General features: G+C 44.7%; 2 protein-coding genes across 4 annotated transcripts in view; one reads left to right on the forward strand and one right to left on the reverse strand.

Moving 5' to 3' along the window:
* Positions 1 to 8,472: 8,472 nt before the first annotated feature.
* LOC111145718 (natriuretic peptide C) lies at positions 8,473 to 12,557 on the reverse strand. The gene is made up of 3 exons (XM_022500873.1): positions 12,468 to 12,557; positions 11,699 to 12,009; positions 8,473 to 8,504 (listed from the first exon to the last, which is right to left on the reverse strand). The coding sequence occupies exons 1-2, from the start codon at positions 12,555 to 12,557 to the stop codon at positions 11,719 to 11,721; spliced, it is 381 nt and encodes a 126-aa protein (XP_022356581.1). The 3' UTR covers positions 8,473 to 8,504; positions 11,699 to 11,718.
* Positions 12,558 to 42,864: 30,307 nt separating this feature from the next.
* Positions 42,865 to 71,667, forward strand: part of LOC111144288 (DIS3 like 3'-5' exoribonuclease 2) — a 359,800-nt gene continuing 330,997 nt past the window's right edge. For 2 of the 3 annotated variants that reach the window (XM_022498710.1, XM_022498559.1), the window contains exon 1: positions 42,865 to 42,903. The gene's annotated coding sequence lies outside the window, so the exon portion shown is untranslated. The remainder of the gene's footprint in view (positions 42,904 to 71,667) is intronic. The other variant, XM_022498640.1, reaches the window with a different exon arrangement.

Raw genomic sequence — 71,667 nt, forward strand, 5'->3', positions numbered from 1 at the left:
TGTTCCCGTGGGGACTTTCTGTGTCCAGCAGAGAGGCATCTCTGGGGGACATTGACAGCATGGTCTCAGTGGCCAATGTCCCCTTTAGGCTTGTGGGCCATTGGCTGTCAGCCTAGAGGAAAAGAGAAGACAGTGTGTGTTGTCTCTGGGTTCTCCCTGAAATTGGGGGTGACGACAGAGAGGTGGCCTGAATCTGCAGGCCAAGGTAATTCGGGTATCACTGTTACTGTGATGGGCTTTTGTTCATAGTCTGGGAAGCCTGGGCCCTTGGCTGGCAGAGCGTTTGTGCACCCTGTTCCCTTGTCCCCTCGTAACCGTGGTGCTCCCGCAGGCCAGGCACAGAGCAAGGATCCTGAAGGCGTCATATCCTGCATCCTCGCAGCTGCCCCACAAGGCTGGACTAGGACTGCTCCCTTTCTCCAGAGGAGGATGCTGTGGTGTCACCACCTAGGCCTCCCAGTGGGGCCAGGCACAGGGAACAGACTGCCCAACACCTGGTGCGCCCAGCTCCGCTCGCTTGCCGCTTGGAGACCCCGCTCCTGTGAGAGGGCCTGCCAAGTGCAGGGCCGGGGTCTGAGCACCTGTTTTAGTCCAAGAGTTTTCTTTCTTAAGGTTTTTGAATTTCTTCTTCCTTTTGAAATAACCTTATTGTTTTTTAAGTAACAAACTTCTCGAGATCTGGTTCACATACAATCTACTTTACCCGCTGAGCACATACAAGTCCGTGGGGTTCAGTCTATCCAAGGTTGCCGACCATCATGACGACCAGTTTGAGACTCTTTTCTGAACCCCCAAAAGAAACCTGATGCCCGTTAACAGCCTCTCCCCACATCTGCTCATGCTCCCACTGCCACCCTAGACACCCATTCAGGAGGGACTTTCTGTCCCTATAGATGTGCCTGTTCTGGAACTTTTCATGTAGACGGAACGATATAATACGTGACCTTTTGGGTCTGGCTTCTTTCACTTATAGACTCATGTTTTTAAGTTTCCTTTATGTCCTAAGCCTGTGTCGGCACATCCTTTATGAACAAAGTGGATATCGCAATCTGACAAATGTATTCACCCGCTCATGGGCATTTGGGTTGTTTCTACTTTTGGGTTGTTATGAATAGGGCTGCTACGACTGTGTGTGCGTGCACACGTACACACATCTACGTACATGCATCCACATACACACCTACATCGACAGACACGTACACCTACCACCTCTTTGCATACAACCTCAAGTTCCACCAGAAGTACAAAGAGTAGGCGTGCCTGGGTGGCTCAGTCGGTTAAGCATCTGCCTTTGGCTCAGGTCATGGTCCCAGGGTCCTGAGATCAAACCCCACATCTGGCTCCCTGCTCAGCGGGGAGTCTGCTCTTCCCCCTGCTTGTTTTCCCTCTCTCACTGTCTCTCTCTCTGTGAAATAAATAAATAAAATATTTTTTAAAAAAAGTACTGAGAATAAAAAAGCCACCTGAAATCCCTCATCTAGAGATAATAGCTGTCACCACTTGGTAAACATCCTGTCTGATGTCATTGAATCTCCAGCCTCAAAAAATGATCTCAACCTTCTCCTTGAGTTTAAGCCCAGTCTCCCCATCCCACGGTTCGTAGATTACGCAGGAGCTGACACCATTTCGTCCACCCCATGCCACCCCCCAGGCCTTCCATGGAAAGGTGCTGAAGGCTCCTTGGGCTGGTGCACTTTACATGGGAGAGCGGGCCTATCCCAGGGCCTGGAAAGAAGGTATATGTATATGTACACAATCTTATAATTTTATTACAGAAGTGCTTGCATTTCATGTACACCCAATACATTTCATGTACATTTGTACATGTATTTCATGTACATTTCATGTACACCCAAGATCTTACGATTGGGGTGCATGAGCTCACAAATTGGAGAGACTTCCTGGCATGGAATGGGGGTAAATCCTGAGCAGCTCTACCAGCCCTCCCGCTGCCCAGTCTGTTTCCAGTGGCGTGCCCCCCAGAGGCCAATGCTGCAAGCTGCCGGCCTTGCTCTTTGCTCACACTCAGAATTCACACCAGTCCTGGGCCTTCAGGGTCCTGCAAGGATGTGTGAACTGAGCCTGCAGACCAACTGACCCAAACACCATGCCAGGAGAGGGAGTCCGTAGCTCTTCCCAGGGCTCAGGGTGCATCCCGGGTCCCCCATCTCACCCTGAGCACCCGCGCCTGGGGTCCACACTCCCGTTTGCACGTGCTCCACAGGACATCTCAGGCCCTGCCTTTGTCCCCAGGGCGCCCTCGATCGGTGCGGAGCTGTCGCGCCCCCTGGTGTCGATCCCAGGGAGCGACGCCTTCTCTGAGCCGGCTCAGCCGTACCAACAGGACACCTGGAACCTTGTTACGTCCTGATCCCCTCTGAGGGCCTCACGGGGCTCCCCAGCAGGAGAGCCCGCCAGCCCGGGAGATGACAAGTCCGTCCAGCTCCGGATCTGCAGTTCCGCGGTCAGAGGAGCCATGCGCGGCAGCTGCGCGCTCCTCCCGGGAATGCGGCGCTCAGGAAGGGAAGGGGTGGGCGGGCGCCGGGCTGGAAACGCGCCCTGGCGTGGCCGGGGTGATGCGTGGCCCCCAGACCGTCCCTGCGCACGCCGCACAGACACACAGACACACAGACACACACACACAGTACACCACACACACACACACACACACACACACACAAAACCAGACACTCCCCCAACAACATACACACAGACACACCGCACAGACACACCAGATAGCCCCCAACATACACACACATACCCTACACACATACACCACATACACCACTACACACACACACACACACACACACACACACACCATACCATACCCTGGGTCTGAAATGGAACCCCCAGACCTGCTGGAGCCCCCCCCACCATCGTGGAGACGGACAGGCAGTGGGCAGAGAAGGCAGCCCAGGGAGAGTGTGCAATGGGATGCCATGTCGGGAGGAGGGTTACGGTCAAAGGTCAAAATATATGATTACAAAGGGACAACAAACAGAAAGCTGAAGGAATTTCAGAGAGAGGATGTTTTGGTGGTTTTAATGGTCCAGTTGAGGAGAGTGCTGGCAGATTATGTTAACGGAGACCCAGAAAGGACAGAGGAGACCAGGGTAAAAGCAAATGGGCTACATTCTTGGTCTTGTGAAGGAGCCTGCAGTCATTGTTTGTGATTTTGATTTTGATAATAATATAAATGTGGGTTTAATAATTTTCATGAAAAAAAAAATGGAACCACGAACAGAATTAAAAACAGGATGTCTACTTTCCAAATCACTGCAGAAGATAAAAGAAAGCAAAACAGGCTACAGAAAAAAAACCAAAAAACGTAAAGGAACAAAAAAGAAATTAAAGAAGTTTAAAAACACAAAGTCAAAATTCAGATGAAGTTGGCCCAAGAATAAGCAATAATGATGGCAAATGTGAACAATCTAGTTTCCTTATTAAATTCCAAAATGTCTCCGCTTAAATATAATTTAATGTAAAACTTGATAAACGCACCAAAATAAAAAAAAATACACAGCAAGGGGAAGAATCCAAGTTTGGGCAAAGATATCAAGCACAAATAAAAATAAAGTAGGATTGATACTGTTCATATCAGGTAAAATGGAATTTACTAGGAAGTACAGGGCACATGACATGGGAAGTCCTTAAGCGGCAGTTACATGTTGGTTCAAACACACTCCTGTTTCCGGGTCGGTCTCCTCCTTTTTCAGGCAAGAAGGAGGATCTTCCAAGTAAGGCATGGCCGTGGGACTTGTTTTGGCCAATTAAATGTGAGTGTAAGTCTCCTACATCAGCTCCTGGTCCCTCTATGTGTGACCTCCCAGCACGCTGCTTCTGGACCCCCCAAGGGAGGAAACCTGCTCTGATTGGGAGATGCAACTGCTCAGCCATTGTTTGGTAAGGAGCTGCTCTGGAGGGCTGCCCAGACCCACAGCAGACTTTGGACAGCCAAGAAATAAATCTTTATTTTAAGCCGCTGAAATTTGGGGGCTGGTTGTTACCACAGCATAACCTCACATATCCCAATACATACATTAATACTGAATCTTTATGTTCTAAAGAAGTAACAACTATATCACTATTAAAATATAATGATAAATAGAGAAAAAAATTACAGTGCATTTTTCCATCATGATTAGTCTTCAGTGAATTCATAGAAGGTCAGAAGATTTGAGCCTAGTAACATAAAAGGCAAAATGCATTAAATGCTTACAGAACTTTGAGCAGTGCGAACATATTCATCTAATTGTTTTTTAAATTTATTTGACAGACAGAGATCACAAGTAGGCAGAGAGGCAGGCAGAGAGAGAGGAGGAAGCAGGCTCCCTGCTGAGAAGAGAGCCCGATGCAGGGCTCTATCCTAGGACCCTGGGATCATGACCTGAGCCGAAGGCAGAGGCTTTAACCCACTGAGCCACACAGGCACCCCTATTCATCTTATTTTTAAAGTATTCATGAACTTTTACAAAAGTGATTACAAAATAGGAATGAATAATTTCATAAAGCAGAGAGTATATAAACACTGAGTCTAAGCTCAGTAAAACTAAAATTAATTGAGGAAAAATTAAATCCCACTTGGAATTATCAGGGGGAAAAAAAAATCTAAATCGGGGCACCTGGGTGGCTCAGTCGGTTAAGCCTCTCCCTGCCCAGGGAGGAACCTGCTTCTCCCTCTCCCCCTGCTGTTCTTCCCCTGCTTTGTGCTCTCTCACTCACGCTCTCTCAAATAAATAAATAAATAAATAAAATTTTAAAAAATCAAGTCAACAGATTATTGAGAAGATAAAAGTCAGAATGCCATATATCAAAATTTGGGGATATGAATACAGCCATACTCAGAAACAAAAATTAAATTACAAATTTGGAAAAGGTACAGGGAATTGTTAAGGAAACCGATATAAATAACATTATTAAGTAAAAAATATACGAGCACAAATAGATCAGAAAATAGCAAAACAGAGGAATTAATTAAGAGCCTGTGTCCTGGTACCATAAAAAAGGGAAAAACATTACAGAAGTAGATAAACTTCTGCCCCTTGCAAATCCGAATGTACTTTGTTGGCCAACAGTTCTTGGCTCCCAAGCTGTTTCTGGAGAGGGCCAAACTCCCAGCTCTCCGAAGTGACTGACGGACAATGTGATGTCAGAATCAGGAAGAATCAGGAAGGACAGACCTCACTGAGGTGCCTGAGAGAGAAACACCTCCCAGCCTCAGCCTATAGACTATCAGGCACCAGCAGGAGAGGGATCGAGGAAGGGAGAGGGTGGGGTATTTCTCTCTGTTTTGGGGACACGTCCTGCCCCACCATAGGACAACCCCTACACCCAGCTCCAACTCAGGGACAGCTTCTCCTTTCCTCCCAGGGGAGGAACTGGCCACCCCCTGGCTCCTCGGGGGCACCTGTCCACACCTCTGCGATGGAGTAGTCCCTTCCGTAAAGCCTCTTCCTGTGAACCGTCTGAGTCAAATTCCATTTCTGATGCGACGCTGACTGTGGCTCCCTTCCCACTTACATGGTCCATAAGAGAGGGTCAGGCTCCTTAGTCTGCCCCTTTCCAGGCTCTGAGCCTCTCTGATCACCCTCAGAGCCCCCCTGCTCCCATGCAGTCCCTTTCGGACCACCCCTTTGGGGTCATGGCTGTCACGGGAGGACCTACAACATCTTGGGTGCATGGAGTGGGGTGGTGGACTCCTGGAACCACGAGCCTGGCCGAGGACCTGGAGAGGCTGCCTCCCTAGAGCTCCCATCACCTCCATCGCAGGTGCAGGGATGGTATATCTCTGGAACCATTCCTCCCAGGTGGTCCTGGCTGTCGTGGCCACCCCGCATGGGACAGAAGCTGCGGGTTCCCCAGGCAGCTTTGGAGGTGAGGTGCTTGTGGAGATGGGGGAGACCAAGACCCAGACAAGAGGATTGGAAACTCTTGGGTAATACCACCTGGGGAAATCTCTGAAGGTTTTAAAACTTGTCTTATTATTTATGGAATATTTGTCTATCTTTCCTGGCTTTTCAGCAGAAATTCCTGCCGGGATGGACATGTCCTTGTCACTGCTGCGGAAGCAGCCATAGCATTTCAGGTTTGGATAGCCAAGGAGGACAGGCTGTCTAACACCATCCTCGCCCAACAGACCGAGGAACTGCCTTCCAGCTTGTGGGGATGGAAGCTGACAACTGAGTTGTGCGTGCTATTTGTGGACTAATTCATGGGTGAGGGCTACTTGGTAGGAAAACATGTGTACTTGGGCTTGGGGTTACCAGCATCCTAGATCCTGTCCAACTTTTAGCTGGGTGACTTCCTGAATCCCAGAATTCTCCCTGCTTGAGTCTTTGGACTGAGGGGAGAGGTATGTACCTCGCCACCAGCAAAGCCCACAATGTACCTGTTGCCTTCTTGTTCCCCCTGCTTCTGCAGCCCCCCTCTGAATCCCCTGACATGGGGTCTGCAGACAGCACAGCAAACTGAGGCACTGGTGAGGCCTGAGTGCTGGAACCCCTCACCCTCATTGACACCTTCTGAGTTCTGAGCCTCAGAGGTGGGGTGAGACCGAGGAAGACAGCCATGTCCCCGAATAGCAGCTCCCCACTCCCCAGGCAGAGGTGGAAGTTGACGGGGTGGTGGGAAGGTCCCTAACCTTCTGCAGCTGAAACCTATCTTAAAAACAGTTTTCTCACCTGGACGAGGTAACTGGGTAGTCCTGAGAGCCTGCAGCAGCAGAGAAGGAAGGCATGGAGTTCAGAGGCCCGCAGAAGGCTGGGTGCTCTGGTCTCCTTCCCCACATGCCAGTTTTCCAGGGCAACCACTCAGCCAGGTCTGCCGACCTGTGACGTCGGGACCACACTGTCCCAGTTCCCCTGAGCAGGGTTGTCATATATATCCCCAGCTGATATAACCAGCCCAAAAGGCTCTTTTTGTCCCTGCTCTCACCAAACAGGGGACAGAAGACAGACGGCAGGGGTCACTATGTCGAGGATGCGGTGAGATGATCTTGGAGTTATTTGATTTTCTGGCAGGTTTCAGACCAAGGGATTCTAAATAGTCATAATGTCACAGTCAGGCTGCACAGGGCAGAGGCATAACTGCTGGCAGCTTCGCGTGACGAGACACACCACAACCACTGGCAAAGCAAGCAGACTGTGCAGACACAGAAGCTCATGCCTCCTCGCTGAGGACTTCGGCCTCTGTCCCTGTTGACCATGACATTCACTCTAAGATCAAATGACCCACCGTTTGCGTTTGTGCGCGAACGTTCACACGGTAACCTGGCCAATTCTGCAACCCACACGGAAACCTGAATCTCCCCAAACAGGAGGGAAGTTTCCAGTTCTTTCCCTCCTCTCCTAACAGCGAGAAGATGGAGTAGAATTAGAGGAACTTCAGTCAGCTAAATTCCATCTTAGTTTAATTCACAGCTTCTGCCTTCTCAGCTATGAAGGGCTCTGAGCAGAGCCTGCCGACCTGGCCAAACTGGTCAGACTCATCAGAGACAAAATGTATGTGGCGAGTCCTATCCCTCCCACCCTGGGGGGCTCAGATTCAGTCAATCAGGGCCTGGTAGGGGCAGGAGTCTTTACTTTTAACAAAATCCCCAGGATCTTTTTTTTTTTTTTTTTTTTTAAGATTTTAGTTATTTATTTGAGAGAGAGGGAGGAGAGAGAGAGAGAGAGAGAGCATGAGTGGGTAGGGGAAGAGGGAGAGGGAGAAGAAGCAGGCTCCCCACTGAGCAGGGAACCCGACATGGGGCTTGATCCCAGGACCCTGGGATCATGACCTGAGCTGAAGGCAGACATTTAATCTACCGAGGAGCCACGAAGGCTCCCCAAGATTCCCAGGGCATTCTGATACAAACAAATCCAGAATCGGGAAGCTGGTTGAACCCACAGTGGGAGGGAAGAAAGGCAAAAGCCTTCTCTTCACATTTCCTCTCTTCCTCACTCTAATATCTTAAAAAACAAATGTGGTAAGTAAATAAAGACAGTTTTCAAGATGTTCATGGAATGACTTTTTTTTTTTTTACATTTTTCCACTAGTTAAGACAAAAACATTACAATGATTGACTTCTTTCATTTAGTTACATAAATAAAATTTTTATAAATATCTCTTTATAAACAATATAAATAGCTTTACAACATAAATACATTTATGCATGACATGAATTTACAAACAGCAACGTTTTACAGCTGGTTTTGTCAGTCTCTTCAAAACTGCCCCTTGTCATCACGATCGTGCAGGTGTGTGTGTTGCATGTATATAATATATATATATATAATATATAACTTTTTATTTTTCATTTTCAAAAAACAGACAAATAATAAAATCATACCCCCCTTCCCAAATAATAATAAAACAGCTGGTGTTGTGTATTCCCAGTACCAGGAAAAAAAAAAAAAGAAAAGAAAGAAAGAAAGAAATGTAAAAGCCACATTATGTTGGAGGGGTTTCCAGATGGCTGATGACCAAGAATGACCTCAGCAAAACGGAGCAAGTTCCCGATCCTGAAACACAGAGGGGACATGGGACACTTAGCTGAGAAAGCCCAGCCTGCAGGACAGTCCCTTTTCCACGGCAGTGGGAAGCAGCATCCCACCTGGGCTGACCTGGGGGGAGGGTGGGAAGGGGCCCCCCTCTGGCCCTCCCCTCACCTCCTGCTGTGTCTTTGGCGCTTCCTGCCCCAGCACAGGTGGACTGAGGATGTCTGCCAGCCCTCCTCCCCCTCAGTGTCCCTGCAGGCCTGGCCCATGGCACTGGGTGAGGCACAGGAAGGGGAGGAGAGTGACAATGCTCTCGTCCCTTTTTTTTTTGCTCTGACACAAACCCTCCTCGGGGTGCTTTCTGTGTCTGTGTGACAGCAGAGGAAAGGGGAAGACAAACATCTGAGGAGCTGGGAGTTCTGGGCTCGAATCCCAACTCTGACATGAACTTCCTGGATGGCCCAGGATAGCTTTGAGTATCGCTTTCCTCACCCATAAAATGGGATAATAGCCACCTCCCAGGGCTGGCTTTAAGATTCAACAGGGGGCCACACTTTGGGCATTGGCCGAGTGTCTGGGTCACAGCTGCCCCTCATTAAATAGCACTTCCTTCTCCAGCTTTCTGCGCCTCACAAAGGGTCCCCTTCGGATGCAGAGGAAACGGAGTCTCACACCAGCCCTGGGACAAAGAATGGTCATACTGGGTTCGCTGGGTTGAGAGTTGAGTCCTTTGATGAGGGCTCTACCAGATCTCTGCTAATGGGCGTGTGGGTGCTGTGTGGCCCAAGGAAGGAGTCCCCCTGAGACGGTGCCCTCCCAGAGGGCAGCACACACAGAGGGACCCTGGGCCTTGGTGAACTGTCCCTCACCTCCCATCTCTGGGTGTCCCATGTGTTTAAACAGATGATAGATATCTGTGATGTCCCTGGGGCTCCTGGGCAAGGTGTTCATTCAGGCATTGGCCACACTCCGTCTCTGTCATTAGAATTTTATAATCAAGACTATAACCATCAGCGACAGTCATTATGGTGGCTGCTTAGAGTCAAAGTCAACTCCTGAGTGAAGAAGTGGCCACAGCCTGGGACGAGTTTTCATTGATGTGAAAAATCTAAGCTGTCTCTTTCTTTGAAGCTGAGACAGTGAGCTGCCCTGGTCACCTCCGCTAGGAGGCTGCCGGTGGCAGGAAGGATGCTGTCTTTTCGTGACAGCTGTGGCGTGAGGCTGGGGCTGGGAAGGTTAAGGTGTGGAAGGTGGCTGTTCAGCTAAAGGACAGAACTTTTGGGGGTGTTGACAAATCTCCCTGGTCAAAGGGGCTGAGACGTCCTAGCAAACTGCCTCCTCCCCAGCTCCTCCCCACCCGCTGGACCATCACTTGGCACCCCAAGATGGCGACGCCCAAGGCCAAGGACCCTACGGGAATGTGCCTGCCAGACATTTTCCAGGCCCCCTTCCTCATCTTGTCTCCCGCTAACCCGTTGAGTAACATTTGTTTAGATTCTAAAGCTTGAGGTTGGTGCTTAGATCGCAGCGTGAACTGAAATTATGAGGTCTGTGGCTCCATCGCTTCATTGTTTAGACAGGACAGAGGAGAGCAAAGCCATGACAATGGACGCCACTACAGGCCAGAATCACCTCTTCCTGGGCAGAGGTGAGTCAAGATCTCAGACAAATGAAGCCCCTGCAGAAATGGGGGGGAGGGGCACACAGTCAAGTCTGGCTGTATGGATGGGAAACCCTGCTAAAGCCCAAAGCGGGTGGGAGAGGGGTGCCCCTAAGCTGGGGGGAGGGGCATGTTTCTCTGGTCATTGACAAACATTTTTCGGAGCCTCTTTGGGGGTGCCGTGTGTTCCAGATCACCTTAGGCTAGCACTTGGCCCTGAAGTTGCTCATGAGTTCATCTGGGGGAGCTAAGTAGGTTTCCAAGCAACTACGGCTCACGTGGAAAAGGGTTCTGTGCTGTCAAAAAGGCTGGAGAGGGGTGCTCTCTTTGCCCTCTGGGGGAAGACAGTGTGGATGCTGACAAGGCCTTTTGGATAAGAGAGCCGCCTCCCCATGGTCTCAGAGGGGGACAGACAGCTGTGCAATCCAGATTGGCTGCAGCCAGGCCGCTGGAAAAGGCTGGAGACCAAAAAGAGTCAGATCCTAAATCACCTGAATGTCAGCTTCAAAGGTGGGCTCTGTTTCTGGGTAAGAACTGGCCAGCAGGATGGGACAGGAGGGGGGAGGCGGGGAGGACCTTTGCAACACTGCCAGGAGGCAGCACCCGGCAGGGGCTGAAGGGAGCACAGGGGTTTCCAGCCCTGGTAGAGAGTGAGGAGGCCACAACAGAAACTGGGGTCCCGAGCATGGTGGAGGCAGGGAGACAGTAAGGAGCTCAGTTTGGGACATGTTTAGGTTCAGGTTGGGGGGAAAAAAAAAAGATTTATTTTAGTCTTTTTCCCTGCCCTGAAATAATGCCACAAACACTGATTTTCCATCCGGAAATCTCTCAGGCAGCAAGCAGCATCAGCACCCTGGACAGACCGGTCTGCTCACAGCCAGGGCTTAGAGGTGGAAGAAGAATCAGAAAGCTCTGGAGCAGAAGGGGATCCTGGTGATGCGGACAGAGGGCTATTCTCTCTATTGTGAAGGGGCAAGTATTTCTCCAGATATGCCCAAGTTCAACTGGGGAAGCAGTCCTGACCTGCAGGATGCCTGATGCCTGATGCCTGGGCACCAGGATACCAGAGGCTGGTAGATAAACTTACCCTCTGCTTGTGTGTATGCCCTCCCTTTTCTGCTCCCACAAACCCACCATCTCCCCTCAATACCCTCAAATGGCCAATGGAGACCAGTTTTGCTGGTTGGCTTATGGTCTGGAGGTGGACAGGACCCCACCAAGTTGTCTCTGCTTCTCTAAAGGAACTAAGGTGGGTTCATCCGTGTTGAGCCATTTCTGACCTTGCCAAAGTTCCCTGACCGCTTTATCCCTCGCTTTCTTCATCTGTAAAATGGGACGGTAAATGGGGTTGGGGGCAAATGCCTCGCACACACACTCGTTCTCGTGCCGGGATCGCCTGGCTCTCCTCCAAAGGTCGGCTGGGAGGCAGAACGATCCCAGCGCCAGGGCATCGGAGAGGAACTGGCCTGCGGGCGGGGGTTCAGGCTTGGTTCTGCGGGACGCCGCGGGGGAGCTAGGTGTGCACAAGCTCCGGGAGGCCAGGGTTGGTGGTACTCACCGCCGCCAGGGGTCGCCGCACTAACATCCCAAGCCGCTCATGGAGCCGATCCGGTCCAGCTTGAGGCCGAAGCAGCCCTTGGACAAGCCCTTCTTGTTGCCTCCTTTGTATTTGCGCGCGTTGGGGTGCTCATGCAGAAGGCGGGCCCACGCCGCCCGCGACTTGGTGTCCACGCGCAGGTCGCGGAGCAGTCGCGACCGGTCGCCTTTGAGGTTGGCGCCGCCGCCCCCGGGAGATTTGTCGCCCTTCTTCTGACTGCCGCCCGCAGCCTGGGGCTCGGCCAGCTCCTCCCCCGGCGGAGTTCGCGGGACCTGTCCGAGGGAAAGGGCGGGCAGGTGAAGGGACGCCCGGCGGCAGCGCGAGGTACTTTGCGGGACCCCTGATGCTCCAGCCCGACGCGCCCGCCAGCGCGATTTGTCCCTTCGGAGCCCTGAGCGCGCCCCCACAGCTTCCGGACAGCTCGGCGCGGCATCCACCTGCCACGCAGCCGCCGTTGTACGCTCCTTCGGGGAGCCCCTTGCCCTCCCCTCTTTGGCTCCTGCCGGGCTGGTCACACTGGGGCAGGAGCTGCGCATCTGTCGACATTCCCGAGGCTGGGGACGTAGACCCCCCAAGTTGGTTTGGAGGGCTCCCCGGCTCTCACCCGTGCACAGCTCGGAGAAGAGGGCCATCTTCCCGCCCTCTGCTCCGTCTTGCGCGCCGCGTCCTCCTAGGCCCCCGGCCCTCCCATGGCCCCTCACAGTCCCGATGTCCATGCAACAGCACCCACCTTCGGCGGCGCCCCGGGCTTGGCTTCGGAGGGCCGGAGCGAGAGTAGCGTGAGCAGCAGGGCGCAGGCCAGCAGCTGGGAGAGGTGCATGGTGCTGGTGGGGTCGAGGGGCGCAGACCGGCGGCAGCGAGGGCGCACGGGGGCCGGCGGGCAGACAGGCAGGCGAGCGCGGAGCAGGCTAGCCGGGCTGCGGTGTGGGCGCGAGTCCCAGTGTTGCGCGGCGCCGGCTGGGTGCGCTCTGAGCCCGCGGCTCCGCTCGAGCCTTTATAATCCAACCTGCCGCTGATGTCATCCTCCCGCCCACCCCGCCGCCCGGGCCAATGGCACGCGCGCCGAGGGCCCAGAGGGGGCCGCGGGGGCTCCCCCACTGCCCCCACCTACATTCCACCCCCGAGGGATCCCGCGGCTCCGCCAGCTCTCTCCCGCCGCACTCGCGGCTGCAAGGCGGCGCGCACAGGGAACTCCATTTGCAGCGAGCGCATGCCAGGCATGCCAAGCGTTGGTGCTCCCGGTGCCCTGGACACACGCTTGGACCTCAACACATGCCCTCTCCCTAGAAGAGATCAGTTTCCCTTTTTGCAGGTGCAAAGACAGGCTCAGAGGAACTAAGTCACTTGCCCAAAGCCACACAGCCGGAAAGTTGGCCCAGCAGGAAATCCACGCAGATCTGTCTTGTTGCCAAACTCTTCCCTGGGTACCAAACAGGCACAGGCCTGGTACTGTGGCTCCACCTTTCACCTACTCAGAAGTTCAGATCGCACCCACGTCTTTAAGTTAGGAAGGCAGAGGATGGGGCCGAGGTCTGGGCGGGAGGCGCAGGAAGAGCGAGGTTTGCCCGGGGGCCGCAGGGGGGAGCGCAAGTCCTACAAGGGAGAGTGCAAGCTTTTCGCCTGCGGGTGTGTTGGAGAGTGACTCGCGAACGAGAAGGGCTAAGAGGTAGGCCCAAGATACTGGTGCTGGGGCGTGGGTGCGGTAGCATTCTGTCCTGTTCCTGGGGCTGTAAGTTCGCGTTCAGCCTGGGTCCGCCACCCAGAACCGCCCAAAGTCTGACCCGGCAGATGGCTTCCGTGTGCACTCACGGGTGCGCGTCGGGGCCTGTCTGCACCTATGCGAGGAACCGCAGCGCGAGCAGGTTCGCTGCCGTGTCCTATGCACCTGCACGAGCTGGGGAGGGAGCTTCACCCAGCCTGGAGCCCAGTATGGCTTCCGAGAACTGTGAAAGGCGGTTGCCTTCATTTTTTTTCAGGCTTAGATAGGTCTGTGTCAAAGCTGTCAGGACAAAGTCACCTATACCAGCTGCTCACAACTCCCTCTCCTGGGGCAGGGTGTCTTGGTGCCTTGGGCTCAGAGAAGTCCCTTGAGGATGGGCCGTGGAGGCAGAGAGCCCGGAGCCTCAAGAATTGAGTGGGGTGCAGAAATATATGATTCCATTGCCCCCCCAGCAGGACTCCGCTGGAGAGCACACAACAGGGGCGTGGAGGTGGTCCCGAAGCTTGAAGACCAGAGCCAGAGGCAGGTGCCTGGATGAGCTGTTTCAGGGAGAGGAAGCTGTGCCCCAGGCGAAGGGCAATGGCCTTCAAGAAGGGCAGGGGGAATCAGGTGCCACGTGGGTACTTCCCACAGCCGGGCCTGGGCCTAGATGCAGGAAGCATTGGCACAACTGTCCCTTCGGGCTCTCTCCTTCCCATCTGGCACTGCAGACCCATGGAGCCCAAGGTCCCTTTGGGTTGGAAATAACCTGCACCCAAGGTCCGAGTTTGGGGTAGTGGAATTTCTGAGCCTGGAAGAGGATTCAGACATTGACAGGACATCCTTTGGGAGTTCTGTTGAGTTGATTCCCACTTCCATGCAACCCCCCCCCCATTGCTGCTCCATGATAACACCATAGAGTGGCACCACTCTTTCATTTGAGGAGTAAGGAAGAGGAGCAAGAAGGGGAAAAGAGGGAGGGATTTCTGGGTGGGTGATGGAGGTCTTCTCTCCTCTACGCCTACTGATCAGAGGAGAATGTTACCAATCTGGAACTTCTCTGGATTTGCTTTATTTACACATTTTTAAAGAGCTGTGCAGAATTGACTAGGACCAGGCATGGGGCTCGTTTCCAGGGGACAACAGCTACCTCTGAAACCTCTTATTAAGGACAGGTTGGAAGCTTCTGGTGCGCAATGGTTACCTCCTTCTGTCTCAATATCTGTAGGCTGGTTCTTCCTGTCTTTTGTATGTCTTGGACGTACTTGGTGACAGCTGGCTAACTAAGTCTCCCCTTTCTTTGAGCTTTGAGACTAAACTAAATAAACCAACCTCACCCAGCCCCGCCCCATGTGGGCAGACTCTCAGACTCTACTTCCCCTCTTAGGAAGTAGAATCTTCTGGTGAGCCCCCAGCGCTGACCACTGGGCTATGGTCATTTGCTGCAGACCAGATCCTGGGACGGTCACCTTGTGGAGTGAGGCTTCCCTGGGGTGGGCCAGGGAGCCGCTCCTGCTTAGCTGGGGCCTGGAAGGTGGGGTGGATAGCAGTTCCAGGACTAGGCTAGAGGAACCTTCAGGAAAGGAGGTAGTCAGAGTGTCATTCCCTTGGGTTTCTCCCACAGTGAAATGCAGAGGAAGCTCCCTCCCTCCTGGGTCAAGAATGGGGACTCAGGTTCCTCCTTTCTGCTTTTCCCTCCTAACGTCCACTTTTTCTGCTCTGGCCCCAGGGGCCAGGCCTGGGAAAGCTGGACCCACTGAGTAGCGGAACAGGAGCTGTTGGCGGCCCTTTATTGAATGCTCAGTGTGAAAACCCCTCCTGACGGCGAAAGAGAAAAGGCCACTCAGAGGTCTGGCAGTTCTGTAGGGAATCCTGTCGCGTATCACTTATCCACCCATTGATTCCCCCGGGTATCCACTGAGCACTGGGGCAGCCTGTGGGGTCCCATCCCTGCAGAGAAGGACCCCTGGAAACAGTCACTAGCTTTATAGGCAGAAAAGGACATGGTGGGGAGGGAGGGCAGCCCCCCCCCCCCCCCAATTTGGGCTAGCAGGGAGGGCTTCCTGGAGAGGAAAAGTCTGCGCTGAGCAAAGAAGGGACCTGGCAGGCAGGAGGAGAAGGCCTTGGCTCCCTGTGGGCTAACTGTGGAGCACACCCAGGCTTAGTGGGGTGCAGTACAGGAAAAACAAACAAGGAGCAGCCTCCCCAAAGGGTGAGTCCTTGAAACGGAAGGAAGCAGGAGGGGAGCCCCTAGGTGTTGCAGAGCCCTGCGTGCTTAACCTCTGGGACCCTGGCAAGTCAGCAGAGGTAGGTTCTGGAGGCATTTGTGATAAAGAGGGGGAAGGGCTTGTCTGGCAAGGGTGAGAGCCTATTGTGCTCTGGAGGGTGGGGAGGAAAAGCAAGTTTGGGGGCGGAGGCAGGCATGAAAGATGAGGTGGAGGGAGAGTGGTCAGTCAGGGGGAGGGACAGAGAGATAACAGGGACTGGGGAAAGTCAGAGCCAGGCTGAAGTGTGCCATCTGAGAGTCACACGGCTGGGACCCTCTTCTCCCTTCTGGACCTCTGAAAGGTGGGGACATGGAGAGAAAAGACTCCCATTTCCCTTTTTCTCCTCCATGAAGGCGAGGGCACTTCCTTGGGACAGCCGGTGTCTGCTTGGCTACCAAGACCCTATGGAACATGAAGAGGGCCTTGATCAGTATTCCCCGGGTGAGAAAGGTGTGCAGAATGGCTTCTCTGAGGCTGGGGATGGGGTAGTTAAGACAAGATTGCCCAGCTCTCCACCCAAGAGGTGGGAACCGGCTCTCTGTAGAACAGCGCCCCCTCCCGGCATTGGGGTAAAGCGGGAGGCTTCTCAGGCTTACAAAGGAAGGGAGGAATCCTCAGCCCCCATCTGTTTTCTCTGCGATTATTTCATCCCAGGGGCCTCCTTCCAGCTGCATAACTTCCCAGAGAGGACACTGAACAGGCGGTGAGCAGATCTTACCGAGGCCGGGCAGGGAAACTTCAGCGGGACCCTGGCCAGGTCCCATCACTGCTCTGGGCCTTCAGTTTCACCACCTGTAATTGTGAAGAATCTGTACTTGCCTCCTGGATGGGGTGGTGGGGCGGGGGTAGGGAGGGCAGAGTGAATCAGGAGGCTTGACAAGAGGCTTCCAACCCCTAGACAAAGGCGGGATGAGCAGCTGGGGCAGCAGAGGAATCTGAATGTCATGGCACAAACACTCCCCCCAGGGAAGTGGGGAGACCCTGGGCCTCTGAGACCCCCCAGGACCACTTGGTGGTGGAGACCCACAGTGGAAATAGAGACCAAAGCTTGGCCGGGTCTACTTGGGCTTGGTGCCTCCTCTAGGAGTCCTCCACCTACAGGGCCTGGCCTTAAGACAGGAGCTGGAGGCCAAGGAAGCATTATCCATCCGTCCTTGGCCAGAAATTCCAGGAAAGCTTAACCTAATGGTGCCATGAGGTCTTTGTCTGACCCTAGGACACCCCCACCTGATGAGCCAGCTGCCCTCCTTCTTCTTTCCCAGGGGCTCTGCCAGCACCTGCTCCAGATGGCCTCCAACCCTGCTGTCCTACGCAAGCCCATGACGTCAGAGTTTATCCCTCCCCCCCCTTTTTTTTTTCTTTTCAAAAGTAAAAGACAGGGTTGATGGAGAGCCTCAATAGATAGGCTCAGTTCCCTGGGGGGAACAACTGCTCCCCGTGTGGCTTTGAACAGGCAGGCAAGGGAACATAGGCTAAAGCCTAATTCCTGAGAAAGTGAGAAGGGAGTTTATGGCAAGGGCCCTTCTGAGTCAAAGATGGTTTGGTATCCTAGGTTTTAAATTGGTACCCATTGTCTCGGAGAAGCCAGCCCCCCACGGAATGCTCTTAGTCACACCCAATGGCAATCGTCCCGGGTTGGGGTCCTGACACAGTGTTATCATAAATGTTGGTGGCCAGGAGCATCGTGGAAAGCCTCATCAGACCCACTCTGCCGCCTGACTTGTCCTGGATAAGCTGTTTCCAAGCCTTCTCGGATTGTCCAATACCCTTTGATAGATCCCTCTTCTACTTTACTCAGCCAATCTGTTTCTGTTGCTTTCAGGTAAGCTCCCTGAATGATCCCCAGGGCAACCCATGCCCTCGGTGCCCACTGCTCGACCTCAACACTTCATTTCTGGAATAACCATCTGCCAGAGCCCCGTAACTCCCCCAGTCAGCCCCCCATGGGAGGGTGAGGTCACCTGGGGGCCTTGCTCACGCACCTTCAGAGATAGATAGAAGGACAAAGGGGACAACGTGTAAAGAAGCACAATTAGGAGGGACTAGAGTAGTTCCTCTATGGAAATAGTGGAGCGGGTCATCAGGACAATGTTTAATGACTGGGTCCAGGCTGACTGTGCAGGGCATGTTGTCTTAGAAAATCATGCTGTGAAGTGTTTTGTGGGATGATTAAAACTATCACCTTGATTCTATAGAATCAGACAGTTCCTGATCCTAGTTTACAGCCTGGTGGGGGAGTGTTCCCTTCAGTAAAATGAATGTGACATATGCTCATATGTATTACTAAATGAAGCAAATATTTCTAACTTCAGCACCTTCTTACCCCATTGAATCCAAATGTGTTTCTCAGGCAGAATAGGTTTCACGGAGCTAAGAGAAACACAGCGTGGTGAGTGATGTGTTATGAGCAAATCTGGAAAGTGGGCGGTAAGTGGGCCAGGAGTGGAGGGTGGAAGGGCTCAGAGGCAGGGTGCCTGGTTTCAGAGAAGAGTGCCCAGATCGAGCAGCCCAGGCAGTGGGGTCCTACCCCTTCCTTCCCCCATTGGAGAGAACTTGAACTCAGAGGGATGGAGCACCATGCTCTGGATATCCTGGCCACATAGCTCCAGGTGCTAGACCCTGCGTGGGTCTTGGCCATGCCACCTTCTGCTTGCCCCCTTAAGTTCCCGTCTCTCAAGGACTGGCTCAGCAGCACAGTGGTCAGACTAGGGTGGCATGGCTGAGACGGCTCCCTGAGAACCTTTTGGAGGTGAGCCTCATGGAGAAGGTTATGTGACCATCAGGACTGGTTTCTTTTTTTTTTTTTTTTTCTTTTTTTTTTTTTTTAAAGATTTTTTTTTTTTATTTGACAGAGAGAAATCACAAGTAGGCAGAGAAGCAGGCAGAGAGAGAGGAGGAAGCAGGCTCCCTGCTGAGCAGAAAGCCCGATGCGGGGCTCGAACCCAGGACCTGGGATCATGACCTGAGCCGAAGGCAGCGGCTTAACCCACTGAGCCACCCAGGCGCCCCAGGACTGGTTTCTGAGGCCTGCGGAGGCAGGAGAGCCTCCAAGGCAGGCTTGTTTCTGGCAGAAGAGCCTGGCAGGCTCGGAAACGATGTGGGATGGCCTGGGAATCTTCTGGTGTGATGACCCTGCTGAGTGCCGGGGCTCTCCCTGGGCCTGTTGGTCCCCATAGACTTCTTCTCTGGATCAACACAGTCAACAGGGGCCCACCCAGCCGCAGAGTCCCACACCCTTCATGCCACCATGAGCCTGTCGCTGTCACAGTCTTAATGCTACCCTCTGTCCGCTTCTTGAGGAACTCCTATGTCCACCTCAGTAGTTCCAGTTTCTTGCATACTGCCTGCCCCACAGTAGGTGCTTAATAAATGCACAGGGATCTAAGGCCAGCAGCACTGGGCTAGGCCTTGCGGGGGAGGGGGGCAGACAGCAGTCAGCCCGCTGGCTCTGTGACCTGCCCGTCGCCATGCACGGGCTCAACAGGCGGCTCAGGCCTCCAGAGTGAGCGGGCGGGCGGGCCTCCAGTGAGTCATGGGGCTCGGGCTTGGGAGCGAGCGCCCCTGCTTCCCGCGAGAACATCTGCTGAGACGAACAGCTGTCTCCACCCTGTGCCGAGCGGGCTCCCGTGGGAATGTGGTGTGCTGTTTGGCAGAGAAACGGACACAGCTCTTCTCCCCTTCGTGGCCGTTTTCTAGATGGGGAGGGGGGTGGTGCTCACAGTTCTGGGGCCTTTGTCACATCTGTCAGCGGCCGTTTCTTTGGAACCACACTGTCCCCTCTTCCCATTCGTTTCTTCTTCAATTTCTGGGAGGTCTGGAAAGGAGTGGGCCAGATGGGTTGGGAACGTTGTGGTCATGGGTCTGGGAGATGGAGAGTTCTATAGTGTCAGGATACCAGGCCTCTCGGGTGGCCAGCGTGTGTCAGGTGGTCTGAGGCAGGAGCTGCTGGCTGGGATGGGGTTTGAATAGTGCCAGGGGTGACACAAGGAGAGGGGTGTTCATCCCCTTCTCAGCTGTCCCCAAGAGAAAGGCCACAGGGACTCCCCTTGGATTCCCAGCAGCAGGAGGCCGGGCACCCAGGGGTCCCTCGTGGACAAGACTGAATGTGTGAACCACCTCTCCTGCAGCTGAGAAACCTTCCCTCACACCCCCTGGGCAGACAGAGCATCCATTTTTACCTCCAGGTGGGGATCATCACGACTGACGGACTCCCCTCCCCCAGCATTTCCTCAGGCTGCCACACACCTGGGAGGCAGCAAGGGGCTCAGGGTCACTGCTGAGTCTGGAACCCAGACAGAAACAAGACAGTAACTCAGACATGGGCGGGGCCTAGAGTCCAGGGGGTCTGCCTGGTCCCTGTGCCTGAGTAGTTCCCAGAGCAAGGCGAGGCTGGGACACGGGCCGGGACTGGGGTGGCAGAGCCCCGTCCAGCCCCCAGACTTCTGCTGAGCTCACACAATTCCTTGTTGTGTGTGGAACCGCAGAGTGGGAGTCAGGGCAGCTCAATGTCTCTTGGAGGACGCTGGGAAAGGAGCTGCCCCTGGCAGTTATCTGACCCCAGGAGGACTTGCCCAGGACTATGAGCTCATGGGCACAAGCACAGAGCTGGGTGGTGACAGGAAAGGAATGGCAAATGTTCGCTGGAGACCTGGAGGCGTGGGGCTTTCACATGAGCTCATGCGATAAGACGCTCCCTGGGCTTTGCCAGGCCAGGACCCTGTGGGCAGCTGTGCCCCACAGGATGAGCCCCTGCTGGGCCCCCCCCCCCCCCCCCGCCAGCCTCTGCCCTCTGCACACATGCTCTCACTTGCTTGGAAACCTCGGACTGGGGCTCGGAAACTAGCCTCAAGATGGCCTGGGCTGTGTCGAGCTTAATTTGGGTGGAGTGACAAATGTTCTTTTTTTTAATCAACTTTGTGCATGAGGGTGTAGAGAATAATTACCCAGTGTTACAGAGCAAGAACAACAGAAATGTCAACTGCATCAAAATGTTTAAATGCCTTCACCAGCATAACATGATCTGCCTGTTACTTTCCGAAGTTTTCAGATTGTCCAAAATGTGTGCCTAGGTGAAATATAAGTGTACCTAATAACTTGTGATTGACTTTTTTATGCAATGTGATTTTTTAAAAAAAGATTTTATTTATTGGGGCGCCGGGGTGGCTCAGTGGGTTAAAGCCTCTGCCTTTGGCTCGGGTCATGATCTCAGGGTCCTGGGATTGAGTCCCGCATCGGGCTCTCTGCTCAGCAGGGAGTCTGCTTCCCCCTCTCTCTGCCTGCCTCTCTGACCACTTGTGATCTCTCTCTTTGTGTCAAATAAATAAATAAAATCTTCACTTGATCTTAGCCAAAAGGCCGAGAAGCGATAATAAATAAATAAAATCTTAAAAAAAAAGATTTTATTTATTATTTATTTGACAGACAGAGATCACACGTAGGCAGAGAGAGAGGAAGGGAAGCAGGCTCCCCGCCGAGCAGAGAGCCCGATGCAGGGTTCGATCCCATGACCCTGGGATCATGACCCGAGCCAAAGGCAGAGGCTTTAACCCACTGAGCCACCCAGGCGCCCCTGCAATATGATTTTGTATAATTTTTTCCATCGATCTGCATGGTCTGCAATATAATCATCTACAGTTAGGATTTGGGCTGCTTAAGTACTGTGTGTATATATATACAAATTATACAGGTAAAAACATCTCCGTGCAAGTAGAATTTTTCCCCTCCCTCCCTCCCTCCCCTCCCTCCCTCCCTCCCTTCCTCCATCCCTTCCTCCATTCGTTCCTTCCTTCCTTCTTCCTTCCTTCTACCTCTACCCTCTCTTCTCTCTCTCCCTGACTCTCTTCTCCTTCTTTCCTTCCTTCCTTCCTTCCTTCTTTCCTTCCATCAGAGGAATTGTCATGTGGAGGATCTGATGATGAGAGCTCTCTGTGTCAGGCGACTCTGTGCCAGCCCTGGGTCAGCGGTACATTCTGGTGACTTCTCTTCTCAGTCCTCTGCGAATCCTACAGCTTGTTTGCATTTGCCCAAGAGCCTCCAAGTGGCTTTAAGTTGTCTTCCTCTAATTTCTAAGGGCTTTCAATAAGACTTTTATCAGCTTATTAAATATCTTGATATTATTATTTTTCTTAGACACTATGAAGTGTTCTCCACTCCGTTGCTTTTCTTTACATTTATATTCAGACGTTTACAAATTTAAAAAATGTATTCTAGTCTCATTGCCTCCCATACTTCTCTTTAATTACATGCTTGGACAGTTCCTTCACTTGGAGCTTTCTCCCCAGGGCCATCTGTCCCAGAGATCCCCCACTGTATCCCTAGCACCCAGCCTGGAAAAATCTACTGCAGGGGCTCAAAGTACATACCATGAAGTGGCTTCGGTGCTTGTGAATTGGGTCTTTTTTACCTACATCAGGCTGGAAAACAGATAGGAAACTGAGCTTAGAGAGTAAGTATTTGAGTAAGCACCTTGGATAGGAGTGAAACCCAGAGTTCTGTCTGCTCTGAAACCCACACTCGGTCTTGACACCCATATGTCAGTAGGTTGAGTGAGCTTATGTTTTCTATTCTTCTGTTGTGGGTTTTTTTTTTAATGGCTCTATGTGTGCATGCATGTGAAGATTTAACTTTAACCTGTCTGGAATGTTCTGTGGTAAATGTTATGAGTAAGGATTCATTATTCACCTGACCTTATTATCCATTTCCCGTATGAATGTAGAGAGAATTACTTCTATCATTGTTTTACAGTTTTCACTTGCTTTGTTATATATTACATTAAAATATATTTGTTCTCTATAACCCATCTCTAGATTTGTTCATATCTGTTCCAACAAAGTTTTGACAACTGCTATGTATGTTCTATAGACTGGTAGGTATTCTCCTGGTCTTGCCCTAAAGTGAAAAAAAAAAAGTTCCTGAATAGTTGTTTTTCTATATAAATATTATTACTTTATAAACTTTTACAAGATTAATTTTAATGTTAATTGGTTGTATTTTACTTTGATCTGAAATTTTCTTATGGGTTTTTATTTTATTTTTTATTTCAAGTTTTTATTTAAATTCTAGTTAACATATATGGTAAAATTGGATTCAGGTGTAGAATTTCTTATGAATATATAATTTTATTGTATTGTGGTCTGAGACTAGAACTTATATTTCTGGGACTTGGATTTTACTGGGATTTTCATTGTACTTGAATGTATATGTAATTTTTTTTTTTTTAAGTAGGCTTCACCCTGTGGTTGGAGCCCAATGTGGGGCTTGAACTTGCAACCCTGAGATCAAGACCTAGCTGAGATCAAGAGCCAGACACTTAACTGAGTGAACTATCCAGGTGCCTCTGAATATATATTATTTTTGTAAATATCTCATGGGAACTTAAACACAAGGCTATTCTTTGTAAGTTACAGAGTATAGTATGTAAGCCCCCCTCGTTATTTGATCAGTGATGTTTCAGTACTCATTTGCCATTACTGTTTGCTCTGTCCCATATAGTAGCCCCTTCTCTGGGGAACTCTCCTCCACTCTAGCTCTGTGATTTTATTAAGGTATGCCAATCTCAATGACCTATTTCTCTGATCATCAATGCAGGCATGTGCATGTGGTTCAGATCTCACCAGGTCCAGGCCCCTGAATCTGTCCATGGCAGAAACCCAACTCAAGCTACCAAGGACTTTATCATTTGCAACACTGGGAAGTCTTGGGAGGGGGATGCTAGTAGCTGATCCATTCTCTCCCACTGCAGGGGATTTCTCTCCACGTGTCAGGGAATGGAAGTGAGGTGGAGATGCCCTCAGATTTCTTCCTCCAATATCTAGACAGGATCTTACAGAAGGACCAACTGGGATTGGTCCTGTTTCATTTGAGTCCCCATTCGTTGCGGCCAAGAAGATGGTTTTTCATGGGTTGGCCAGTGTTAGCTCAAGTGCTCTTGTAGGGGACCTAGAAGTGGGGTATAGAGATTGGCAGCCTCAGACAACCCCGGGGAATGAGGACAGAATGGGTCTCCAAAGGAAATCTGATAACTGTTACCAAAGGGAGAAGAGAAAGGAGTCTTGGGAACGGAAGAACAATAATTGTCTATAATAGGTGGCATCCCCCCAGCTGTATGATGGATTCAAGGATCAGCATGTGACCCAGCCAAACCCAGGGATTTTTTTTCCCCTGACCTGGAACTGACAGGAAAGAGATGTCTTTCCTGTTGTGCATAAGGTGGCCAGCCTAGAGCTGCTAATGGGCATTGTCTCTGGGTTCTGTCACTAAAGCCAGTTAAACCCAGGGAAGTACCTGTGGGGAGTCAACCTTTCCACAGAAAGCAATTTGGTACCTTCCAGCTCAGGGGCTCAGGGGGACCGACTTCCCAGGGGCCCATTCCCCTAAGCAGGCCCCGGACATTGTAATATTATTGAAAAATATGAAAGTTTTTATTTTATTCTACCTCTTTAAAAATGAAAATAGTTTTTTTTCCCTTGAGTACTACATAACCTGCTCTTCATTACCAAGTTAATGTGTCAAGATTTTTCATATTAAGAGAAGGTTGACCAGAAAAGCCTTGAAATCTTTTTTCTTGTCCATTTCCTGAATCATTCCAAAAAAATGAAGTATTACATGATCTCTTCAAAGGGCCTGGCCTTTACTCTGCTGGGGGAATTAAGGAGCTTGTCCCATGTTCTGGATGGAGAAGCCAAGGGAGATGGTATCCCTCCTCTCAAGGTCAGATCAGGGGTACAGGACCATTGCTAAGTCAAAAGGGATCCATCTGTTAAGGCTTCTGATACTTATTGACAGACCGCCCTCCAAAAAAATCTGTAGTACTTACAGTCTTCCCACCAGTGTGTCAGAAACCTCACCCCCACTGGATGTTACCGTCTTTTTCACCTTTGTTCATTTAGTAGGTGAGGAAAGATACCCCATGTGTTCTGTGGTGATGGTGCCATGTGTGTGGTTTTCTTTTTCCTCTTATTTTTCTTTTCTTCTTTTTTAATCTTCCCTTGGTTGCCAATGAGGTTGAACACCCTCTCATGAGGTCACTGGCCACTTGCAAATCTCAGTCAATTACCACGTCATATCCGTTGCATATTTTCCACTGGGATATTCTTTTACTCCTAATTGGTTCATGAGCATTATTCATGGACTGGGAAGAATATTTCTTTGCTTCTCACATGTGGAAATGTTGCTTCTCAGTTTCTGCTTTAACTTTTAAATCCATGTGGATAATAGCATATAGACATTTCCAACTTTTATACAGTCAAACCCATCATTCTAAAATTTTACTTTAAGTAGGCTCCATGCCCAGTGTAGAGCCCAACGTGTGGCTTGAACTCACAACCCTGAGATCAAGACCTGAGCTGAGATCAAGAGTCAGACGCTTAACCAACCGAGCGAACCAGGTGCCCCATAACCCATCGTATTTTTTAATGGTTTTTTGCTTTTGTATCATTTTTAGAAAGACCCGCCCCTTCACTTTCCAAGATTAAATAAACATCACCTTTTTCTTCCCCCTGTAATTTTATGGAATTTTGTATGTGTACATTTTTATAACTGGAATTTACAAAGGTGTGAGGTAGAGTCAGCTTTATTTTTTTTAACAGGAAAAAATTTAAAGCAGGTGTTACCAATCACCACAATCATTAAAGCATCTGTGGCTTGCTGTTGGGAGCCATGAGTAACCAGCTTATCCAGAAAACGATATCAAGTTATTCAAACACAACTTAATAAGAAGGAAGGGCAGAATCCAATGGCTTTATCCTACCCAATCTTATCTCTGATCACTGACTCCCTTTCTAACCGAAACAGCCTGGATCAGGAATCTGTAGGGTTAAGGCATCAACCTTAGATCTGTGTCAAGAACGGGGCTTCTCCCGGAGCACATGGGGCTCAGACCCTCAGTGATTCTGTCCCTGGAGCCCAAGGTCGTGGAGAGGGCAACAAACAGTCCTATGCACCTAATATCTCTTCACAGAATATTGAGGAGGACAGGGGAGCTCTGGGTGGACAAGTGAGAGAGCTCACAGAGGTCCAAACTTGGGTGGATTTGCTCTGCCATTCTAATGTTCCAGAAAGGCTACATTTTTCTATTTTTTTAAAAGATTTTATTTATTTATTTGAGAAAGAGAATGTAGAGAGAGAGAGAGAGCATGAGAAGGCGGTGGGTCAGAGGGAGAAGCAGACTCCCTGCTAAGCAGGGAGCCTGATGCGGGACTCAATCCCAAGACTCCAGGATCATGATCTGAGCCGAAGGCAGTTGCTTAACCAACTAAGCCACCCAGATACCCTTTTCTATTTTTCTAAGTCAGATTAAATGTGGCTCAGTCCTCAGCTGCCTTATTGAAAGGATGATCAATTTCATCATTTTGGGGCACCACTTCTCTGCTGAGGATTCCCCAAGAGTCCTGGGAGGGCAGTGGGAGTTGGGTTTGTGGCAACTCAGAGGGTTTGACTGGGAGAACTTAGACAATGCACGCCGTGATGTCACACACAGGCAGGTTATGTCTTTCCACCGCTTTGTTCGACCATAAAGCCAAGGTCGACTAATTACTGGGTCATGACTGTAAAGCAGGTTCAGGATTCCAGACTCAGTGACATTTCACTGTGCGTTTAACGTGGCTTCTCACATGTCCCACACCACAAAGCGCAACGCGAAGTTGCACAACCACCAAGATACAACAGGGGGTGGAAAGTGAAGAAACAGAACACAAAGTCAGTCTGTGAGTGTGCACTTGACATGGGGCCCCTGTCCCATCTGGGTTGGCTCTTGGCATGTGCTGTTTGTTACGTTCAAGCCATGGAGGATCTCTGTTCTGTTCAGAGGTCGATCAGGCAGAGCCTGATGTGGTCAGATGTGAAGGGTCAGCATCTTGAAAGTCTGACAGTTTGCTGCAAAAATCATCCCATTTTAAAGGAGTTTAATCAGTCTCAGGCCTTGGCAGACCTTCTCTGGTCCTGCTGGTTATCAGTTCTGGGTGCCATCAGCCTGTGCTGGTTTCTGTGGAATCTGGTCTTGGCCACACTGCCCTTGGCTGCTCGTATCACCTCTAGACACCAGCCGCCGCTGACACGAGTGACTCCATTTTGCTTCTACAGCTACGCACAAGGTAAAGGAACTAAGGGGGTGATTGAGAGCTGGGAGCATGAAAGGTGGGCCTTTCAATAGTACTTTTAACCGCTGAAAGCTGCCACTGCCAGAACCCTGGCCAAGCAGGACAGAGCATAATCAGAATGGATTGGGGGGTGAGGAGGTACATGGAGAATAACCAGGATAGATAATATGGGAGTTCTGAAAGGAGCCTGTGTTCACACTGGTGTTTCTTTTTCTTTCTTTCTTTTTCTTCCTTCCTTTTTCTTTCTTTCTTTCTTTCTTTCTTTCTTTCTTTCTTTCTTTCTTTCTTTCTTTCTTTCCTTCTTCTTCTTCTTCTAGAGAGGGAGAGTGGGAGGAGGGGGAGAGGAAGAGAGAGAATCTTAAGCAGGTTCCATCCTCAGCATGAAGCCTGCTGCGGGGGGGCTCGACCTCACACCCCTGAGATCATGACCTGAGCCTAAATAAAGAGTCGGATGCTTAACTGACTGAGCCAGCACACACTGGTGTTTCTTAAGTCTAGCCTGGGGAACTGAGCCCTCCCTGGCAGGAGCTTGCACCTATCTCATGATCGCTCAAGCCTGTGGGCACCATGGGCGGGCCGGGGACTTGGCTGTGTGTGAGTTGGAAAAGCTGCACTGCCTTGGGGTGCTGGTGCTGTCCCTGGATATCCTGGTAACATGGGGGACAGCCCCCCCCTCCCACTCAACTAAGGGACCCAGAGGTGGGGCCGGTCTCCCCATGACAGTAGAGGTGGTGGACCAGGCATGAGCACCATAGGAAATGTGGTTCTGAGGCTTTCCTGGAGTTTCGCTGGGGCCTCACCTACAGCTGCATGGCGGACCCAGGGAGCCAGGGGGCCGGAGGCGGCAACACCAGCTGGCAAGGCCCTGGGGTAGGGATGTGGGTGGGGTGCACTCTTGCAGTGGTGGAAGTCTGTGTCCCCGAGGAACTGTCTGAATTTCTGTTTCCCTAGTAGGCAGCTGGAGGGAACACACTGGGGATAAATTTGGGGACATATCCAAGCACCACAGGAAGACTTCATATATTAGGGGAGGCTACACCCCCAAATTGACCAGAAATTCCTGCTGACAAGGTAGGAAAGTCCCAGGATTGGGGTAACTTAGACATAAATGTAACTGTGATCTTACTTGTCCGCCAAGCAGGTGAAGTTTATGAATTTCTCATTCCATTGGTTTTGATATTGTGGAAAATAATTAAATGTTTCTCAGGCAAAGAACTAGGAATGGATTCATGAAATCCACAAACTTACCTCCACTGAAATGAAACAAAACCTGGGGAAGTGGTAGCCCTTTGAAAATTCACCTTAGTCTCTGAGAACTGTTAGCTAACCACAAGAGACTTCCTTCTGATATTGTCCCCATGAAAAAGAGAGCTTCTGTCCACATTTTTATTATCAGTCAATGCCTAGAAGAATTTATATTTCTGGGAAGGATAAATTCACTTGGAAGGTGGCGATATTTATTCAATAAAGAACCAACTCCTCTGAGTCTGCTGAAATTGGTTTAATACCTTCTTTCAAATCCCATATTAAAGGTGAGCAAGAGGGGTGCCTCGATGGCTCAGTTGGTTAAGCTTTGGACTCCTGGTTTGGGCTGGGGTCATCATCTTAGGGTCATAGGATAGAGCCTTGAGTCCAGCTCCACGTCCAGACCTGTGTCAAGCCCCATTTCCAGCCCCATGTCCAGCATCGTGTCCAGCCCCACGGTGAGCCCCACATGAGGCTCCCTGCTCAGTGGTGAGTCTGCTTTTCCCTCTTCCTCAGCCTGCTGCTCCGCGTGCTTGCACTCTCTCTCTGTCAAACAAATAAATAAAATCTTTAAAAAAAAATAAGTAACTTTAAATACACAGAGACAATGTTCACCTGTTGGAAACAAAAGTTTTAAAATAGCTTTTTGAGATATAATGTGTACCTTAACCAATTCACCCATTTAAAATGTAGAATTCAATGGCTTTTAGTATATTCAGAATTGTGCTACCATCATCATGATCCATTTTAAAACACTTCATCACCCTGAGCCACCCCCTACCCCAAACCATTAAACCTCATTCCCTCCATGCCCCACAAACCTAGGCAAACACAAATCTACTTTCTGGGTCTATAGATTTGCCTATTCTGGGCATTTCATATAAATGGAATTAGATAATATATGGCCTTATGTGTCTGCTTTCTTTATATAACATTTTTAAGATTCAGTCATATTGGGGCACCTGGGTGGCTCAGTGGGTTAAGCCTCTGCCTTCGGCTCAGGTCATGATCTCAGGGTCCTGGGATTGAGCCCCGCATAGGGCTCCTTGCTCAGCGAGGAGTCGGCTTGCCTCTCTCCCCAGCTTGTGCTCTCACTCTCTCTCTCTCAAATAAACAAATAAGTAAATAAATAAATAAATCTTTAAAAAGAAAGAGTCAGTCATACTGTTGCATGTATCAGTACTTTGTTTTTTTATGGCTACATGATAGCCTGCCGTATGCACCCGCCATGTTTTGTTTGCCCACTCATTGGTTGATGGACATTTGCCTTGCTTCCATTTTTTGGCATCATGTATAATGCTGCTATGGAGATATATGCACAGATTTGGGGTCAACATGTGTTTTCATTCTCTTGAGTATATACCTTGGAGTGGAATTACTGGGTCATACGGTAGCCCTGTGTTTAACGTTTTGAGGAGCTGTCACGCAGTTTTTCAAACTGGCAGCAGCATCCATTCCCACCAACACAGAATGAAGTTGCTTCCTATCATTACCAGTACGTGTTTTACCTGTCTTTCTGACCATGGCCATCCTAGTGGGCATGAAGAAAGTAAGAGGTCTTTAAAGAATACAAATTATGGTGAAAGCTTAACAATCTCATGAATGATATGGGATTCTTTTTTTTAAGCAGGCAATGAAGAGATGCTCAACATCACTCATCATCAGGGAAATGCAAATCAAAACTACAGTGAGATGTCACCCCACACCTGTCAGAATGGCTAGAATCAACAACATAAAAAACAAGCATTAGCAGGGCTGTGGAGAAAAAGGCACCCTTGTGCACTGTTGGTGGGAATGCACACTGATGCAGCCCCTGTGGAAAACAGTATGGAGTTTCCTCAAAGAATTAAAAATAGAACTGCCCTATGACCTAGTAATCATGCTAGTAAAGATTACGAAAACACTTAATCAAAGGGATACATGCATCCCGATGTTTATAGCAGCATTATTGACAATAGCTAAGTGATGGAAGCAGCCCAAGTGTCCATCGATTGCTGAATGGATAAAGATGTGGTGTGTATATACAATGGGGGTATTGTTCAGCCATAAGAATGAAATCTTACCATTTGCAATGACATGGATGGAACTAGAGTGTATGATGCTAAGTGAAATAAGTCAGAGAAAGACACATACCATATGATCTCATTCATATGTGGAATTTAAGAAACAAAACAAATGAACAAAGAAGAAAAGAGACAAACAAACACAAACAAAAACCAGACTCTTAACTATAGAGCACAAACTGATGGTTATCAGAGGGGAGGTAGGGAGGGAGGATGGGTGAAACAGGTGAAGGGGAGTAAGAGCACACTTATCTTGGGGCGCCTGGGTGGCTGAGTGGGTTAAGCCTCTGCCTTAGGCTCAGGTCATGATCTCAGGGTCCTGGGATTGAGCCCCACATCGGGCTCTCTGCTTATTGGGGAGCCTGCTTCCCCCTCTCCCTCTTCCTGCCTCTGTGCCTACTTGCGATCTCTCTCTGTGTCAAATAAATAAATAAAGAAATAAAATCTTAAAAAAAAAAGCACACTTATGTTAATGAGCACTAAGCAATGTACAGGACCATTGAATTGCTATATTGTACATTTGAAACTAATATAACACTGCATGTTAACTACACTGGAGTTAAAATAGAACAGTTAAAAAGAAGAATATAAGAAACATGTTTTGATATATGTATAATCCGACTGAAATCTTGCTCTCCTCTTCAGGCAGATGGCATTGCTGGTGGAGATGCTGGCCAGTATTTTCAGAGTTCAGGGACCATTCTTTAAGAGGAACAAAAATACTGATCCCTGGATAAGGTGAAAAAGTTCATTGTTTATCTTAACCTTCTTCCCCACGGCGAAACACCTGCCATCCATAACGTGGAAGCAAAAGTGTAACTGTTTTTACGGCATCTGACAAGATAATTCTGGTGAACACGAAGTGTGAATATTCGGTTAAGAATTCTTGGAGACCATCCGAGGCAGTGGGAAGCCCCAGGTTTCCATCTCCAGGCTCACCACAGGTTGGGCCCTGTGTATGGGCTTCCTGGTCGTGGGAGGAGATGATGGAGGACTCGAAGTTGGCAGCAAAGAGAAATGGCCCGACTGGAAGGGGGAAAAGCAAGGAAAGCACAAGGCTGACCTGAGAGGGATGACTGAGCAGAGCTCTTGAGGAAAGACAACATTTGGCTTCTTCACTGTAGTGTTCATAGGACCCAGGCCTCTGCCAGGTTCCTCGTGTTCATTTCCTCTCAATGATGCACAAGATGAGGAAACCACTTGACCCAGTGGCGAGCCCAAGGGAGAGATGGGTTCAGACCTCTCTGAACCACTGTCTTTGACTGCTGTCACACTGAGCATGTCAATTGCGTGAATAATGGGTGTCGGGATAGAAGAAACTGGTAACAGGAGGGGGACTGGGTGCTGCTGGACAGGAATAGGGGGCACTTTTTCACTGGCTACCCTTTGCACTAAATAAGCATATTCCTTTTCAAAATAAATACCTCACATAACAAGTTCTACTATCTCCCACACACAGTAAGAGGCCACTTTTGAAGGATCAAAAGTCAGCTTAGCTTCAGTTTTCATTTTTCTTCAAAATAAGTATTCTAAATAAATAAATATTCTAAGCCCAGCATGATGACCTGGCTGCTTGTACACTAAAAATAAATGAGCCAAAATGGGCAGGAAATTGTTTATAGCAAGAATTACAGAAAACAGTGACTATTACACTTTAATAAGAGACTTAATAAATTAGTTGGATTGAAGGCTTTGATAGAGGATCGGTTAAAGTCATGAGAAAACACTATATTTGGAAAAAGATACATTTATAGCATATAAGAGGAGTCAAAACATCACTGGTAACCATACAGATGAAGTTCAAACACAAAGCAGTATTTTCAATAACTAAAATAGTTTTTTTAAAGTATAATACCCCATTCCGACAAAGTTATAGTGAAATTGGTATACATTGCTTTAGGGTAGCATTAAACTGAAAATTACATGTATTTGGATATGTATCAATTGTCATAAAAATGTTTATACTGCTTGAGTGAGGAATCTCAAGTTAGTCTATTTTGTCTAAGGAAATTATCCAAAAGGAGCTTAACCAAATATACAAAAACGGTATTGCACCATTATTTATAATGCTTGAACACTGAATACAATTATTGTGCATAAACTTAGTGGAATACAATACAGTCTTTTAAATTAATATATAAAAATAATTTTTCAAAGCAAAGAATTTCATGCATATATATATATATGTATATATATATGCAGGGATTTAGTTGCATGGATGAAAATTAAACACTAGGATAAAAGATTGGATATTATGTATCTAACAATATGATGTAATTTTGGTCAAATAACTAATGGAAGATTCATACTGTTTATTCAAATTAAGGCTATAGAATATTTGTTCATATGCTGATACATATTTTCAAGCTTTTGGAGTGAAAAAGTTACAGAACAATTGTAAAGTAGATTACATTTTGATTTCAAAACTTTTAGACTTTTCAATTTCAAAACTTACTAAAAAGCTATGTAATCATGACAGTATGGCACTGGAATGAAGTTAGACTTACAGGTCAATGGGATAAAATTGAGAGCCCAGAAATAAATCCATGAACTTGTGGTCAGTTGATTTTGACAAGGGTGCCAAGAGCATTTAGGGGGAAAACATTGTCTTTTTAACAAATGGTGCCAGAACAACAGGATAACCACATGCAAAAGAGTGAAGATTTAAATGTATAGATCAAAGACTTAAATGTAAGAGCTAAAAACATAGAGGAAAACATAGGTATACAATCTTTGTGAACTTGGATCAGGCAACAGTTTCATAGATACGTCACCTACAGCATAAACCACCAAAGAAAAATAGATAATTTGGACTTCAGAAAAGCCAAAACTTTTTTTTTTTTTTTTGCACTGGAGGACATTGTTAAAATGGTAAAAATACAACCCACACCGTAGGAGAAAATACTTGCAAATCACATACTTGATAGGGGCCTCACATCCAGAATATGTAAAGAAGTCTTTACAATTCAACCACAAAAAGGGTGACACACTTGAACAGGCATTTCTCCAAAATGATATAAAAGAGGTCAATAAGCACATGGAAAGATACTTACCATCACTAGCTATTAGGGAACTGCAAGTTAAAATTACAAGGAGATACCACTTTACTAGATGAGATTATCATTCTACTAGGATGGCTGTAATAAAAAAAAATGGGAAATAACAAATGATGTCAAGGTTGTGGAGAAATCTGAACCCTCATCCATTGCTGGTGGGAAAGTAAAATGGTGTAGATGCCACATAACTGGGCCCATATGACCCAGCAATTCCAGGTCTATGTACATACCCCCCAAAATTGAAAACATATGTTTATGCAAAAACTTGCACTTGAATGTTCATAGTAATGTTATTCATAATGGCCAAAAAGTGTTAACACCCCAGATGTTTATCAACTGATGAAGAGATAAACAAGATATGGATATATATACAGTGGAATATTAGTTCTCCATATAAAGGAACAAAGTACTGATTCATGCTACAATATGGATGAACCTTGAAAACCTGTTAAGTGAGAGAAGCCAGTCACAAGGGACCAAGTCACATTCCTCTATATGAAATGTCCAGAATAGGGAAATCTGTAACAAAAAATTGGTAGCTTCCTAGGTCTGGGAGGATGGGAGGGAAATGACAGCTAAAGGGTATGGGGTTTCTTTTTGGTATGATGAAATGCACTACATTAATTGTGGTGATTACTGGAAAACATTGTGACTATACTATAAACCACTGAACTGCATACTTTAAAATGGTGAATTAGATGTTATTTGAATTATATAGTTGACTGTTGAACAACATGGTTTGAACTATGTGGGTCCACTTATATGCAGCTTTTTTCTATAAATGTAACACTGTACATATTGTAAATGTATTTTATCATTTTCTTAATAACCTTTTTTCCTCTAGCTTACTTTATTGTAAGAATGCCGTATATAATGCGTACAACATACAAAATAGGTGTTAACTGACTGTTTATGTCATTGGTAAGGCTTTCAATTAACAGTAGACTAATAGTAGACTATTAGCAGTAACGTTTTGGGGGAGTCAAAAGTTATATACAGACTTTCAGCTGTCTGGGGAATTAGCATCTCAATCCCTGCATTGTTCAAGGGTCAACTATATATCTCATCTTAAAAATTTCAAAAAAGTATATTGCGAGCCAAATCCAAATGTCTGTCTCTCTGTCTGTCTGTCTGTCTATCTTTGGGTGGTGGAATCAGGCATACATTTTTAGTTGCTTCCTCATAATCAAATGTTATTTCTAAGTTATTTCCAATTAACATTTGTAATTTATATAACGAATAGCATAAAAGAAAACTCTAAGATAAACATGGGTCATACTAAGTTACAATTTATAAATGCAGGGATGTAAGATAGTTACACATTCTGCAACTATGCAGCACAAGTATATAGCACCAGTCCAGAAAAACAGAATAAAATAAAAATAATTGTGCAAAAGTAGTAAAATTATGTATGAAGTAGTAAAATTATGTACTGAACTTTTTGAAACTTTTTTCAGTATTATAGTCTATATCTTTACAAGTAGGAGAGAAATAATGATATTTGCCTTACAAAATGAATTTGGTTTTTATTTATTTGATATTGAAAGTGTTAATGACAACATTATCAACTCTAGGTGCTTTTTTTTTTTTTTTTTTAAAGCCTAGGTGCTTTTTAAAAAGAATTCACTGAGTCATTCTACAATAAATTTTCCATGTTTCTTCCTTGAACTTTCCCTTTCACTAATCTTTCCCTGTTGCCTGAGTTTTCTTCTTGTGTAAGTTGTATTCAAAATTATTAATTCCCTTTAATATTTAAAACTTACCAGAGTTTAACTTTGAATAATATTTCCTAATAATTAAAACTTTTTTTGTGTTTTATAGTTTTTGCATTTTGTTTCTCTTATGCTCTCTTGGATATTTTGTTGACTATTCTAATAGTCTGCAGATATTATATTAGCTAATTTCTTATCTGTTTTGCATATTAAACAGACACCCTCTTATTTTCTAATTTATTTGATTTTGTATTTATTGTTTTTTCCTTTTAAATTTGTTACCTAAATCTTTAAAAAATTTAGATGTAAGGGTGCCTGGGTGTCTTAGTCGGTTGGGCAGCTGCCTTCTGCTCAGGTCGTGATCTGGGAGTCCTGGGATTGAGCCCTGCGTTGTGCTCCCTGCTCTGTGGAGAGCCTGCTTCTCCCTCTTCCTTATTCCTTCCCCCTGTTCGTGCTCTCTCTCTCTCTCTCTCTAATGAATAAATGAAATCTTTAAAAAAAATTTAGGTGTAGATTGATTATTTTTTTCCTTTTTCCTTCTTACTAACATAGGCAGGAGAGAAGCAAATTTCATCTGACACAGTTTTAACTGTGTAAATGGTATCTTTTTTTCTTTGTCTTTAACATAACATCCCTTTTAGGGTGTTGCTTTTTTAACCCAATTATTCTGTCACAGAGTTTTTCTTCCATTCTTTCCTGGTCATGTGCATATAGGTAGTATATTGGGTTTTTCTTCAATTTTGATATATGGAAGTCCAAGAAAGCATGTGTAAAATCTTTGTGTATCTATGTGAATATCTTTATCTTGAAAATTGCAATTAATTATCTGAGAAGGCTCAATCTGCACTTGAGAAAGCTCTCTATTTCCCAATTTTTCCTCTTTGGATCTGTTCCTCCAATCGCCTCCATCTGTAGAAGAAATGGAGGCCCCCGAGGTGCAGGGACTTGCCCATGATCTCTCAGTGCGGCTGGGGCAGAGCCTGTGTTTGGGGCCAATGAATGGAGCATTGTGGAGAGTTAAGGCCAACATGCTCCAACAGCACCCTTTCCAGGCTGGTGCCCCGTTCTGTTGAAAAGCTACAGAGCGGAGCTGCCTTAGGCGGACAGTGTGGATTGTGTTCACACCCACCCCTGCAGTCTCCCTCCCTTACACTGCATCATATTGGCCTCTTGTCCTTGGGCTTCCCTTTGGCCTTGCCTGAAGAAGGGATTCTTTCCTAGGATGCTGCCTTCTCATGAAAACAGACCTCCACTGGGTCCTGCCATGGGTGTTCTGGGCATGCCCAGGTATGCCAGTATCCTGGGATGAACATAACTTAATCAGTCAAGCTGGGACCCGCTATACTTGGTTTTATGCAAGCATGATTTACCTGAGCCAGGCTCTTAAATTATTCTATCTTCCCTTTTGTTAAATGTATTTTTAAAAGAAGATTCGTAGGTGTGGATTTTGTCTTTTTTATCCAGTCTATGATGCTGTTTTTTAAATGGGAGAATTTCATCCATTTACATGTAATCTTTTTATTGTTGTAATTGTGTTATTCTGTATTTTTCTCAGTTATTAAAATTCTTTGTTTTCTCTTTACTTTAGGAATTCTATTGGAGGCCGTATATTTTGATTCATTTAAGGGAGATGAGATGTTCTCACAGTTTTCTGATCCACTCAGTTTCCTAGTGTTTTACTACGTTTTTCACTAACCCAACAAAAACAGACTGGGCTCGTTTCTTTATATTTGTTCTAATTAAAAACTACTTTTAAAAAGCCCGTTTCTTTCTTTCTATTTTTTTTTAAAGATTTTATTTATTTATTTGACAGACAAAGATCACAAGTAGGCAGAGAGGCAGGCAGAGATAGAGGAGGAAGCAGGCTCCCTGCTAAGCGTGGAGCCCAATGTGGGGCTTGATTCCAGGACCCTGGGATCATGACCTGAGCTGAAGGCAGAGGCTTTAACCCACTGAGCCACCCAGGTGCCCAGCCCATTTCCTTCTTAAGAGTAGGTTCAAGTTCTTTTTTTTTTGGTCATTCACTCACCTTCTGTAAGTCCTCTTTGCTCAAATTGTCTTGGTTTGGTTTTGGCATTCTGAGAAGTTTTATCTCCAGTTAAATATTTTCAAATGTGATGATCACATTTTACAAAAATTATACTTTATATTCTTGCTTTTCAGACGAGGGTATGTCTATCTGTGTAGATGGGTTATACGCTGCATAAGATTATTTCTCCCATATACCTTCATTGAAATTCGCTCCCCGCTTTCTCTTAATAAGTGGGTCCACAGGTGCACACACATACACAGAGATCCTAAGGAAGGTATAGACCCAAATGGCCATAATTGTGCTGAGTGAGTCTGTTTCCCTGGGTCAGTGGACTGGCTCCATGGATCCCCTTGCCCAATTCATAGGCTGGCCTTAGCCAATCAGCTGTTTTCTCTCTAGACTTTTTTTTTTAATTAAAAAAAATTTTTTTTCAAGATTTTATTTATTTATTTGACAGAGAGAGCTCACAAGTAGACAGAGAGGCAGGCAGAGAGAGAGATAGGAGGGAAGCAGGCTCCCCGCTGGGCTGAAAGCCCGATGTGGGGCTCAATCCCATGAACCTTGGACCATTACCTGAGCCGAAAGCAGAGGCTCAACCCACTGAGCCACCCAGGTGCCCCAATTTTTAAAAATTTAAAAAAGATTTTATTTATTTATTTGACACACAGAGAGATCACAAGTAGGCAGAGAGGCAGGTGGGGGTGGGGGGGCGGGGAAGCAGACTCACCGCCGAGCAGAAAGCCTGATTCGGGGCTCGATCCCAGGACACTGGGATCATGACCTGAGCTGAAGGCAGGGGCTTAACCCACTGAGCCACCCAGGCGCCCCTTCTCTCTAGACTTTTAAAGTGAAGAGACTCATTCAGCACTGGGCTCTGGAACAGGAGAAAGACTCATCTTTCATTAAAATTGTCCCCCACCCACCTCAAACACTCACATAGACGCAGAGCAGATCCAACCCTCCCCTCCAGCACATGATTCCTCGGAGGACAGTTGTTATCTGGGAAAAAAAAATTGGGGTTCTGTTAGGAAGAGAGCATGCCAAAAGTGAAGTTCGGTAGGCTGCAGCATCTGCTACAGAAGGAAGAAAGAAAGCTGTCTTTATTAGGACCATCATATACAAGATACTTAGCTGTTCTACACTCCTAAGAGTGACTATGGTTGAGGATAATTTCTTATCAAATGATAATATTAACAAACATGTATTTACTCTGTGCCAGGCACTGTTTTAAGTGCTGACTCATTTAAAATTCACATCAACCTTATGAGGTGGTACCATCATCATTCACATGCTATGGGGAGGGAAACCTCAATGGAGAGGTTGAGTAATTTGCCTAAGGTCACACAGTGAGTAACTGAAGGAGTTGGATTTGAACCCAGCAGTCTGATTCCCCTTAAGTGCTCTGACACATTGCTGCTCTACTGGAATTGCCAGCTTCACGTGATGCTGGTATCTGGCAGGGGGCAAGGTACAGGAGAAAAGTAAAACCTTGTCCTATGAAGACCTCCCTGTGCAGTGAATTCTCCAACAAGACAAAGGCGTCAACATTCTGGGTTTAATGAGTTTAAAGGTCACTTTCTCTCTTTCTCTCTCTCTTTTTAAAAAAAGGTTTATTTATTTATTTGAGAGAGAGATCGAGCAGGGGAGGGCAGAGGGAGAGGGAGGAGAGAAGCAACTCCCCGCTGAGTGCCCAGCCTGATGTGGGGCTGGATCTCAGGACCCTGAAATCAGGACCTGAGCTGAAATCAAGAGTCAGAGGCTTACTCCACAGAGCCACCCAGGCACCCCGTCATTCTTTCTTTTGTAAAGTGTAATAACTATTATTTGTCATTTACAGCTGCTGAGTTTAATCTGTGATTAAAAGAGAGAGCTCAAAATTAGAAAAAAGATGGAAGATCAGGGGGAAGAGAAGATCAAAATGGGAGGATGAGAGAGTATAAAAATTAAGGCAAATTAAAAGCTAAGGATGTGGGAATCAAAACTTTGAATGAATAGCATTGTAAATGAGAAGTTTCTAAAATTCATACTTGAAGTAGCATATGTTAAATAGAAAATAAAAGAAAGAGTAAAGAACTAGAAAATAAAAAAAAATAAATCTAAAAGATTAAGAATAACATGTTGATAGATCTGATAAAATAAAATGAACAGTTAGAAGTATTCAAAAAGACGAGATTTTAAATAGGAACTAGAAGGTAAAGAGAAATTAAGGTAAAGGCTAAGAGCTCTGAGGCTAAAAGTGGGAAGGATCTAGAAGGATTTATATTTATTTATTTTTATTATCATTTTTCTTAAAACACTTTTTAAAAAGATTTATTTATTTATTTGTCAGAAAGAGAGAGAGAGAGAGAGCACAAGCAGGGGTAGCTGCATGCGAAGGGAGAAGCAGGCTCCCCACTGAGCACTGAGCCCAATGCGGGACTCTATTCCAGGACCCCAGGATCACGACCCGAGCTGAAGGCAGGCACTTGACTGACTGAGCTACCCGGGTGTCCCAAGGATTTATATTTAAAAAGCTAAGAGAAAAATAATACCCATAGAGTGAAAAAAATGTATTTTTTTAAAGCTACGTTTAAAGTGAGACAAGAACAAAAACAGACACTAATCAGACAAGGACTACAAGTGGGAAATAGTGGTCTGGGTGGGGCTAATTGCTGGAATTGAGGAGGCCAAGATCAATTGATATGGAGAGGATGAGACATATTTTCTGCTCACCCGTAACACTCAGCCCACAGCACTATCAGCCTGCACACGCAAAGACGAGGCTCAGGGCACTTGACTCCATCCCACAGCTGACTGAGTCCTTCCAAAGTCATACCCCTAGGTCAGCAAATACTCCTTCACTTTGGTTCTTGGCATATGTTCAACTTTATCTTAGTTTTTTCTTCAATATATTTAATAGTCCTTTTGTTAGCTTTTCCTTCCTTCAAGGTGAAATCAAGCATGTTGTTGAGTAGATTTATTCCATCATATTTCCTTGAAGTTCTTGTGGTATTTGGTTATTATACTGTTTGTTTACACACACACACACACACACACACACACAATCTTTATCACCCGGCTTCATTTTGCTCCTTTCAGTGTAATTACTGGTAGTGGGATTGGGTGGGGGGAATGAGACAACCTACAGGACTTGTTCTTGGACTGGGCTGTAAGGGTGAGGGTATGGTTGGGGGGGGTAGTGGAGGAGTCACGGATGGCTCCTAGGTGTCTGGATTTCTGCCTCTGTGACTGGGTAATGTTAGTGTAGGAGAAGACCAAGTTGGGGGTGGTAGTGGTTAGCAATCAGGGTCATCTGGACCTGGAAAACTCTGGGGCATTTTAGCTGTCTATAATCCTTAAACTCCCAGGAAGGCTTGAATTTCACAATAGACACAATCTCTCTCAATGCCAAAATGGAATTCTGCTGGAGGTAGCAGATGGCTCACTGTATATACCAACAGGGCATGGTAACCCTGGTCCTCTGTTTATAGTCTGGGCATTCTTCAAAGCATTTTGCCTCATTAATTGGCTATCCATTATCCAGAGACCAAAGTCAGACAAAGCTCATCACCTGGAACCCTTCATGCTCACACCATCCTGGAAGTACAGAGTTCACCCACAACTCCCTGCAGTTCTCTAAAAATATGCCCTTCACAGCAATGATAAGTTTCCATCTCTTGAGGCACCATTGAAATCTCTTGGAACCCCAGCCAAGTTTAGCCTAATGAATCACCTTGGCCCTTCAAAAGAACACAGTTCTTTAGAATTGAAGCTCTATTCAAGGTTGCCAGGAGAATGTGGGATAGACTTTATCTATTGTACTTTATGGATTTGGGGCTTCTTTTTGTCTATATTACAAGTTGACTTCATCCCTTCTGTTCACAGAACACTTGATTTAGCTTCCTTTTATCAAACTGTATCCATTTCCTGGTCCTGCCTTGCTTATGTTACACCTAAAGCTCCCTTGGCTGATATTTTGGGTGTTCTAACTTTTCAGCCACACATTTTGAATTTCTTGGTTTACTCCCACAGATGGCTGGTCACATCCATTGTGGATAAATTTAGTCTCTTAGAGAGGAATATGCCTCTTCTAAGTGAGCTTGTTATAATACTTGATATAATGGGAATGTACTGGTTTTCTGGACTGGAGGTATGCTTGGGGCAAACTTTTCACCCCACGTCACTCTACAGTGTGTTGTGGTTTTCCTTTGACCCCCATGAGGAAGCCCAGAGGTCACTCTACTCAGATGATGTAGGAACATGTCCATCCAACCCTGCCGCCTTCACACTGGCTGACACCACACTTTCTGTCAGCTGTCCCCAAATGGGATCTGCCTGCTGAACTTATGTACAGTAATTGTCCTTGCTTTGCTTATCTATTCCTGCTTCTAATATTTTTGGTTTCCTTGCTTCATCTCCCATTTCTGGCTCTGAAACTCCAGCTTTTATGTTATTAATCCTCTGTTCTTTTCCTTTTCTGGGTCTTCCCATCCCTGGCTCCATCGAGGCCTCTCCCACCCATTGAATCACTGTACCTTTGCCATCCTCTGCCTCCTGCTCCTGGTCGTCTTCTTCCTTCTCAGCTACAGTTTGAATAGACAAGTTTTGCCTACATCACAGTTTCGAGGAGGATTCTGACCTGTGTGAACATTAAAAACCAAAAGCTCAGGGCGCCTGGGTGGCTCAGTTTGTTAAGCTTCTCACACTTGATTTTGGCTGAGGTCATGATCTCAGGGTCCTGGGATGAAGCCCCATGTCAGACACCATGTTCAGTGGGTGGTGCATATATCTGCTTGAGGATTTTCTCGCACTCTCCCTCCACCCCTTCCCGGCTCTTCTCCCTCTATCCCCGCTCCCCACAACGCACACTCTCTTTAAAATAAAGAAATCTTTATTTTATTATGTTTAAAAGATTTTATTTATTTGTCAGAGAGACAGAACACAAGCAGGGATAGTGGTAGGCAGAGGGATAATCAGGCTCCCCTCTGAGCAGAGAGCCCAACAAGGGGCTCAATCCCAGGACTCTGGGATCTTGACCTCAGCCAAAGGCAGATGCTTAGAGGCACAATGCTTAGTGGATGTGACAGCTGTCCCTAAAATAAAGAAATCTTAAAAAAAAAAAAAAAGAATTAGTAGAGGTATTAGTAGAGAAATCCTGAAATTTACAAATATTTTCAAAAACATTAAGGCATTCAGGAACAATTGAACAATGGAGGTTCCTTTTCCTTGTTCACACCTACAATGTTGATGTTTTCTTAGGCTCCATCCTTCTCTACACACTTCCCTGGGCAGGCCACACTGACCTTTCAGCGGGTTTCTCAGCCGAGCCTACTTTCTCACCTGAAACATTCCTTCCTACCCTTCTACTTGCTTGAAGTCTCCACCCCCAGCTTTCCCCTCACCCGCGTCTGGGTAGGCCCCACGGCCTTTGCTTAGCCCACCCTGCTTAGCCCACCCAGGGAAGCAGCACCCGTCTGCCTGCCCTTCCATCAGTCTGTGCATTTCTGAGGGCAGGAACCACGCCTCAATCGCCCCTCTCCGCCTCTCTAGGGCCAGCCCTGCCCCGAGACTTCTGCAGGTGTCCCAAACCGAGTGTCTAGTAAATGAAAGGAGTAAAACCCCGTCCTGCGAAAGCACCGGCGTGGCTACAACAGGGGGACTAGAAGCCGGGCAAGAGCCCGGGCTGGGCGGGCTCCGGAGCGGGCGGCTGAGGCGGCCGGGGTCGCGCAGGAAGGCTTCTTAGAAGTGGCCTCGCTGGAGCCATTGGCTACAGCCCATCGCCCCCGCGAGGCGAGGCGGGAGAAGTCGCGCTAGCCCTTCGCCAGCCCCCGCCATTCGCTTCACACCCCGACAACCGAACAACCGCAGACGCCCGCCTCCGCGGCACTCTGGTTGCGCGCGGCGCTCTTGGCCCCGTCCGGCCACCGTTGCTCTCTATCCCGCCGCGCCCCGACCCGGAAGAGCATTCTCCTTAGCAACTGCGGGATCGCCGCGGCGCCAGCCTCTCGGGAGCAACGGTGAGGCCTCCCCGCCCCCGTCCCGCGCGCCTCACCTCGACCCCTTCCCTGGACCCGCCCCGGGTCTGGCCTGCGGGCTCTCCTACGTCCTTAGCGGGGCACGTGCGGCAGCGGCCCGGGGCGAGCGCCCTCCTTCTCCGGCGTCGTTGCCCTGCTCCGGCGTCGCCCCTGCCACCACAAGCCCCCAGCTTTCGGCCGACCCGGCCTGCCAGACTCGGCTCCTCGCGCCCGGCCCCGCCGGCCCTCCCTTGCAGCCTCCTTCGGGGCGCGGATAGGAAAACCAGAATTAAATAGAGCCTGTTGCTGTAGAGAGGATGATTCCAGAGGCTCAGGTCACCTGTGGGCGCGTTGTCCTGGGTCCTGATACAGATGTTTGGGACTAGCAGGGATGGAGCGTTTAAGGAGCCTTGAACGGCAGCCACTTAACTAGAATGCTTGATATTTGCCTGCTGCGTTGGGCTTTCCTAAGTGATGTATTTTATCTGCTTTTTTGATCGTGGAGACTCATGTAATTGGACATTTTAAACTGATCCTTTTCCGGAGATTATGTTCCCTGGTTTTTAGGGATGTGCCGTTAGTATTAAATGTAGCTTAGATTTTGTGTCTTCCAGTTTTCTACAGAAGGAACTCTGCCTGGAACTGATTAAGTTTGGGGACGATGTCAAGTGAAATTTGCTACGTTGAAGAAAGTAGGGGCAGGTGTTGTTACTATCTCTGATTTAATCTGAAAAGACACCATGACATTGAAAACCTCCCTTGATTGAGTTTGTAGGTGTGGTACTAAGAAAACTCTAAACCTTGTTTGAACATTGTTGGATAACGACTTTATATTTAATCTAATAATGGAGCTAAAACTGAGGCATATGAAAAACTTTCAGGAATGACCTTTGCAGGAGGTTTATTTATTCAATAAATCCATTATCCAACGCAGTATAATTTCATATCACTTCAGTAAGTATTTAATAAGTACCCAGAGTGTTAGACTATGTGAAAAGATATAAAATAAGAGTGTCTAGATTAAATTATTGGGAAAACTATAAAGTAGCGTTTGTTTAATTGCAAAATCAGAGGGAGGAGAGATGACTGTGGGCTGGAGTTTTCTGTGTTATGTTTATGGATTCTATCTCTAAAGTATAGATACAGTTTATATTGGCATTGGAGGGGACAGGGAATCCTAAATAGTTCCTTATGTTCTTAAGGGTTTGGGGAAATAGTTCAAAGTGACATTTTGTAGTTTCTGCTTAAAGCTCTATGGTTACTTGATTGCAGTATCCATTTCTTTCACTCTTAGTACACATCTGGCATTTTTCCTTTTTGAGATCTAAATGAATATGGCTTATATATAGTAGAGGGTTTTGCCACTTAAGAGATTCATTCCTTTGCTTCTGTAATGGTCTTTTATTTGAGTCATCACAGTTTTGAGTAGAGTTAGTTACTGGATCATATACTTAAGAGTCTTGTGAAATGTTGCTCTTTATTCATTTGACGGGTATTTCCAGAGGGTTCCTTATGTAGCAGGCATTGTAGCAAGAAATACCAAAACGAGTTGCCCAGCAAGTAGTAATTCTGCTTTATCTACTGTGTGTTTGTGTATTTTTGTATTTTACTTAACAGCCTTTGATGCTCAGTGTTTGCCTAGGGACATAGAAGGGCCAGAGAAGTGTATTTTGTTATTTTTCTTAAGAGTTGAATAGGGGTTTTAGGCTTAATTGCTTTGGACATCCTCTAAAGATTCATTAAAGAATCCTCTTAAGATGTTTCATTGCCTTCTTATGGGTTTGTTGCCCATTTATTCACTTGTTCAACAAATATTTGAGTGCTTATTGGGTACACTGTGTTGGGCCTTGGGAATGGGAGGCAGTGAATGCATCTCTGGCCCCTGTCTTCAGATGATACCAAATAATCACATGAACGTAAAACTACAACAGTGATACCATTTGATTTAGGGGAGTCCCTGGAAAGACATTTGAACTAAGATCTGAAGGTTGCATAGGAAAAGGAAGAGTGTTCCAGTGAGAGCAAACAGCAAGGGCAAAGATGATGGGGTTCATGGGAAGGATTGGGGACTTAGGGTACAGCTATATGTACAGAACAGGAAGAGTGTTGAAGAATCTGGTGGGAAAGGGGGCTGGAGAGGTATACTGGGCCTTGTAAGCAGGTTGAGGAGTTTTTCTTTATTTTTGGAGTAAAGAGAAGCCTCTATGCAGTTTTACTTAGATACTTAGGATGGATTGCAAATGCAGAGGACACAGATTGTGTTTAGTCTGCTTTGTATTTCTGCCGTTGCTTAGTTTTTGTATTGTCGTCTTCCTTATTTCCTTATATGTGCTCCCTCAGCTCTATTGTAGTTAGAAAAGCTTCCATGTCGTACCAGCGAGATGTGTCCACTTTTCTTTTTTTTTTTAATTGGGACAAAAGGAATTTTAGGGATTAGTATCAGACAGTAGAAGTTAGTTGATTTGAAATATTTTTATATCAGTATGACTGCTGGGCACTAACTTCTATGACTTTTTTTCTTTTTTTAGGATTTGTTTTATTTGAAAGAGAGAGTGCACATGGTGGGAAGGAGGGTTAGAGGGGAAGGGAGGGAGAGTCTTAAGTAGACTTGGCTGAGTGCAGAGCTAGAGGTGGGGCTCTGTCTCAGGACCCAGAGATCATGAACTTAGCTGAAACCAAGAGCTGGGCGTTTAACCAGCTATGCCACCGAGGTCTCCCTGTGATTGTTTCTTTTTAATTGTAGTAATAAAAACACATGATACAAAAGTTACCCTCTTAACCATTTTTAAGTGTTCAGTTCAGTGATGTTAACCATATTTACACTAGGACTTTTTTATCTTGCGAAACTAAAACTCTGGACCCATTGAACAACTCCCTGTTTCTGTCCCCTCCCCTACCCCCCTGCCCTGCCAGATTCTGGTGCATTTGAGTTTTCTTTTTTTTAAGATTTTATTTATTTATTTGACAGACAGAGCTCACAAGCAGGCGGAGAGGCAGGCAGAGAGAGAGGCGGAAGCAGGCTCCCTGCTGAGCAGAGAGCCTGATGCGGGGCTCCATCCCAGGACCCTGAGATCATGACCCGAGCTGAAGGCAGAGGCCCAACCTACTGAGCCACCCAGGCGCCTGGTGCATTTGGGTTTTATTGCTGTAAATGTTTTTTAAGAATCATATTTATTGCTGTAAATGTTTTTTAAGAATCATATTTGTGTCACATTCTGTAGTACTCATCTCAGAATGCCTTCAGACCATTTGATTTTGGGTATTGGGCTGGAAAGGATTTTGAGATGGCTTAATATTTTTAAGTACAAAAAAGTAGAACAGAGCATTTTCTTGGGTGGGGGAGGTTTGTAAACTTTTATTTATTTATTTAAAAGGCTTTGTTTTTATTTATTTGACAGAGACCACAAGTAGGCAGAGAGGCAGGCAGAGAGAGAGGAGGAAGCAGGCTGCCCACTGAGCAGAGAGCCCTACTCGGGGCTTGATCCCAAGACCCTGGGATCATGACCTGAGCCGAAGGCAGAGGCTTTAACCCACTGAGCCACCCAGGCCCCCCAATTTGTAAGCTTTTATTTGCAGTTTCCCAGTTTATCCTAGGCTTGGGATTCCTGTAGTGTTGCCGAACTAACCTTATAGAATCTAGTTTTTAGAATGTCCTTTGAACCTTCAGAAATTTTTTTCGTTTTATATGGGGAGTTGCTATGGGAAGTAAAGTTCATTTTCATTCAAATACTACTGAGCACATGCACAAGTCAGACTGTGAGTGGGCCTGGAATGGTTCCATAGATCCCTCTGAGGTCCTGCCATCTCTGCCATTACTGTTGATATAAGGGAGACAGCCAGAGTTCTTCTTGTCTTTATTAACTGGAGGATGGTGGAGCTGCATGAGATGCTCCTTTGTGTCACATTATGGGACAGAGAAGGATTTGACAAAGATTTTTCAGATAGCATTTTATTTGGAGCCATAGCAAGAACTTGATGCCCCACAGTTGTAATTATGCAATTAACTCTCACATTGAGGCTGGAAGTGGTCAGGTTTAATCAATTGTTAGTCCAGAGAAACTTATTTTTCTAGTTTCTTTTTTATTGTGGTAAAATTTATCATCTTAACCATTTTTTAAAAAAGATTTTACTTATTTATTTGACAGACAGAGATCACACTTAGGCAGAGGGGCAGGCAGGGGGCGGGGGGAAGCATGGGATCATGACCTGAGCCGAAGGCAGAGGCTTTAACCCACTGAGCCACCCAGGCGCTCCTCCATCTTAACCATTTTTAAGTGTATGGTTCAGTGATATTAAATACTTTCATAATGTGCAGACATCACTACCGTCCATCTCCTTTACTATTTTCCATTTTTTTTTTTTAAGATTTTATTTGACAGAGAGAGAGCAAGAAAGCACAAGCTGGGGGAGCTGCAGAGGGAAAGGGAGAAGCAGGCTCCCTGCTGAGCAGGGAGTCTGATGCAGGGCTTGACCCCAGGACCCTGGGATCATGACCTGAACCAAAGGCAGGTGCTTAACTGACTGAGCCACCCAGGCACCCAACAATCCACTACTTTTAATTCCTTTCTTACATCCTAATACAGCTACCTCTGAGATGCATTAATGTCAGCAGATAAGAGACAGTATTTACACTGGCAGGGAAGGCCTTTAATGGACACAAAGTACAGTGAAAATGTCGCTGATGACACCTGGGGCTGGTAAGGGCTGATGGAGGTACCTTGCCTTAGAAAATGCCTTCTAATTAGAAAGTAAGGAAGAGAATGGGGTTTATTATTTGTGGAGCCCTCTCCCCTCCTCTGTGTCAAATAATTGTGTCAAATAAATGTCATTTAATAGCAGTTGTTGTCCAATGAGAAAGACAGTTTGACTCTTGTACTGATAAGAGAATTAAGGCTCAGGGAGTACGTGTTAGGACCAAAGTATGCACCCAGGTCTGTTTGATTCCAGAGCCCATATTCCTTCCCCAGCACTGCGTCATGCTACTTCTCTGTATCAGGTTCTGACATCAGTATAAATGCTGAGCATGAGGATATCAACATAAATCCTATAGGGACTATAAAGAAAAGGGCAAGTAATGAAGTAGGCTGATATATAGTAGGAAGTTTAAAAAAATCTTTAAAATGAAGGAAAATATTATTGGTGTATCTGGTAGCCTGGAGAGCTTGGGTACCCCAACCAGGGGGAGGCAGAAAATCCTATGATGCTAACTGAGGAGCTCTGCTCTTTAGGTTCCCTTACTGAAACTGGATTCTTTCTTTCTTTTTTTTTTTTTTTGAAACTGGATTGTTTCTAACTCTGATTAGGCTTTGATGAGGCAGAGAGGTGTGTAGTGATTGTCTAGGTGCTGAGGGATTCAGAGAAAGTCCCCAGACATTTCTCTTTAACTTCTCATTCAGAGAGCCTTTCTCCACGTGGGAAACAGTTGCTTCTGTTTATTTGTCATGGTCAGCTTTGGTCTGGTCTGTTTTAAAGGATTGACTATGAAACTCTAACAACAGTTATGATACTGGGGAGGAGATGATAGTGCATTGTTATTATTATTTTTTTTTAAATTTTTTTATTTTTTATTTATTTCTTTGACAGAGACAGATCACAAGTAGGCAGAGAGGCAGGCAGAGAGAGGAGGAAGCAGGCTCCCCCCTTAGCAGAGAGCCCGATGCAGGACTTGATCCCAGAACCCTGAGATCATGACCCGAGCCAAAGGCAGAGGCTTTAACCCACTGAGCCACCCAGGCGCCCAGTGCATTGTTATTTTTGTTTAATCCTACATAAAATAAGAGCAACAGTTGACATGGTTTGTTACTCTTTTTAGTTATTTTAAGTTTTTTATTTTTTATTTTTTTTTAAAGATTTTATTTGTCAGAGAGAGTGAGCACAGGCAGACAGAGTGGCAGGCAGAGGCAGAGGGAGAAGCAGGCTCTCTGCTGAGCAAGGAGCCTGATGTGGGACTCAATCCCAGGGCGCTGGGATCATGACCTGAGCTGAAGGCAGCTGCTTAACCAACTGAGCCACCCAGGTGTCCCTATTTTAAGTTTTTTAAATGAAAAAATATTTGAGTTGTTCAGAGCTCTTCAGAGCTCCAGTAAAACGTTTGTTTTCTTTATGATTTACTGAATTTGGTCCTTTAAATCACTCTTAATGGTTTGGAAGTAAGGATGCCCTCTGGATTTTATGACTAAAATGCATGGTATTAACAGGGAGTAATTTTACAGGAGTGAGTTAGGGCTCAATTTGTATTTGGAGGATTATTAATTACTGGTCAAGACTATATTTTTTAAAAAAGCTGATGTACTAAGCAATAGTTAACATATACGAGCTGTATGAATTTAAGGTGTACAGTTAAGTTAAAAAATTTTTTTTAAGCTTTTTATGTATACACATACCATGGGACTTGAACTCATAACCCTGTGATCAAGTGTTCCATGTTCCATTGACTGAGACCCGGTTTGTTAAGTTTTGCCATGTGTATGTATTCATCATCACAAACAAGACTGTGAATATATCCATCACCCCCAAAGCTTTCCTCATATCCCTGGCTCCTTGGCCCCCATCCCAGATAACCACTGATCTCTCTGTCACTATATGTTAATTTTCACTTCCTAAAATTTTATGTAAATGAAATCATACAGCATGTAGTTATGCTTCTTTGACTCAGCATAAGTATTTTGAGATTCATTTGTGTTTTTTAGTGCATCAGTAGTTGATTCCTCCTCAGTGCTAGTAGTATTCCTTTGTATGGGTGTTCCACAGTTTACTAAATCGTTCACTTATTGATGGACATATTGGTTGTTTCCAGTTTTTAACTGGTAACAAAGAAAGCTGCTATGAAAATTTGTGTACAAGTCTTTGTGCGGATGTATATTCATTTCTCTTTATATGGTATGCTTAACTTTGAAAGAAACTGTCAGAGTTTTCCAAATACTATTTAGCATTCCCACCGACAGTGTATAAAAGGTCCAGTTTTTCCACATCCTTGTCAACACTTGTTACGGTCAGTCTTTTTCACTTCAGACATTCTAATAGATGTGTAGTGATGTCTTGTGGTGGTCTTGATTTGTCTATCTCTAATGACTCGTGATGCTGGGTATCTTTTCGTGAACCTATTTGCTTTCCATATAGCGTCTTTGGTGAAGTGGCTAAATTTTTTGTCCATATTTAATTGGGTTCTGTGTTTTTTTTATTACTGAGTTTTAGAAGTTCTTTATAAATTCTGGATGTTAAGTTCTTTTTTAGCCATAGGATTTGCAGATATTTTTCCTGGTTTCTTTATTCCCTTACTAGTGACTATTGAAGAGCAAAAGCTTTTAGTTTTGATAAAGTCCAAATTATAATTTTTTCTTTTGTTGATTTTTTTTTTTTGCTTTACCTAAGAAATCTTTTCTTAGTTAATATCACTGATATGTTCTCTGTTCTAGGAGTTTTTGTTTTAGGTTTTAGATTTAGATCTATGATCCACTTTGAGTTATTTTTAGGTATAGTAAAAGTGTGGTTTAAGGTCAGTTTTTCACATCTAGAATCCAGTTGTTCTAGAATCCAATTGTTCTAGAATCATTTGTTGAAAAGACTATTTCCTTACTAAATTGCCTTCTGCATAGGTTGAAAATCTCCTTTTTAATGTGCTCTGTTTCTGGACTCTCTTCTGTTTCACTGATCTATTTGGCTTGATCCCAATACTACATTGATTTGATGATTATAGTTTCATAATAGGGCTTGAAGTGGGGTGGGTCCTTCAGCTTTGCTCTTCTTTTTCCAGATTTTGACTCTTTGAGGTCTTTTTCATTTCTAAATTAATTTTAGAATCAGCTCATCAGCTTTTCCAAAAGGTCTGCTTGAGAATTTGAGATTGTATTGTATCTATAGATCGGTTTGAGGAGAATTACTGCCTTTAAAAAAAAAAAAAAAATTTATTTATTTATTTATTTATTTATTTTAGAGATAGAGAGCTCGCTCATGCAAGCAGGGGAAGGGGCAGAGGGAGAGAATATCCAAGCAGACTCCCGCAGAATTCGGGTTGGGTGTCGGGCTGGATGTAGGGCTTGATTCCCATGAGAATCCAGGACCTTGAGACCAGGACCCATGAGATCAGGACCTGAGCCAAAACCAAGAGTCAGACACTTAACTGACTGAGTCACCCAGGTGCCCTGAGGTTTTTCAGGTTGTTCTAATGGGGTTGAAGCATTTGAGGAGAGAAGAGTGTATTGCAGTGTGTGGGTTTGGGAGATTTGGGCATGTGTTTAGCTGAATTGGGTTTGAATATGGAAAGCAGATAGATGACTAGGGAGGTTGGACTGAATTGTGGAGTATTTTTGATGTCTGGCTTTCACACCACGTTTTAATATATCTTGTCTCCAGCTGCTGCATGCCTCTGACACGGCGATGGTGCCTTTTAAAATTTCTTTTCATTACTTGATACAGTCTTGTGTTTAATTCACAGGTTTATTGATTGATTAATAACATTTCTTACTATAGTACCCTTGGTGCTACTTTATTACTATTTGTGATTGCATTGTTTATTGTATAAGAAGTCTTAAATCTTGTGTTCATAAAATTCCTTCCAAAGAAGTCAGCATACTTATGCTAATTCATTTACTGATTGTCTCAGCAGTCAGCTTAGCATACGCAGAGTATCCTACTTCCTCAGGCATCCAGAATCTTGCTTCAACTTAAGGGTCATTGTGTAATCTTGTACTGTTCTAATGAAAGGAGTGCTCAGGTGATAGTGTTGTGGGCAGAGCCCAGACCTGGTTCTCTGGGACATTTTTACTTCTGGCTGGCGGGGAGGAGTACATGTGTTACTGTCCTTGAACTCACTACTGCCCACTACATGCAGAGTTGGCTCTGACACCACAAGTGCTCAACGAGACTCACGTCTTTGTATCTCACTCGAGAGTTCAAGTTTCAACCAGGGTTTCATTGAATTTCAATCAACTAAAAACTAATGAACGGAAAAATGTCTTACTGTTCAAATTGCATCATTCTTGCTGCAGTACTTTTAATTTTCTTATGCAGACCTTTTTACTCTGGAGTTCTGGCAAGTGCCCTCTCTGCTGGAGCTCCCCAAAGGCATTGCTAGTGTCTCAGGGAGTTTGATGGAAGAGTGCATTGCCCTTCACTGTAAACTCTCCCTGCACCCATGCATCTTCTTGCTAATGCAACTTCAGAAGAAAAGATGAAAAGCAAAGATTTTGCTAACTCCTAAAAGGTGTCTACTCAGAAGGAGATGACAGAACCAAGCAGATTTTCAGTGGCAAACATTGAATCTAGAATTAAAAGACTATGTATGTCTTTACATGCAGTCTGTATAGTGTATCTGGTTTTACTGTTTCAGAGTAGACACACAATGTGACATTAGTTTCAAGTGTACAACATAATGATCCGATTTCTCTATATGTTGTGCTGTGCTCCCCACAAGTGTAGCTACCATCTGTCACCGTACAAAGCTGTTACAAGATCATTGGCTATATGCTGTGCTTTTTCAATTCCACACTGTTTGTTTCTAAATTATGGTCTTTTATTAAATACTGAGAAGTTATAAAATAAGTGAAAAATAAGTATAAGATACACAGAATAATAGGACGATGCATATCCATATAACAACCATCCAGTGTAGGAAGAAAGTTGTCATTGCTGTTGAAGATCTGTGTTCTTGTTTGTAATCCCACCTCTTCTTTTCCCTTTCACAGGTAACCTGAGTTTTGTATTTTCCTTATACTTGAACCACATCCTTTGTATCCTTAAACTGGTATTTAATTTTGCATGTTTTTGAAATTTGTAAAATGGAATCACACTGCAGATATTTTTTAGTGATTTGCTTCTCCCTGGAACATTATGCTTTAGTCACTTTTTTTTTTTTTTAAGGATTTTATTTATTTGACAGAGAGAGACACAGCAAAAGAGGGAACACAAGCAGGGGGAGAGAGAGAGAGACAGAAGCAGGCTTCCTTCTGAGGAGGGAGCCGGATGCAGAGCTCGATCCCAGGATCCTAGGATCATGACCTGAGCCAAAGGCAGATACTTAATGACTGAGCCACCCACGTGCCCCTACTTTGGTCACATTTTGCCAATAATGAATCCTGGCCTGTTTGTACTTAGGTACATAAATTTATTTCTTAACAATTTTCCTCACTGTTCTCATAAAGAATAAGATTCATATATTTATGCCTTTTAGAAATAAAAAAAAAGACAATGATTTCTGACTGGATACGAATAAACCAGTTTCCTTTAAGGCCTTCTATCTCCATGCACTCCAGAGCCCATCTCTCAGGGCCATGCATTAATGAGTGGGCAGAAGTCCTTGAAGTGGCTCATTTTTGCTGTCTTTTCCCTTCTGCTTTGCTTTGGGCAGTCTGGACACTCCCCATTCTTTAAATAGGTATGGTTTCGGGGTTCTTTATCCTGACTGCACATAAGAATAATACCACGCCTACCAAAGACTGGCCAATTAAATTTCAGTGTTTCTTTTTGTGACGGTTCCTATCTTTTGCCTGTTCTTTTTGTTTGTTTGTTTAACTTTGTTTTAATTGGGTTGCTTCTTTCATATTGATTTATCGGTCTTAACATCTTGACATAGTCTGTGTATAAATCCTTGCTAAGTATAAAATAATAAATTCTTTTTATTTTAAGATTTATTTATTTGCGAGAAACAGAGAGAGAGATCTAGAGCATAGAGAGAGAGGGAGAGGGAGAAGCAGACTCCCCGCAAAGCAGAGAGCCTGAGGCAGGGCTCCATCCCAGGACCCTGAGATCATGACCTGAACTGAAGGCAGACCCTTAACCAACTGAACCACCCAGGCGCCCCTAACTCCTTGAATTGTTATATGTTGCAGATATTTTCTCTGTTGTTTTGTCTTTATTTATGACTTCTTTTGATATACAGAGGTTTTTAATTTTTAAAAGATTTTATTTATTTATTTGACAGATAGAGATCACAAGTAGGCAGAGAGGCAGGCAGAGAGAGAGGAGGAAGCAGGCTCCCTGCTGAGCAGAGAGCCCGATGTGGGGCTCGATCCCAGGACCATGAGATCATGACCTGAGCCAAAAGCAGAGGCTTTAACCCACGGAGCCACCCAGGCACCCTGAGGTTTTTAATTAAAATTTGAGTCTTTTTATCTATGGTTTCTGTTTTGTTTTTTTTTTTAAACTAAGAAGACTTTTTTATTTTAAAGATTTATTTATTTATTTATTTGACAGAGATCACAAGTAGGCAGAGCGGCAGGCAGAGAGAGAGAGGGAAGCAGGCTCTCTGCTTGGCAGGGGCCCGATCCCCCGACCCTGGGATCATGACCTGAGCCGAAGGCAGAGGCTTAACCCACTGAGCCACCCAGGCGCCCCTAAGAAGACTTTCTTTACCCATTTATTTTAAGCAATTTTCCCCAATATTTTCTCTTAATATATTTATAATTTTACTTCTAACATTTAGCACTTTAAGTGTACTACAGTCTTATTTTTTAAGTATAGTAGTAAGGATCTATTTTTCTCTAAATAGCCAGTTGTCTCATTATCTTGATTGATTTATTGATTGAAGTGAATAGAACCTCAAGATTTTATTGTCTTCATGATAAAACAAAATAGAAGCTTAGAGCTGGATCAGTTTTCCTTTCTCTTATCTCCTCCTAGGTCAAAATGCTTGCATCTCTTAATAGCGAGCATTCTCTTAGATCTGCAGTTGGGCTCAACAGAGTCAAGCCTCAGCACCATCTTCTTTAGCCTTTCTCTAGAAAATGGGCTAGTGTGCCCAACATAGCCACTCTGCTTCCTCTCATAATTTGGCTTTCCCTGGGCATAAAAAGAATCTTTGCCTGTCTTTCTTCCTCCCTCCCTCCTTCCTTCCTCTCCCTCTCTCTAAAGATTTATGTATTTATTTGAGAGAGAGCGCAAGTGTGCACGTGCATGGGAGGAGGGGCAGAGGGAGAGGGAGAGAGAGAGAATCCAAGTTGACTCTGCATTGATCATGGAGCCCAATATGGGGCTCAGATCATGACTTGAGTGGAAATCAAGAGTCTGTCGCCTAATTGACTGAATCACTCAGGTGCCCTGAAGGAGAATCTTTGCCTTTCTTACACTGTGGGTCACTTTGCAGGGTTGGTGCTTGCCACACTTCTTGCAGAAAGTCTGGCAGGTTTTAGGAAACCTGAGTGGTCTTCCCCCACTGATTTGAATATAAATTTTTTAAATTTTCTAAGTCTCTTTCTAGGACTGTTTTCTTATACATCTTTGCCTATTTCAAGTAAATGTCATACTCCTTTTTAAAAATTATTTAAAAAATTTAATTCTGGTTTAGTCACATAGTGTTATATTAGTTTCAGGTATACAATATAGTGATTCAGTAATTCTGTATATTACTCAGTGTTCATCAAGGTAACGTACTGAATATCATACTCTTTTTTTTTTAAAGATTTTATTTATTTATTTGACAAACAGAGATCACAAGTAGGCAGAGAGGCAGGCAGAGAGAGAGAGAGGAGGAAGTAGGCTCCCCGCAGAGCAGAGAGCCCGACGCGGGGCTCAATCCCAGGACCCCGGGATCACGACCTGAGCAGAAGGCAGAGGCTTTAACCCACTGAGCCACCCAGGCGCCCCGAATATCACTCTTAATAACCATTACTTCATAGTATGCTTTTCAATCTGATAGAGCAAATCTTTTCTTTGCAACCATTTTCCATCATTCTGTACATTTTTCTCTTCCATTTGGACTTTTAAATTTTAAAAGTATTTAAAACTTTTAAAATTATTTTTTACTGCTTGAAATTCACTTATCATAAAATTTAGCAATTCAGTGGCATTTAGTACATTCACAGTGTTGTACAATCATTACCTCTAATTCCGAAAGAAAGTCCCATACCTATTCAGTAGTTGCTCTCTATTCTTCCCTCTCCCTGTCCTCTGGCAACCACCTATCTCTGTTACGTCTCTGTGCATTTACCTATTCTGGATGTTTCATATACATGGAATCATATGTGACCTTGTGTCTGTCTGGCTTCCTTCACTTTGTATAGGTTTCTAAGATTCGTGTTGTAGCATGGGTTCATTCCTTCAGATACACTCATTATTTACAGCTAAAAAAGATTTCATTTTGTGTATATGCCACAATTGATTTATTCATTGATGGACATTTGGGTTGTTTCCACCTTTTGGCTATTATGAATAGTTCTGCTATGAACATGTGTGTATAAGTATTTGTTTGGATAATTATTTTCAACTCTTTTGGGCATATGCCTAGAATTGGAGTTGCTGGGTCATATGGTAATTTCACATTTAACTTTCTGAGGAACTTCCAGACTGTTTTGCATAGTGGCTGAACCATTTTACTTATCTACCAGGAATTTATGAAAGTTCCACTTTCTCCACATTTTTGCCAATATTTGTTATTTTCTGGTTTGTGTTTTGTTTTGTTATAGCCTTCTGAGTGAGTGTGGGGGGAACTTCACTGTGGTTTTGATTTACATTTTTTTTTTTTGATTTACATTTTTTTGATGGCTAATCATGTTGGACATGTTTTCATGAATTTATTGGCCATGAATATATCTTCTTTGGAATAGTGTCTGTTTGCATCCTTTGCCTTTTTTCTTCCATTTGATTGTTAAGATGAGATTGTCAATTTCTATAAAAAAATCATGATTTGAATTTAATTGTGAATACATTGTAAGTTTTTGATTAATTTACAGCTGACATCTTTATACTATTGGCTCTTTCTGGTCAAGAGCAGGGTTTGTTTCTTTGTTTAGGTCTTCTGTGTTTTTAAAAATAATTTAAACATTTAATTTAGATCTTATATCAGTCTTACTAATTTTATCCCCAGTCATTTTGTGATTTTGGCTACTACTTAGAATTTATCTTTCTCTGTCATGTTTTTAGATGATTGTGGGCACATAGGAATGTTAGTGATAACTTATTTATTGATTTTAGATCTAATCTTTCTCATTCTTGCTGCAATCATGAGTCTTAATAATTTGTGAGTATATCCTTCGAGATTTTTCTGGATAGACAGCCATATTATCTGTAAATACTGAAAACCTCATCTCTTTTCCAATATTTCTTCTTCTTCCTACTAACTTTTGATTACATCCACTAGGACCTCCGTGGTACAGTGTTGAGTTGTTGGTGATATCCTGTCTATAACATTACCTCATTAAATATAATGTTTACTGTTTCTGACTTCTTTTTAAGATTTTTTGATTTTAGGGATGCCTGGGTGGCTCAGTTGGTTAAGCGGCTGCCTTCAGCTCAGGTCATGATCCCAGGGTCCTGGGATCGAGTCACCCATCGGGCTCCTTGCTCTGCAGGGAGCCTTCTTCTCCCTCTGCCTCTACCTGCCACTCTGCCTGCCTGTACTCTCTCTATCTCTCTGACAAATAATAAAATATTAAAAAAAAAATTTTTTTGATTTTATTTGTTTATTTATTCATTAGTGAGAGAGGGCACGAGTAGCGGGGGAAGGACAGAGAGAGGGAGAAGCTGAGCAGGGAACGTGATGAGGGGCTCAATCCCAGGACCCTGGGATCATAACCAGAGGCGAAGGCAGATGCTTAATCGGCTGAGCCACCCAGGTGCCTTGACTTATTTTATTTTTTTTAGTTAAGGAAGTTTTGCACTATTTCTTTATTTGCTAAGGTGTTTTTTTTAAATGCTGTTTAATACTAATGGCTGTTAAACTATAATGTTCTTTTCTTGGGCATTTATTAAGTTGTCTGCCTCCCCTTGTTACTATTTAGTAAATCATATTAATAGCTAGATTCTCCTAGAATGTATCTGGAGCATGATCTTCCATATGCTGTTGGGATTCAGTTTATTAATATTTTATTTAGGATTTTTACATCCGTGTTCATAAGTGAGATTGTCCTATATTATTACTTAATGTGCTTTCTTTCTTTGGGTTTGAAATTTAGAATACAGTTAACATTTAGCATGTTATGGAGTTTTTCATCTTTTTCTTATTTATTTATTTGAGAGAGAGCATGGGGGGAAAGAGAGCATGGGGGGGAGGGGAGGGCAGAGGGAGGAGAAGCAGACCCCTGCTGAGCAGGGAGCCTGACAGGGGCCTTGATCCCAGGACTCTGGGATCATGACCTGAACTGAAGGCAGACACTTAACCAACTGAGCCACCCAGGCACCCCTTATCATTGCTTCTTAACTGGTATTTCTTGTATATTGAAGACCTGGAGCTTAGCAGAAACACTTCTTTCTGTGGAGTGAAAAACTGTAGGCTTTCACATAGGATATGTGGCACAGGGGGTCCCCTGGAAGACATGGATTAGGCTGATAGTGGTTTAGAAATGGCTGGAGCTTGAAATGGGGGCTACTGTGGGAGGCCCTGCCTAAAAATGGATGGATTAATGTGGATCTGCTCTAGAGTGAGCAACCCTGACTGAGAACTGAGAATTCCTGGGAGAGGGAGGCCTCATGAAGCACAGAGGTGGTCCTGAGGGCTGCCCGAGAAGGCACACGGAGTCTCTTGGAACTGATTAAAGGGATTCTGGCTCCTAGCGATGGAGATTCTGGGCTGGAAGGAACCTTAGATCCTCATCCCTTACAACTGACTTAGACTCGCGCAAAGTATTTGAGGCCTTGGGGGACTGGAAAACATTTTTGAATCTACTTTCTAGCTCTTGGCTTCTGAAGTGAAGGATGGACTAGAGACCAAGACGCAGCAAATCAGAGAACAAATACGATGCTCAGTGGGGAGAATTGGAGAATGTTTGGGGAAGCTTATTAGAGCCACGTAGTCATTATATTCCTGGGACAGTTCTTAAATATTTAAAAAATAGTTATGATTTAGGTAAAGAGTTAAAATAGAATCAAGTTCTTTATTACCCAGCTTTCTAGTTGAGTATCAGTGGGATATAATAAAAAGGCTGTTAATTTTTATGTATCGCATTTGGATATTGGATACTACTGAACTCATTCTGATACTTTTTCACTTGATTATATTGGAGTTTCTAGGTAGCAAGAATTTCATTTATCATTGATTGTTTTGCCTCTTCTCTAAAGTTTATATGGTCTTGTTTATAGCAATGACTAGTACCTTTAGAATGATATTAAATGACACCGTAATAGCTAGCATCCTTTTCTTGTTCTTGAAGTTAGTAGGAATGCTTCTAGTGCTTCATGATTGTAAGTTATTTTCTGATGCTGTTTTTTGTTTTAAGTTTTTTCCTTTTTAAACTTTATTATTTTTTTTTTAAGATTTTATTTATTTATTTGACACAGAGAGAGATCACAAGCAGGCAGAGAGGCAGGCAGAGAGAGAGGAGGAAGCAGGCTCCCTGCTGAGCAGAGAGCCCGATGCGGGGCTCGATCCCAGGACCCTGAGATCATGACCTGAGCCGAAGGCAGCGGCTTAACCCACTGAGCCACCCAGGTGCCCCTAAACTTTATTTTTAAATTAAACTTTTTACTGTGAGATACTTGGAGATTAACATGCAGTTGTAAGAAACAAGAGAAAGATCCTGTGGATACTTTACCCAGTTTCCTCTTGTGTAACTATAATATCACAACTAGGAAATTGATGTCAGTTCAATTACCCATCTTACTTTGATTTCATCAGTTTTAGTTGTACCGTGTGTGTGTGTGTATTTCTATCACCTCTGTAGATTTGTGTGACCACCATGCGATCAAGATACAAAATAGGTTCTGTCCAAGAATCTCTTGGGTTCCCCTTTCTCAGCTACAGCCATTTCCCTCCCTCTCTGCCTTCTTAACCCTTCGCAACCACGACACTCTCCTAAGTCTAATTTGTCATTTCAAGAGTACTACAAATGGAAGCATACAGTACATAGCCTTTGAGATTGCTTCACTCCACATAATTCCCTTGCAATTCCTCCAGGTTTACTGTATGTATCAATAGTTCGCTCTGTTTACTGTGAGTAGTATTCCATGGCTAGAGTGTACCACGGCCCGTTTTACTATTTATCTGCTGAGGGGCATCTCTGGGGTGTTTTCAGTTTTTGGCTATGATGAATGAAGTTTTGTCAGTTGATCAGTAATGCATCTTTTAGCATCTTTCCCCCTCTAGTGCAGGATCTAGTCTAGGGTCACACATGGCATTTAGTTTGTCCTGTTTCCTTTGTCCTCTTTAATCTGGAAAAGCCTTTGTCTTTTGTGACATTGATATTTTTGAAGAATAGAATCCTCTTTTTTTTTTTTAAAGGATGTTCCTCATTTGGTTTGTTTGATGTTTCCTCATGATTAAATTCAAATTATGTATTATTCTTGGCTTGAATACTACATAAGACGTGTTCTTTTCTTGAGAAATTCATCTTATTGCATTAGAAACATTCTTTTGAGTTCTAGTTTACTAAGAAGTCTTAATTCAGATTGGGTGTTGGGTGCACATTGTTAGAGCTTGGAGTCGAGGCCACTGGCTGGCCGGTGGACTCCCAAGTAGTGTAGGTGGCATGTGACACAAGTGACGAGGGGCTCTGGCTCAGTGAATGCAGTTTGGTAGTAAACCTTGCAACCAGTGGGGAAAAAAAGATGCCTTTTGGCTTCTATCTTCATGATGATTTGGTTCCATTCCATTAATTTACTAACCTAATGAATATGTTAACAGATCTCTACCATGGGTTCATGTTTTATAATTTTTAAAATTTAATGTTAGAGTTAGTAATTTATTTTTTATATTGGATTTTGCATTTTTGTTTATAATAAAAACTTCTGTAGTTCTGCATGTGAAAGAGTGTGTGTGTGTGTGTTTGTGTGTGTGTGTGTGTGTGTTCTATCTTTGTCAGATTTGGTATTGGAGTTGTTTAGCCACATAGAATATATTGAAAAGTTTCCATAACATTGAAATTACCTGTCTCTGAAACCTTCTCTGTCTGGTGCAATTTGGGGGGAGTGTGTGGATCTTTGGCAGTGTTTTCTGGTTTCTTCTCTGATTAAAGATCTATTTAAGTTTTAACATTTTTTTTAAAAGTTCTGTCCCTCTGCTACTTTCCATTGCTCTTAGAATAAAGACGCAGGCTCTGCATTTGGGGTCATGTACTCCTCACCCTCCTATGTGTTGTCACCACTCTTTTATTTCTTCAACTGCTAGAGCTAGAAACCTCTTGAGTCTTAGATTTCCCCTCCTTTTTTTTTTAAGATTTTATTTCCTTATTTGATAGAGACACAGCGAGAGGGAACACAAGCAGGGGGAGTGGGAGAGGGAGAAGCAGACTTCCTCTGAGCAGGGAGCCGATGTAGGCCTGGATCCCAGGACCCTGGGATCATGACCTGAGCTGAAGGCAGACGCTAAACGACTGAGCCACCCAGGCACCCCGATTTCCCTTCTTGTTATGCTCATACCAAGTCTTACCAATTCTGTTCTTAATTTGTATTTTGAACCTGTTTCATTTTTTCCATCCATATTGCCACCTGGATTCTTCCAGTCGTTTTACAGGTTTTTCAGTCCCCAGTCTCTCCTTCCGAATCAGCCTCTGAACCGCAGCTGCAGTGATCACAGTGACACTCAGATCTGATCATGTTAGGTCCCTGCACAGAATTCTTTGGTGATTCCAGGGCAGAGCTTTGCCCAAGTTGTTCCTCCGCCTCCTCCTCCTCCTTGTCCTTTCTTCCTTCTTCTCTTCTTCTTCTCCTCCTCCTCCTCCTCCTCCTTCTTTTAAAAGATTTTATTTATTTATTTGACAGTGAGAGAGAGATCACAAGTAGGCAGAGAGGCAGGCGGGGGGGGGGGTGGAGAAGCAGGCTTCCCACTGAGGAGAGAGCCCGATGTGGGGCTTGACCCCAGGACCCTGGGATCATGACCTGAGCTGAAGGCAGAGGTGTAACTCCCTGAGCCACCCAGGCGCCCCTATTCCAGTTCTTCTGACTGGGTACAAGTCTTTTGCTATCCCTGTTTTCTGTCTTCTAGCTTCCATCACTCCCCAGCAGTCTATCCGCACCTCACTACCCAGAGTTGCTTTGCCCATGCTTGTCGCTGTTTGCTCTGACCCTCTTCTCTCCTCTTCATCTTTGAGCGCTTCTCACAAGCCTTCCTCTGCGAAGCCCTCCCTGAGGGGACCTCTTCACCAACAGAGTTTACTAGTTCCTCTCCGTGCAACCACCTTACTTTTGCTCTTTTGTGACTATAGTTCTCTTCTATTGACACTATTTTTCACATGTCTTTTTCTGTTATATCCTGTGAGCTTTTTAAGGGCAGAAACTTTGCATGTTGTGTTAGTACCGTGCTTGGCTCCATAGATTCTTAGATGCTTGTCGAATGAGTACAAGCTGTAGTCAGAGGCTTGTGAAAAAACTAATTTGATTGAAGCAGAAGGTTATAATAGGAGTAGGGAAGACAATAAGCCTGGATGGGCCAATGGATTATGAAGCAACTGAAATGTTTGGCTAAGGAGTTTGGACTCTGTCTTTAGTTAGCAAGATGAGTAGAGGAAGGAGGCAAGAGGAGGCAAGGTCATTTTTTTATTGTTACGTTATAGAGACTGATTAAAGTACTACCATCATGGTATTTTTATATTTTTGGTCTTTTTTAGTGTGGGTGCTGGTTCTTCAATAAATAAATAAATAAAATTTGCTGCTAGCGCGCCTGGGTGGCTTAGTTGGTTGAGTGTCTGACTCTTGGTTCCACCTCAGGTCATGGTCTCAGGGTTGTGGGATTGAGCCCCATGTCTGGCTCTGTACTGAGCTGAACGTGGAGCCTGCTAGGAATCCTCTCTCTCCTCTCCCTCTGCCCCCTCTCCTCCACCCCCTCATGCTCTCTCTCTTTTAAAAATAAAAATAAAAAAAAAAGATTGCTGCAAAGATAAGAAGTAAATGACCTTATGTTAATAATAGCAGATGCTTTTTGAGTGCTTACTATCTGCCAGGCACTCTTGTGAGAACTTACATTACCTCATTTAGTACTCCTGATAGCTCTATGAGGTAGGTTTTTTTAAGGCCGGTTTTAGACGGTAAAACTGAGGCACAGAGACGTGAAGTAACATGTCCAGAGCCACAGCTTTTTTTTTTTTTTTTTTAAAGATTTTATTTATTTATTTGACAGATCACAAGTAGGCAGAGAGGCAGGCAGAGAGAGAGGAGGAAGCAGGCTCCCTGCTGAGCAGAGAGCCCGATGCGGGGCTCGATCCCAGGACTCCGAGATCATGACCCGAGCCGAAGGCAGCGGCTCAACCCACTGAGCCACCCAGGCGCCCCTGGAGCCACAGGTTTTAAGTGGCAGAACTAGGATTCAAACATGGGCATTTTTGGCTGCAGAAGCCTTTTAACTACTAAGCTCTGCTCTCTTCCGTTAATCTTATAGCTTAGTGGGTAGCACCCAGCCCTCCAGAAACTGGCCTTTTAACCTTGAACTAAGGACCAGTGAAACCATTTTCTGTGTTAGTAGACATGAGCTAGTATTATTTGACTTCTTTTCTAATAGATAATTCATTATGTAGTGGCTTCAAGTGTTTCATCTGTTGCCTCAAGTGGGAGCTAAAATCGAGCCTGTTCTGCATCCGATTAGCATTTGGGGTACTTTTTGAAAGTGTTAAATATTTGAAATGAAGTTTAAATGCCACCAGCTGGTTGTCTTAGCAAATTAGAAATGAGAGCGTAGAGGAAACCCTGGTAAGTTAGTTGCTTGGCCCCTGTCATTCAGGCCAGGTAAGGATTGTTTCTTCCAGCATGTTCTTCAGTGCTTGGTCCAGTCTTTGTTAATTGTCTCAAAGAAATAGCTCTGCTATCCCTGAAGGAAGGCGGTTTTCTAATCTCTCATCTCTCTGAGAGTTTTTCTGTGTAATTAGATGTGGAGATTAAAATTGGTTTATTCTAAGTTTCTTTCAAGGTCACTACCATCTGAAGAAGTACAGAATACATGAGTCTGGGTTTGCCAAGATTACAGTTGCTGTGGGATTTATAACTTTGGATTTCCTCACATCTGGATAGTGAAATTTGCACAAAGCCTTTATACGAAAATAAGCCTATATTTTTTGTGCATCTAGAGGTAGTAAGATCTTAGTGATGTAGCTTCCCGATAAATGACAGATTGAACATGGGCAGACTGAAGTTTTAAAATAGTCCGAAGATTCTGAACTTTGCTGTGGAGTCAGTGCCCCATACTCTGCTTTTCTGCTCAGAAGTCTTGTATCAACACTGGGAAACTGGAGGTCTGGAGTGGAAGTGGAGGACCAGCTTATTTCCTGGGGGCCTCTAGACCTCAGGTTTGTTTTGTCTCCCTGAGAAGCAGGGATTCTGGTGCTGCTGTTTTGAGTTCTGCTTTTGAAGCATCAAGGAGAAGAAATGCTGTAGGCCTTAGTTGTATTTCAGTGTTCTTCAAATTCTTTTGGTTATTTGCTTCCTTGGGTTGTCCTATTTCTCTACTCTCTACCTGAAGTTATTAACTATTACATCTGTAGTAATGCCCTTGTGGGTGATAGAGGTTTCCATCTGGGAAATGTAGAATTTTGAAAAGCCACAAACCCTAGAGTCACCGTCTTTCAAACTCATCCATACCGAATGGTGTGAATGTGAACCATATTTTCTCTACAGAAAGGAGGGTTAGCATTAGTTTGTCTTGGGAGGCCTCTCTCAGGTTCCCCAGTACAGGGCCTCAGCTGACAGACCAGATTCAAAATTGACAAGTTGGCCTAGGGGTCATTAAAGTTTCCCCATCTTTCCATCTGTGGTCTGGATTTAGTCTTCCATCTTTTTGCCTTTTGGAATTTGGTGTCCTGCATTCCTCCAGATGCCTTGAATAATGCTAGCAATCTTCATTGTCATTTTTGAGGGGACAGTACAACTGCTTGTGACTTGGCCTGTCTTCCCCCAGGGGGTGTCTGCAATGCACGACAAGCACCTGGTGTTGTAGGCCTGAGCATGGTCCTTAGTGAGGACTAACCATAGATAGTCGATTCCAGATGTCTGTGGCTGCAGCCCTGAGAGTAGGCATTGGTGTAGCAACATTTTCCCAAGAAGAAAGTCATGATATAACTGACAGATTTTTAAAAATAAAGAACTAACAAAAATAAAGAACTAACACAGAAGCCAGGTTGGTAATAATCTCTTGTATAAAATGAAAAACAATAGTTTTCATGAAGACTGAAATTTTATTTGATATAATATGAACCTAGGGGAAACTACTTTCAGTTCTTGTGTATTTTAGTTATTCTGTTCATTTGATTTTAGATTCGGAAATTTTAGACATTTTTCTAAATTGCCATGATAAAATCGGACGTGTGGGTAAGCTTTGCAACTCTTTCCTTTGTCTTACTAATTTTGAGATTAGTGTTTGTGGGTGGATAATGGCTTTGATTACCATTTAAATTATACATATGGCTGGTGGATGAATTATATTCTCAGCTTTATTATTAAGTAGCTGTTCTGTATCACAGCATGAAATTTGGATTATACCTGTATGATTACCTTGTTCCAGAAAATTTATGCTTTATGTAAGTAAAAGCCTTCAAGGATAACAGTAGTTATCACTGAATTGTTTGCTGAATAGAATATTTTGCCATTTATGACCTGTAATTTAGAGTTTTGCTTTTTTTTATAAGATTTTATTTATTTATTTGACAGAGATCACAAGTAGGCAGAGAGGCAGGCAGAGAGAGAGGGGGAAGCAGGCGCCCCGCTGAGCAGGGAGCCCGATGCAGGACTCGATTCCAGAACCCTGGGATCATGACCTGAGCCGAAGGCAGAGGCTTTAACCCACTGAGCCACCCAGGCGTCCCTTGTAACTTAGAGTTCTTAAAAGGGAATTTAAAAGTCTTCCCATGTGCTTTAGTATAATTTAGTATGTATATGTGTATATGGGGGATATGAAGCCTCTGTATGTGTGTGTGTGTATGCAGGAGTAGATGAAATAACATTGGCTGTTTATTGGTAATTGTTGAATCTGAATGATGAGCATGCATTTATTACTTCATTCTTTTTACTTTGTAAGTGTATTTACATTTCCAAGATGAAAAAATAAGAGAATCTCCCCAAAAAGTAATGAAAAGTGGAAAGATTGCAGGCAAACTTTATTTGATAGCATGGATTAGGAGTTCATGCAATTCATATCATGATTTCTAATACCTTCTAGAGTGGCTTTTTCAGTGCTGCTGAAATAATTGCCTTGAATTATGTCAGGAGAGAGAATATTATTTTTTCTGTGTTTGCCCAAGTTTGCTGATCATGGCAGAGATATTCCAGAGTGACTGACTGCTCACACATTATGAAAACAAAACCCTGTATGTTTTTGAGATGCTTTCTTTTGCTATTTGGTGCTGAGCATGAATTCTGATACCAATGCGTACCTTCCACTACTTAAACAGATTCTGATTTCTATTAAAAAAAAAAAATGATAAAAATAAAAAAAAAATAAAAAAAAAATGAAGTCTTTATTTGGTCCCTATTCTTTGAGTTCCTTTCTCACTGGATAAAAAGAGATTTCTTCTTATTTCTAAAGGTACTTGTGTTTGATCCAAGCCTTTAGCTACTGTTTTCTAAAATTTGTCTCTGAAGTTTGCATATATGTCCCAAAAGAGAGAATAGAGTAAATTTCCGGGGGCTGAAAGTGACAATTAGTATGAAAGTCTTTAAAGCATAATCTTATTTGTAATCTTATTTGTTCCAATTTGGTAATTCTGTAGATGACTTTAATAAAATATGGGAGAGAAACATGAGGTTGAATTTATAACAAGTTTATAACATAAACATGAGTATTAAAATATGGGAGAGAAACATGAGGTTGAATTTATAACATAATCCTGTATAAATCACACTAACAAATGAAGCTGTTTGCTGAAAAAATGAAGCAGTTTCCACCTCATAATATTTTGGGGCCAAGCTTATTTGGTGGCAAAGCTTATATTTGAGAAGAACCTGGGTTGATATCTTTTGATTTTGGTTTTGCATGCTGCCTGATTTCTGAAATCTTGTATTTGTTGTGTCATTTATGACCAGAACTCTGGTACTTCAGTGAGATTAAGATGATTCTGTCTTGGGGCGCCTGGGTGGCTCAGTGGGTTAAAGCCTCTGCCTTTGGCTCAGGTCATGATCCCAGGGTCCTGGGATTGAGCCCCGCATCAGGCTCTCTGCTCAGTGGGGAGCCTGCTTCCTCCTCTCTCTCTGTCTGCCTCTCTGCCCACTTGTGATCTCTCTCTCTGTCAAATAAATAAAATCTTTAAAAAAAAAAAAGATGATTCTGTCTTTATTAGGCAGGGAGATGATACTTAGATCCATTCTAGCAATATCCTTAATGTACTTCTTGCCTTTACTGATGTACTCCTGTATATTGTCAAGATGTGAAAACACTAAACTCCAAAATTCACTCAAGTCTTATAATAGGCACGCAAATTCTAGTGTTACATGAATTTACGAAAGTGCTTCATAAGTAGGGGAAAGTTCAGTTATCCTTAAGGGTTTTCTTGAATTCTGGAATATGGGGAAATGTTGTAGTGTTTTGAAAACAACTATTATCTTTTAAAATTAGAATTGAGAAACATTACATAGATTTTCATTCTTTTTCATCAGTGTCAAGGTATATTGCCAAACTCTGTCTTTTCAAATCCCGTGATGACATTAGGCCATAATAAATTATCATCATGTTATCAAGAACATGTATTCTACTTTGTAGGGCACTGTGTGGAAGTAGACATAAGACATGGTCCTTCCCCCCCCCCCTTTTTTTTTTTTTTGAGAGAGTGCATGCGCAGGGAAATGGGGAGGGGTAGAGGGACAGAGAATCTTAAGCAGGCTCCATGCTTAGGATGCTTAAGCAGTCTCTCCATGCTCAGAAACTGGGGGCTGTATCTCACCACCATGAGATCATGACATGAGCTGAAATCAAGAGTTGAGTGCTTAATTGGCTGAGCCATCCAGGTGTCCCATAGTTCTTGCTCTTAAATAATTTATAGTTGTTGAAGAGTAATAGGACAACTCTTTTAATTAATTCATTCAGTAAACATTTCCTGGGTGCCTTTGGTGTGCCGGTCCTACTAGGCACTGGAGATAAAGTGGTGAACCAGATAGACAAGGCCCCACAGTTTTGGAGCTTACATTATAGGATCTTAAATACTTAACATGCTGAATGATGGAACTGTTCAGGACTTTATAAGGGAGGTACTGTTTGTTCTTGTATGGTTAGAATAGGCTTATATTGAGGGGGTAGGACATGAGCTGCACAGGAAATAGAATGTTCATTTCCTCCATGTGTTTTCTGTGGAACCCACTATACAGGATTTTGCGTGAAAAAATGTGGAAAACATAGCACAGCATGGGATTACAGAGAAAGGACCCCAAGAATTAGAGAAATTAGGTGAAGTTCATAGAAGGGAGAGGATATGGAATCTGAGCTGTTCTTTAAGGGTAAAATTTTAAGAGTGAGGTTGGAGCAAACGGTGAGTGAATTGTGTTAAGCTTGAGGAACACAAGACTTGTTGGGGGAGTGTTAGTCAAAGTGTACCCTTCCTTCTGTCCCCCTTCTCCCTTCACAGAAGCTATCATTTATCTTTGGCCTCACCTTCTCAACTCTTCTTTCCCATGAGTATTTTAACACATTCATGTTTCCCCTTTAATGAAAATGATAGCGACAACAAATGGAAACCTTTTTTTTTTTTTTTTTTTTTTTTTTGTAGTTTCATCTCTTCCTCTTCACAGCCAGACTTCAAAGAAGAGTCTCCTGGACTCATTAGTTTCATGTCCTCCCTGGCCATTAATTCATTAGCTTACTTCTCTTTGGTGTTTCCATACTTTACTAAACTCCCACCAAGCTCCCAGGACATCCGTGCTGCCATGTCCGATGAACATCCTGTTCTTACTTCACAAGTAACTTCATACAAGTACTTCGTACAAAACCATGTGCGCCTTTACTGCGCACTGCCTTCTAGAAATCTTGATTCTCAGTATCACACTCTTCTGGGTTTTCTCTTACACCCCCATCAGAGGAGGCCATTCCTTCTCTGCCTTGCAAATGTCTTCTCCCTCACTGTTGAACTTTGAGGCTCCTCAAGACCCAATCTGAGGGTCCTTCTCTTTTTTTCTCCCTGCTCTCTCCCTTGGCTGGTCTCATTTGTGTTCACGACTTCAGTTACTGTTTGTTCTCTGGTGACTGTTAGATTTGACTTGAGCCCAGACATTGTCAGAATTCTGACCTGGATATCCAGCTGCCTGTTTGATAGCATCTGTTGGTTCTGCAGAGTCATCTCACACTCAGCTTGTCCAGTACTGGGCTCACGATCCCTGCTTGTCTACCCTAGTCCAGTAACCTTGTCCTAGTAAATGTCCCCATTATCCATTCAACTGTTTAGGCCAGAAAACATGAAGTTGTCCTTGATCATCCTCTTTCCCTCACCCTCCACGGCCAGTCTAGCATGTTTTGTTGTTCTGGGTTCCTAAATATATATATTTTTAAGATTTTATTTATTAATTTGACAGACAGAGATCACAAGTAGGCAAAGAGGCAGGCAGAGAGAGAGGGAAAGGGAAGCAGACTCCCTTGCTGAGCAGAGAGCCCAATGTGGGGCTCGGTCCCAGGAACCTGGGATCATGACCTGAGCCGAAGGCAGAGGCTTTAACCCACTGAGTCACCCAGGCGCCCCCTAAATATTTCTTGATTAAAATTTCTTGATCTCAATAACCGTCATTTTTTACATGGACTGATCAAATACTCACCAAACTGGGAACCCCATTCATTCTTGTCCTTTCACCTTCAACCCATTTCCTACCCTGAAGCTAGAGGGATCATATTAGAATGTAAATCTGATCATTCACCTTCCTGTTTGAAACACTTAGGTACCTCCCCCTTGTTGGTAAGAAAAAAGACAAAGTTCTTCATATATCCTGCAAGTTCAAGCTGGGTGTGGCCCTTGTTTTCCTTCCAGCCTGACCTTGCCCCACTTTCCCCTTTCTCTGAGCTATGGCCACGTTCTTTGGGTGTGTTATATACACTCCCATTGCAGGGTATACATCAATTTGTATTACACATCAGTTTGTATAATTGTTTGATTATCACCTTTCTTCCACCCTAAACTAAGCTTCATGAAAGGAAGAATTAGTGGGCGCCTGGGTGGCCCAGTGGGTTAAAGCCTCTGCCTTCAGCTCAGGTCATGATCTCAGGTCCTGGGATGGAGCCCCGCATCGGGCTCTCTGCTCAGCGGGGAGCCCGCTCCCCACCCACCCCGCCCCGCCCCGCCCCGCCTCTCTGCCTACCTGTGATCTCTCTCTCTGTCAAATAAATAGATAAAATATTTTTTAAAAAAAGGAAGAATTAGGTCTCTTTTTCTTTTCCACTGTATTCTTTAGGGTCAAGCATAGTACCTGGCCCAGTGTAGGAGTTCAACACATTTTTGTTAAATGAGTGACTGAGTGAATAAGTGGATGTTTAATTCAACAGCATAAATCAAGAGGGGATGTGTGAAGTGACACAGGAGTAGGAAGTAATGTTAGCAGATGCTGAAGAACTGTCTGAGGCAGTGGCATGAGAATTAAGTAGGGTGATACCCTGGTCAGAACCATACATTAGGAAGGGTAAACTGGCTGTGGGATTCAGGATACGAAGCAGGAGGGGCTATTAGGTGTCAATTTGGAGAGAGGCCGTATGGACCTGTACTAGAACAATGACAGTGGGGCTGTTACATGTTTGAGAGTGTAGAATGAAAGCAACAGGGTCTGAGGGATTGTGGTGGATGGCTTTCGGTGACAGACTTTCAGTGAATTTCGTGATTTCAGTCTCTTCAATTCAGCTTTTCATTTTTCCTTGGGAAGTGGTACAATTCTTCTCGAACTTTTCTGAGCTGTTATTTAGCAAGTGCTTTGCTAAATAACTTTGGGATTGAAGAAAGGAGTAAAATATTTCGTAATCTAAGTCTCTTAATTATGCTTTCTAGTATAATGGTTTTTAAACTTAGACTACAACTATAAACCTGAATTTCACTGTGAGTTACAATACTTTATAAATTAAAGAAACAATTCAAGATGGTAGAACATCAGTTTTGTTCTACAACATGAGATGGTCTTTTCTCTTTATCAGTAAGCCTTGATTGTTGCCAGCAGCCCCAGAATTATTCCCTGAGGGTCTGAAAGTCTTCAAGTTTAATTTGCTGGAGATTTTCACAAAGATCCTAAAATGATAGGTTGTAGGTAAATGGTGTCCAGCTGATGTCTTTCACTAAAATGAAATAATTATATATACAAAAGTTGCTTCTACCTGTCCACTTTACTAAAGGATAAAACAGAACTAAGATTCTAACAACTTCTTTGGTCTTCTGAGAAGAGCTCTAATGTTCAACATATTGAATAAAAATTTAACTCGTCATTTAGCTATGTAAATGAATAGGTCCTAGAAATTAAAAAAAAAATTATCCTCTTTCTTTCTTTCCTCTTCCTTCCTTCCTTTCTTTTCTTTCTTTCTTTTTTTTTTTTTTTAAAGATTTCATTTATTTATTTGAAAAAGAGAGTGAGAGAGAGCATGTCAGGGGGGCAGGTAGAGGGAGAGGGAGAAGCAGTGAGCAAGGGAGTCTTGACAATTTCAGGACCCTGGGATCATGACCTGAGCCCAAGGCAGATGCTTAACCAACTGAGCCACCCAGGTACCCCCTATCGTTTTTCATTTATCTCCCCTCCCTTTCTTCCTTCTTTCTTTCCTTTCTCCCTCCCTCCCTCCCCCGCTTGCTTGCTTGCTTCCTTCCTTCCTTCCCCTCTCTCTCTCCTTCCTTCCTTCCTTCTTTCCTTCTTTATTTCTTTTTTTTTAAGATTTTATCTATTGGTCAGAGAGAGAGTGCAAGTGCACTCGAGGGAGCAGCAGGCGGAAGGACAAGCAGGTTCCCTGCTGAGCAACCAGCCCAATAGGGGGCTTGATCCCAGGAC

This window comes from Enhydra lutris, unplaced genomic scaffold (genome assembly GCF_002288905.1).
Source record: "Enhydra lutris kenyoni isolate GAN:26980312 unplaced genomic scaffold, ASM228890v2 scaffoldscaffold1, whole genome shotgun sequence".
In the NCBI taxonomy this organism is placed as follows: Eukaryota; Metazoa; Chordata; class Mammalia; order Carnivora; family Mustelidae; genus Enhydra; species Enhydra lutris.

Coding starts and splice junctions, on each gene's coding strand:
- LOC111145718 (XM_022500873.1), bottom strand. CDS start 12,557: ATGCACCTCTCCCAGCTGCTGGCCTGCGCCCTGCTGCTCACGCTACTC. Junction 12,010..12,467: donor AGCCCGGGGCGCCGCCGAAG/GTGGGTGCTGTT, acceptor TCCCTCGGACAG/GTCCCGCGAACTCCGCCGGG.